Source organism: Sorex araneus, chromosome X, assembly GCF_027595985.1.
Source record: "Sorex araneus isolate mSorAra2 chromosome X, mSorAra2.pri, whole genome shotgun sequence".
Taxonomy (NCBI): Eukaryota; Metazoa; Chordata; class Mammalia; order Eulipotyphla; family Soricidae; genus Sorex; species Sorex araneus.
In genome coordinates this window covers 67,694,631-67,766,719 of record NC_073313.1, presented here as the reverse complement: position 1 = coordinate 67,766,719, position 72,089 = coordinate 67,694,631, and the positions used below count along the sequence as shown (strand labels likewise).

The window sequence follows — 72,089 nt, the reverse complement described above, 5'->3', positions numbered from 1 at the left end:
TTGTATACTGAAGAATCAATGCAATAATATAAAATGGCCTGTATATTTATAAAACATTTCTGCCAAATTAAATCCATATTACTCTAAACAACATTTTAAAGGTAATTTTAGGGGCCAAAGAGATAGTATTACAGCAAGGTTCTCAACTTGATGCAGCAAAACCACGATGAATTTCCATTATCCCATGTGTCCCCCAGAACCCCAGCATGTGGTCCCTTTCAGGAGTGATCCCTGAAGAGCCAGGAGTATGCTCTGACTATTGATGGGGGTGACCCCCAAACAAACAAACAAAAAGTAATGTCAAAGAAATACACAGCTAATTGCTTTGTTAAAAATAAAACATGAGAGGGGCTGGAGCGATAGCACAGCGGTAGGGCGTTTGCCTTGCAAGCGGCCGACCCGGGTTCGATTCCCAGCATCCCACATGGTCCCCCAAGCAATGCAAGGAGTGATTCCTGAGTGCATTGCCAGGTGTTATACAAAAAGGGAAAAAATAAAACATGAGGGTAGTCTCTCATAATCTATGTGAACTGCAACTGTATAACTGCAAGTGTATAACTGTGTAATGAGGGATTATGTCAAAACAGAGGCATAGATGTATAAGCATGAAAGCCAATAATCTGGATTTAGGGGAATTATTGAGTAACTGTTTATGACACTAAAGAAATTTATATCTCATTTGCCTCTACTTTTTTAAATTAGAAGGCATCTATAACACCCAAATTTTCTTAATCTGTGTTCAAGTACCCATACTAATTAAGAGTGAGCAGCGTAATCTTTCTTTGGATGCTTTGTCTAGTCCCTTCTTTGGGTTCTTGAACTTGTTTGCTTATTTATTTTTAAGCTGTAGCTTCCAATAGTGTATAATATAATATAGTATATATTTTCCTGTGTATATTAATTAACAATAGGTCATCACTTAAAACTATCCTTTGGTTTTGAAATGACTTAACTATAATACTTAATTATATTTTAAATGATTTTATGGCCTTTGGTTCACAGAATTGGAAATTCCATATAGGAGTAATTCTATGAGGTAATTTCAAAGCTATCACACAGAGCACAAATTACTTAAAATGAAAGATGGATGTCAAAAGACCTCGTGGCCTCCCACCTACGAGATGGCCAGACTTCTTCGTCAAAACCCTGAGTAAATGGTTTTAGGTTCTTCGTGTTCCTGGAGCAAGCAGATACCATTGGGCTACACTAGCATGAGATAGGGATGGATGGAGATATTACTGTTGCCCACTCGAGCAAACTGAAGATCAACGGGATGACAAGTGATACAAGTGACAAGTAAAAGATGGATATCTGGGGATTTTGTATGATAGTCAATTACCAAGTAGCAGTATTACAGTGTACACACTGATGTTCATCAAATTTATAGGTATTTTTGTGATTTTCAAAAAAAAATTAGAAAGAACTGTATTTCTAGTGTGTAGTATTGAGTAAAATAGACCCATACCTCCCCTCCCCCTAAGCATGAGGAAAATAGTCCTCTGTTACCATCTTCATCAATAACAGTCACACAGACAGATATGAATGTCTACCTGAAACAGACTGTTGCTATGGGATAGTGCAGGGCAGCCTTAAGATAATCCCCTACATTGAGAATGTGAAATGAGCTCAAAGTGTCCTTGAAATGGTGCTGACTCTGCTTTGCTGAGGAATTTCTACCTCTGTCCTCTTCTGCACGCTGCCTCCATATTCCCTGTCCCCCACCAGATATTCTACAAAACCGAGCTCTCATTTTGGGGAGGGGGTGGTGCCCAGTCCTTAGAGCATGAGCTCAACTAGGTCTCCTGGCATATAAAAATCCAGCTTCCAAAAGCTTTCTAAGTGCTTAGTTTTTCCAAGTCTGATTGATTGGGCTAACTCCCATAATAGTATGAATTTATTTTTGCTACTTACAACTTCTTTGAAAGCTGGAAAGTAATTGTATGGTATTCTATCTTTTGTTTTTTTGGTTTTGGGGACACATGCAACTGTGTCCCAAGTTTGCTCCTGACTCTGTGCTCAGGGATAGCTGCTGATGGATGGGGGCAGGCATAGAAGGGTTGGCCGCATGCAAGGCAAGACCCGTACCTTCTATACTGTTGCTCTAGTCCCTATATCAAAAATTTCTTTAGAGAAGTAATTCAGCGTCATGAAAAACCTTTTGGGTTCTCTGGGCCATAAATAAAATTTATAGGAGCCAATAGTATACTAATAGAAAATATAGTGCAAGATTATTTTCACTTGAAGATATTACTATTCATTTGCATGCACACATTTATTTTTCTAATGTTAACTCTCATGCTTATATATAACTTTCATATATAGGTATATAACTTTCATAGCTCTGATTTGAAGAAAAATGAGGATATTTAAGTGATTTAATGTCTTATAGCCAATTACTGTGAGAATCAAGATTTGAATCCATCTAATCTTACTACAGAACCCATATAATAGCTATTCTTTATACTGACTCTAGACCATAAAGCAAGACAAATGTAAAATAAATTTTGAATGAATTCCATCACAGTATACATAAACAAATATTTTAGAATGCAATGAATGGTATGCTTAAGGTTTTACAACCATGTTTTGCAGGGACTAAAATAAAGTAATCTAGGGGGAATTTCTTACAGGAAAAAAACATTTTCAAAAACCAGGGCCAGAGAGATTGCTCAAAGTACTAAGTCTGTGCTTTGCATATGGAAGTTAATGGGTCTCTAGCACTGGATGGTCCTTGAGCATTATCAGAAGTGACCCCTTATCCCAGAGCCAGGAGTAGTCCCTGGTATGAAAAAACAAACAAACATCAGAATCTCACAGTTATTCTCTGTTTCTGCATACAACCATTTTCTTCATAGCAGTTATCACAATATATAATTACATATTTATATCTGTACTTCTTGCCTCCTAATTACAGCCTTAGCTTCATGAAGGCAGTGATCAAGTTATCTTCACTATTATATAGTCAGTTCATAAGCTAGCACCAAGGTTGATGTTACAAGAACATTTACTTAATATGCAATAGTATATTCTTTATTTTAATTATTTATAACAATCTGTAAATAATTGTCTATTTATTTATTCAATTAATTGTACCTGTAGCTATGTTATATCCCAGAATAAATTTTAAATCTTTAAACTTCTTAAAATAAAAAATTCTTTCATAATGTATTATTTTGTTTATAAACAACATTCTAGATAAGTACTAAAGCTATAATATGAACATATGAACTAAGAAAAGGTTATTTGATTGTTGTTTTTGGGGGGTGACACACCTAGTCGTGATCATGCTTTACTTCTAGCACTGTGCTCAGGGGTCGCTACTACCAGTGGATATACAAATGCAGAATCAAACTGGGATTCACCATGTGTAAGACAAGTGCCTAAATCTCTGTCACTATCACTCTCACCACAAGGACAAGTTTTATCTGTCTCATCATGAGAAAACATGTTTGTCAAGATTAAATTCTCACACAAATTCTAGCATGTATATGCTCACGGCACTCAAAAAGAATGGTGAAATCAAGACTGAAACTCAAACTTGTTCTTCTAGCCTAGGTAAATTAACAGGTACCACAACTTCTCAATATAGAAGAGATGAAAAACGTATTAGGAGTAAATAGGCAAAATAACTGTCAAACAATATTTATAAAAATAAACACAAGACCTTGAGAAGGAAAGTAAATGAGGGTAGCCCAACACTCATCCTAGATTACTGATATGGCAAATGTCAGTTCACAGCCTGTGCAAAAGAGAGAGCTATGAGTCTTAGGAGGTCTGGAGTTCCTAGAGCAGAGCAATCATCATCATCATCATCATCATCATCATCATCATCATCATCATCATCATCATCAATCATCCCGTTGATTGTAGATTTTCTTGAGCAGTATCAGTAACGTCTCCATTTGTTCTAGCCCTGAGATTTTAGAAGCCTCTCTTTACTCATCCTTTCCAAAGGTGATGAACTGGAGGCTCTTTCCGGGTCAGGGGAATGAGACCCATCATTGTTACTGGTTTTGGCATGTGAATACGCCATGGGGAGCTTGCCAGGCTCTCCCATAATCCCTCTCTGTGCTTCTGCACTGCTAACACCCAATGGTAGCAGACCCTGAGACTGGGAGTAGAGAACTGAGTTAGGTGGGGTGAGTGAACTCAAGAAAATGCAAGTTATTCAGGTGACAGGTGTAGAACAATATTGTCAATAATGGCGCCAAAATGAAAATTGAAGAAAAAGGGTTAACTTCTTCAGTTCTGTAATGTGAAAATGTAAGGGTATGAGGAAAACTATGTAAGGGTATGAGGAAAAAATTTAAGGGTATGAGGAGGGTACGAGGGCCTCCTCAGAGAGTATGGGCTCAAGCTTCCCTCCCCACCCTGAGCAGAGATCCCGGCTGCTGAAGACCTACGGACCCTAGCCACAACCATGCTCAAAGTCCCTCTCCACATGTTCGGACGAACCTCACGCATGAAGGAACCAGCAGAGGAACTCAGGTGTGTGGAACCCGGGGCTGAAACCTCCAAGGCTGCTCAGATTGGGACTGGGCCTTTTCCACCCACATTTCCCATCTTCCAGTAGCTAGGAGGTCACACCCAGGGACTGCCCCCAGCGCCGTGTAATCCTGTCAATGGCCAGCATCCAGAAACTTAAAAGCCAGCTCCCAGAAGCACGCAGCCGCTTTGCTGCCGGGCGATATCTTATGGCCTACTTGTCCTTTTGGGCGAACCTGGCAAACTACTGGGAGTTTTCTGCTCACATGGTAGAGCCTGGCAAGGTCCCCATGGTCTATTAATATGCCAAAGCCAGTAACAAGCTGGGTCTAATTCCTCTGATTCTGAAAGAGACTCCATTAAGGCATAGTTGGAAGGATGAGTAGAGAGAGGCTTCTAAAATCTCAGGGCTGGGACGAATGGAGATGTTACTGAGACCACTTGAGAAATTCGACAATCAATGGGATGATGATGATGATGATCATGATGATGATGATGATGATGATGAGGAGGAGGAGGAGGAGGAGGAGGAGGAGGAGGAGGAGGAGGAGGAAAACTAAGTAAGAAATAAAGTATGCCCTGCTCAGTGAAGGAACCTGTCTTTATGTTTAATTAAAATTTTTTGTGTTAACATTTCTTGCAGAGCAATAGGTGAATGAGTAACTAAGAGAACAGGGCAGGCCTACTGAGAGCTCTTAAGCTGTTGACTAGTATTATTGATCAACACCTGCCTGTGAGAAAGTATTTGAAGCTAGGAAAAGAACCTCCTAAACTGAAAAGCACGAATATCCCCTGAGATTCACAAAGAAATGAAATTATTCCATATTTCCAGTGATTATAGAAAACCTTATGATTCACAGGTCTTTGGCAAGAATAACCAGAGAATATTACTTGGTGTGGGAGAAAACAGTCAACGATTACAAGCTGCTCTGGTCCTGTATAAAAAAAGCTTAATTGTTTTCCTTCATAGAATCTCTCTCTCTCACACACACACACACTTGCATGTATAAAATCATAGCAAAATTCATATGAAGTGCATCCAGTCGAAAATTATACAGAATGAGTAGAGGAAAAAAACTACAATGTAAGTCAAAAGTAACTGGTTTCAATTTGGGCTGTGTGTTGTGTGTTTGGGAGTCCAATTTCAGCAAACTTGTTCTTAAGATCATGTGGAAATCAAAGAGTAAAATAAGTAAAGTAAGTTTTCAAAAGTAAAACAAAGTTGGAATCCATACATCACCTGGTTTCCTCAGGATACCATGCGACATTCCCACATGGTTCTACACATAAGGCTGGAAAGATGCTTAGAAGTCTGAGGACACACCTGGCATGTGAAACAGCTCTCAGCCTTTGAACTGAGGATCATGCCCTAAGCACTATCCGAAGTGACCTTTGAGCACAGAGCTTGTGTGCCTCAACACAACACCACACATATGACAAAAAAATGAAAAAGGAAAAGCCTGATATCTATACATAGATCAGTGGAGCAGAAGATAAATCCCAGAAAAAATACCTACATTTGTGAATAACTGATGCAGCTAGAGATAGGCTACAAAATTCTGTGGCAATAAGATGAATAATATAATTTTCAGAACATTATGCAAAATAATATTAATTCAAAATTGGTCAAAGACCTAAAAAGTTAAAAAAATATATAAATTTCAGGAGAAAGTTGGATAATCTTGCTTTAGAGATTGATTATTTGCTGCATCAAAATCACACCAGAGGGGCAGAGCAATAGTATAGCATATAGGACATTTGTTTTGCATGTGGTCAACCTGAGTTCAATCCCCAGCATCCCATAAGGTCCCCTGAGCATTGCCAGAATTTCTGAGAGCATAGCTAGCTGGGAGTAACCTCTGAGCATATCTTGGTGTGACCCAAAAAGCCAAAAATAATAACAGCATAAAGGAAATTGATAAAAATGAAGCTTAATAATTACCTGATTACAATTAATTTGGGGGGGACAAATATAGTACAATTGGTAATTTCACTGAACATGCACACAGCTCATCTAAGTGAAACCTGTGAGATTATACTACATACAGTCCCGTGAGCCATGCCAGGAATGATTCCTGAGCTTAGAGCTAAATAGAGTAATCCCTCATCACATTCAGCTATGGCCCCCCAAACTTTATATATATACATATATATATCATAAGATTTATTTCTAAATATATTCAAATCAATTCCTGCTTTGTGAAAAACACTGCTAGAGAATGCAAAAGTGATCCATACACAGGAAGAACATTTCAAAGATAAAACATCTCCAAATTCAAGCATATGAAAATATTAGTACTTATGAAAATGCAAATTAAAATCCCAGTGAGATACTTTAAACTCCGATTTTAAAAAAGGCTCAAATAAAGAGACTAACATACCAGCTTTTTTTGGTTGTGGAAAAACTGGAAATAATATACATCGCTGAGCAGAACACAAGAGTAAGGTTACTTTTGAAATCAAAGGGCCAATCTATAGAAAGCTAAATATACATAGACTCAGTTATTCCACACCCATGTTCTTATATTAGGTATCCAAAAGTCAGACCTAGAGCCAGACTGCAGCCATGACAGGCTGCAGCTAACATTCAGTTTTGACTAGGCATAAGTTTCTGTTTCCCAGAAACTGACGTGCAATTTCCGGTAAACTCCCAGTTGAGTAACTTTCCCAAAGAAGGAAGTGCTAGATCATCTAACTGGTCCTGAGGGATCACTATGTCCATTTTTTTTGAACAACCAGAAACTGACTAAATGTTATTAAATGTTGACTAATCACTGAGAACTATTGCTTGAAAACTGCTATCATAGTGCTTGCTCAACCTTGGAACAATATAAACTGCTTGCACTTGGAGGTCGAGTCGCTATCAAGAGACTACATTGTAGGTGAGATAGTTGACCCCAGTTGACTGGAATAAAACTCCTTTGCTCTTGCATTGCTGTCTCTCTGACTCTGTGTCCATTCATGCCGTGACCCGAAAACCCAGGTACAACTCTTACTCAAGAAAAAACTATGAAATTAACAAATAAATGTACTTATATACAAACATTCTTAGCATCTTTATTTATAATAGCTCAAAACAGAAACAAATCTAAATTTGGACTAAATGAATAAACAGACACAACAGTGAATGAACCACTGTTCCATACAATAGCGTTGTTGAATATCAAAATAATTATACCCAATGTAAGAAGTCATGGTAAAGATTGCATAGTGTGTAATTCCATTAATATGTTTCTAGAAATGCAAATGAATCTAGAAGGTCATAAAGCAGATCTGTGTTGGATCAGTGGGGTTTGGCTAGACACAACTATCTGATTCTAAAGTTCCCTTGACCGCAGTGCTAAAAGAAGTGATCATTTTTCTTTTATTCCCTTTTTAATCTTTACCCTCTGGTACAGTTTCTTATATGTATAATAAATATGCTACATTTTTTCTTCAAATTGAATCAATCCAATATAAATGGGATTATAAATAAAATATAAATTATTTGATATTTAGTAATTAGGTGATTCAATAAAAAAGCCACCTTGACAGAGGAAGTACATGCATGTGCTGCTGTGTCCACATGTGCTTCCAGAGCACATGGATCATCCTAATCTCTGCTTTTATGGCTTTTGTTCCTGCTGGAACTTCTCTGGGACAGAGCATCCAGCCTTCCCTGGGTCTGTGCTGTCACCAGATAAAGGTCTTATCAGGTATTCTTTAATGTGCCCAGGAAGTGAGCTATTTGCAGCTTCTACACTACTGGTTTTATTGCTTCCCAGGAATTCCATTGTCCTGGTGGCCCTTTCCTATCTACTTATAAACCTCAATATTAACTATCAGTGGTTGTATTTTTCCAACCAAAATCTATAGGTAGGTTATAGACAGTATATACTAAGCTTATAATAGGTTTCTAGTTCCTTGGTATTGAGACTAACAGCAAGTCATCAGTTCAGTAATTTCCTGAGTATAATAATGCACTGTTGGAGCTTCTTAGTATGAAACACATAGTTCTCCTTTTATGAATTCACAACAGCCAATTAAGAGTAGATCAAACAAATGTGTAAACAATTGGATAAATATAAAACTGAGTAAGTATCACTAACAGAGTTACCATTTTCTAAGAGAAGAAATAATCCTAATAAAAGCAGTGCAGTTCATGAAACTGAGACAATATTTTTATGTTAACGTGGCTATTATTTAATTTAAATATTCACGAATTACAGATATTTCCTTCAGGTGAATAAAATGGTATTCATAAAAAAATCGACTTCACTATGCCTGCCTTAGATAGTATTCATTCATCAACTCTGTCTCTGAATTCTTTACTTTTAATGGAATAATCTCAGTGCATTGCAGAGTTTTTATGATGTAAATCACTGCTACAGAAATGACTACTGAATACAAATGACATAGTACAATTTTTAGGAAAAGCATTGCAAAGAAACTTTCAAGGTTCCATCTTCCATCATAGGTTAGACTAGTCACATAAATCACACAAAAATTCGTTTTAATAATTCCATCTTGTACCTTGTTGGTGAAAATCTTTAACCAGAATGAAATGTAAATACTAATTAGTTGATGCGTGTATGACTAGCAATGTTGTTTATGCATGAGGTATAATTAATTCTGTTATAATAAAGTTATGTGAAATTTTGCTTTATTTGATTAAAAAGTAACTGAATATCAAATATAGAACACTTAAAAGTTTGGTTTATGGAAAAAGATAAAACGTAATTTGGAAATTTAACCAATGGTATGCAACATAAATAAAAGTGGACGTTCTAGTTAGAGAAATAAGGCAAATTTAATTTATTGACCTCACCTGGCAGTGCTCAGGCCATACTCCTGCCTCTGTGCTCAGGGATCACTCCTGCCATGCTCAGGGAACCATATGGAATGCCAAAATTTGAACCCGGGGGCAGCCGCGTGCAAGGCAAGTGCCCTCCATTTGGGCTATCTCTCTCGCCCAAGGCAAACTTATTTGTAAGTCTAAGGAGAGCTAAGGAGATATATCAAAGGGTTGGAGTGCATGCTTTGCTTGCAGGGACGCTGACTTCTCCTCACAGCACACATAGTCCTCTTTACTAACCCTGAGATCACCACCACTTGTGCTTCCCCCAAAATCAGATAAAAATTAAACAAGAGAGCATATAGATTAAAAGGAAAGGAATAATATTTCCTTACTGATCAAGAATTTAATTGTCTACATAGAGCATATCAAGGGATCTAGAAGTATTCTAAAAGTATATTTATTAGTGTCACACTGCATGTTGACAGAGACCATAAAATTAAAATGGAAGAATATCATTTATTTGGAGTCTTCAACTCAAATATCTGGGAGAAAATTCATGCATTTTCCAAAGTTGGGTTCAAATTATTATTTTTTTGTTTAAGAGGATTTTATGAACAAAAGAAGAGGGAAGATATAACTACTGCAAAAGTTTTTTACCAAGAAGGGATTATAATAGAGTGTAATTAGTAGCATTCACTGACTTTAACCAAGGTGACCTTGGTAGCAATGAAGAAGAAAAAAGGAGGAAGATGATGTTTACACAGTTCTCAGAGAAGGGAGCTTCTAGCTGAAAATGGATTCCTGCCAGTTAGTAAATAGCTCTGAAATGTTAGGAATATCAGTAAGATGGTGTTTCTGACACAAAGTGGAGTCAGTCTTGTCTTCCTTGAAAATCCCTTTTCACGTGTACTAAGGTTGGCACACAAAAATTGAATTTTTATATTTTAGCTATGAGCATTTGGAAACTAAAATTAAAAATATATGTATATTCACTAAAGAAATGAAGCACTTAGCTATATATTTTTAAAAAATTGAAACTTCGTTGTGTGAAAGGCAGTTGACAGCGAAAAGTGATAAATAGGCCTGGAGATAATTTGCTGAACGGGGGTAAATGGCTGATGTGCATGAGGCCCTGAGTTCAATCCTTGGTACCACATCACCCTCACAGCACCGCTGTGTATAATCCTGATGGCTGGCCCTCAAGACTGCTGGACCGAAACCCTGATCAATTTGGGTCAACCAGTTTGGCTGAGTGTTGCAGAGTGTGGTCCCTGTACACTTTGAGCACTGCTTCGAACGCCACCCCATCCCCCTGAAAATGATAATGAAAACGGAATGTACTGTATAAGAGTACATATTAACACATTGCTTAGTTGACAAAGGACTTTGATCTCAAATGCATAAAGAACTCTTCAAATTCAACAGTGAAAAATGGCAAAACACTTGAAAAATGTCAGAAGTGAAAATGTAACCAAAGAATGTATACAAATAGAAAGTAAGCCTGCAAAAAGTTGTCCAGTATCACCTTTTCCCATCACTGAAATAGCACTAGAAACCAATCTCAAAGTCTGAAAAAGAAAGCAATTATATAGCATCTGCAGAGGGTGACTCTGGGTACCCTGACAACATGATGAACAAAAGGGAAACGTTTGTTTCTTACTGGTGGGAATGTTAATTGGTACAGACTTACTGGTACCACAGTTTCTCAGCAATTTAGAATTATCATTACCAAATGACACAGCAACAATCCCTCTGAGTATCTAGGCAGATGCAATGAAAATGGGAATTGGTAGAGATATCTGCCCTCTTGTGTTCATTGTGTTCATTGCAGCATTATTCATAATAGACATAATATGGAAGCAATTGTTTCTCAATGGATGAATGAACAAAGGACATGTGAAGTATGTATACACACAATTAAATAATGAAACATTTTTATAAAGATAAAGAACGACATATTGCTAAAGCATGACAGCATGAATGAGATTTCACGAAGAGCAGGGCAGGAAAGAACTCAACCTGTTTAGCTTGTGCTTTGTGTACAGGAATCTTGTGTTCAGTACCCAGTATGATCAGTATGGTATTACCCAGTATCAGAGCACTGAAGTGGTATTAGTCCCGAGCACTGCCAGGTGTGAACCGAAAAAAAAATAAAGCACCCAAAACAACAACAAGAAAAACATGCAGAGACAGACAAATTGCATCTCATCTAAAACAAAACTCATGGAAAAAGAGAGTAAAATGGCGGTTACCAGAGGCTGGGGTTTGGAGAAACGGTAAGTCTTTTCAAAGGGAACAAATTTCCATATATGAGATGAATGAGTTCTTACATCTAACGTATGTAGCATGGTGGTTCAAGAACAACACCGTGTTCTATACTTGAAAATTTCTAAGAGAGTAGAACTTAAGTTTCTGGCCACAAAAAGAAACGTTAACTATGTGATATAACTGATGTGGCAATCATTTTTAAATATAATACACAAATATAAAACATTAAAAGGACATGTTTTAATGAATGAACAAAAGGGAAACGTTTTGTTTCTCCACATTAAGGCAAAGTAATTTATGTATAAATTATGTCTGAATTTAATATCTATAAAAATTATAAAACCATAAATGATGGCAAATGCAAATAAACTCACTGAAAAATGTCTATTTGTAATGTAAAAATGGTATCAGCTTAGAAATATAGGCCAGTTTCTACAAAATTAAAAAGGTACTAATCTTATAGCCCAATAATTTTTACTCTAGAACACTTAGCCCAGCGAAGTGAAATTTAACATACACATGAAGATTAATAGTGACTCTAATTTAAGGTCCAATACTTCAAAAGGACGCACAGGAGAGCCTGGCAAGCTACCCGTGGCATGTTTGATATGCCAAAAACAGTAACAATAATGGGCCTCATTCCCCTGAACGCGACAGGAATGAATGGAGACATTACTGGCGCCCACTCGACTAATTGATGAGCAACTGGATGACAATGATAAAGTGATACTTCAAGAGGAAATATTGATACTTGCACAAGTGACTGCATGTAGCAAAATATCCTAAAATGTGTAAAAACAATGTCAATATTTTGCAATCTGTATGAATCCATTTATAAAATATTCTTGAAAAATTTATACGGATCTGAAGCATACTCTCAAACAGGCTATGGAGAAAGATGACTAAGTTTATCAAGAGTAGCACCAGAGATTTTCATTATCTAACTGTGATGGTGATGGCAAATGGATGCACATAAAAAATCCACATGAATTTCAACAAATGAGTACTGTATAATGTGCAAAATCTGAATAAGATTGATAGGTATTGTAGTTAATTTTGGGTTGTGATATTATAGTACTGGGTGTTCATTTTGTGTGGGGCTACACCCTTCAGTGCTCAGAGCTTAATCCTGACTCAATGCTCAGGGATCACTCCTAGTGGTAGGCAAGTCCCTTACCTGCTGTGCTGTCACTGGCCCCTAAATCTATTTTGATGCAAAATATTACTCAGGTAAAAGTGGATTATAGCTGCTGTGATCTCTATGAGCTATTTCTTAAACTGCCTGGAAATCTGCAATTTTCTCAAACTAAAGGGTTTACAAAAGAGATTCAGTGAAATGTTTTTCCTCATAATGACATCGCATAATAAACCAAACAGGCTTAATGAAAAGAGTAAAATCAGAAGCTATTTTACAATTTGTTGTGATTGTTGTAAAAGAGATTCAGACACCAGGCTAGCAGATGAAACCTATACTTATTGATGCAATTTAACTTTCAAGGTTTATAAGAAAAACTGAAGAGCTGAAGAAATGTTAACACAACCTTGGGTACATTCCAAGTATCATTAAAATAAGGACTCATAAGCAACTTTATAAAGTTTTCATTTCACTACTTTATCACTCCTTTCTTACCCAAATTCTGATTTTTTATTTTCAAATCTTTATGTGAGACTTTTCTTTGAGAAGGGCTGGACAGAGCACCTAAAATCAGCTTTTCTGTCTCTCTTTCTTTTTTGTGGTATGTAGGGAATCTCAAATGAAAGGCGAAATCTGTAGTTAGTTCTGGGGTCACTGGTGATTCCCTTCTGTACTCCATGTAATTCTCCAGGTAAATTATCTATGGTTTGTAAGAAACCAAAGCAAAATACTCTGATTTCCCTGACGAACTCCTAAACAATGGGGTCCCTAAAATTGAACCAAGAAGAAAGAGGTAACAACCCCATTTATGCAATCAATGTGATAAAAGTTTTTGCACGTATAATGAAAGGGAATTTATGATTGAAAGATCTTCCCATATACTAAATGTCTTCCCATATATTTAAATGTCTCAAAAATTTCCTTTGCTTTGGGGGAGAGATAAATATAAAGTTATCTATGCACTTAGCAAACAATTATTTCCAAATATATAGAATAAAAATGTTATAAGAACCAGTGTTGTTGTCCTTTTATTAAACCTGGAGAAATTAATTTGTTCTGTTGTCACTCAAAGACTGAACATGAAAACTTAAGTGCACTTAGGTGAAATAAGCAGTAAAGAAAAAGTATAAAAGAGAATGTAAAAAAAGAAAAAGAGAGAATGTAAAATATGTAAAAGAAAATGTGAAAAATGTAAAATAAAATAAAATGTAAAATGAAAAAATGTAAAAGTGTAAAATTGAAAAAGTTAAAAATGTTTAAAAATGTAAAATATAAAAAGTGAAAATGTATTTCTGTATTTTAGTATTTTAGTAACTAAGTCCAGAGAAATTTCTGCCAGAAGTTGCATCATTGCAAGCTCATACCTCTCTGCTACTTTATACTCCACATATGAGTGCAATCTTTCTAGTCTGTCTCTTTCTTTCTGACTCATTTCACTCAACATACTTTCCAAGTTGATCCACTTATATGCAAAATCTCGCGACTGCTATTGTGGCCACACGACCTCATATCTCTTTTCATTCTCAGCAATGGCAAACAAATTTTCAAATGCCTTTTTTTTCCAGTAGGTCCGACTTTTGGGGGGAAACTCCAAACAATAATAGTGAGGATTTTTTTGAAATATTGAATGTAATCAAAGTAAAGAGAAACTAAAGTGAAATTTATCAGCTACACAGGCGGGGTGGGAGGCTGGGAGGCTGGGTGTTTGGGGGGAGGTTTACTGTGGTTCTTGCTGGTGAATATGTGCACTGGTGAAGGAATGGGTGTTCAAGCATTGTGTAACTGAGACTTAAGCCTGAAAGCTTTGTAACTTTCTACATGGTCACAATCACGATCACGAAATCCCGTTAATCATCAATTTTTTGAGCGGGCTCAGTAAAATCTCCATTCGTCCTTTCCCTGAGATCTTAGAAGTCTCTCTCGACTTGGCCCTCTGAACGATGTCGCACTGGAGGCTCTTTCAGGCTCAGGGGAATGAGATCCAGCTTGTTACTGGCTTTAGCACATGAATACACCATGGGAAGCTTGCAAGGCTGTCCCATGTGGGCAGGAAACTCTCAGAAGCTTGCCACTTTCTCCCAGAGGGAGAAGTAGGCTACAAGATATCACGCGGCCGACATGGTGATTCAATAAAATAAATAAATTAATTAAAAAAAGAAAATGTAAGAAATGTAAAAGAAAGCTAAAAGTTATCAACTTTTTCTTCAATAGAAAGGATAAAATTTTATCATGTGGTCATTTAGATTGCAAATTACAAGACTTACTCTCAAGGTAATTGCTAAGAAGATATAACCAGAGTTCAATCAAAGCAACACATGAGAATGGCAAAAGCAGGTGAAGTTAAAAAACAAGTTGTATTTTCAGAATCTTAGAACAAGTCACCTCAGTGACAAGTAGCTGCGGGTTCAACAAACAGACAACCACGTACCAGAGTACAATGTTCTGAATTAAAATTAGAATCATGCATCACAGAAAAAAAAACTTCAGTTAAAAATAATATACTGCAAAGTAGCTGTGTATGTTTTATTTGAATAATAATTTTCTTTGAACCCACATTGCAACCTCAAGTTTTATTCTTTGTAACTACTTTTGTTTTACCATTACAAGTAGATACATAGCATTATTTTATGCTTAAAATTAATATAGAAAATAAATCATTTTGTACACGCTTTTTGCTTTTTCTCTGTTTTTCTTTTTTTGTCAGGGGGGAGGGGGAGGGCTGTGCTCAGCAGTGCTCAGAGCATACTTCTGGCTTTGCAATCAGATATCACTCCTAGCAGGCTTGGGGGATCATATGAGATGCCAGGGATTGAACAATGATCAACCACATGTATGACAAGTGCCTTACCCAGTGGACTGTCTTTCTGGACCTGTGCATGCTTTTTGAAAGGGAGTAACTTCAATGGTGACTTTTCCCTAGAGTGGCAGAGGAAAACTTCTTTGATTAATCTTTTAAGCAAATATCTTATCCTGGCTAGATAAGAGAACTCTTCAATCCCATCCAAGTTTAAACAACCTGGGTTAAATGAGAGCTAGGTGAATGTAATAATAAGCCTTCAAATATAAAACCTGATAATTTTATCATGATTATAATTGTAATGTAACATGTTGAAATGCAAAGGTAAAGAGTAAATGTTTATACCAAAATGCTTAAAAGTTACATAGAATTTCCTAATGGATCAAATATAAAATGCATTTTAAAATAACAGGAATAAAACATATTTTATATTATAAAACTATTCCCTACATTCTAAAAGTAGGACATTCCCATTAGGTATGACTTTGTCAGTACTCCCAGGTACCCAAAGTCTTTAATCAAATTTTCTATTTTTGAATAGTGAGGAAATCTGTGCAAAAATTATTGACAGAATTAGCTATTTCTGCCCAACTAATTAAGTATATAAAATACTACTTAGCCACTATCACATCCATTTCCTCTAAGATTATTGTGAAATATAATTAAACATAATATAATGATGCATATTATAAATGCTTATTTAAATACCTGCTCACTCTACTGGCTTATTTTAGTTATTTATTTCAATATATAGGTTTCCCTTATATACTAAAATAACACTTTGTGGCAGATTTCCTCTAAAGAGTTACAAATGCAGAGTTCCTTTATAAGTCTTTCTCTTCTATTAACATCATATATCACAAAATTATTAAAATTAGTTTATAATTCATGTAATTCTATTTACTAAGCTATTGACTTGATTCATATCTCATCAGATTTTCTCCTTACGTTCCTTCTATAGCCACTGCTGGAGTTTGCAGAGTCTAATCCAGGAAACCACAAAGCAATTTGTTTTCTGTCTCTTTCAGGCTGTAGCATGACAGTACTTTGATCTCTCCTATTTCTTTCTCTTTTTTAAATGTTCTGTTTAATTAAATAACCACAATTTGCAAAGTCATTGATAGTTGAGTCTTAGGCATGCAATATTCCAACACTAATCCCACCACTAGACTCATCCAGTCTTTCCATTCTCCCTCCAACACCCCATACAGGCCCTTGACAAGTACATTTCTAAGTTCTGTGGTTTCAGTGTTTCTGATTCTGTGTTTTGGATACCTAGTTATTGCACTCTCCCAAATCAATGGTATAAATAGAAGGCCTGACTGACACCTTCTACAAATTATGTCCTCTTTCATCTTCTTCCTTCCCCCTTGTTTTTTCTCCTTCTCTGTCCTTCTCCCTATATTGTGGAGTAAGAGTAACCTGGGAATCCCTCCTTTACTCTACTACATTTCGTCATTCAGTTAGTATTCTATATACCACTGATAAGTGAGGTCTTTGTCTTTCTTATATAACCTTGGAAATCTGCTTAGATGTTTGTTGAATGTCCCTCATTTTTTTCTGATAATTGTTTTCTTGAGGCTAGGGATTTGGGAGGTGAACGATACATAATTGGTATGTCTTTTTTCATTCTATCATATAAAGACACACATGGTATAAATGTCTTACTGTGGAGCAGAGGAATAATATAGTGCATAGGGTGCTTGCCTTGCAAGCAGTGAATTCTGATCTATCTCTGGCACCTCATATGGTCCCTTGAGGCCTCCAGGAGTGATCACTGAATGCACATCCAGGAGTGAGCCTTGAGCACAGCTGGATGTCACCCAAACTTTCCACCCCACAAAAAGTTGTATTGCTGATGGTGTAGACTGTAAACATCTGGAACCAGGTATCTACCATATTTTGCATTCTCTACCTAAGACACTTTTCTTTACATTCATATCATGTCTCAGAACATAAGAATTATACTATACCTCCCAAAGTATGTACATAGAATTGTATATGTGAGTTTAAACTATCACAGCACTTCATTTGTGTGGAGATTATTTGATTCTATGCAAATATCCTGCTTCTCTTAAACTTTGAGAGCTAATACTACATTTCATAGTGAATCTTGCCTGCTACCTAAATTACTAATGGTAATGTTCTAATAGTGGTTTCTCATTTTTACATCCCTTTGACATTTCTTAATTAAAATTGCTCTTCAAGTAAGATATGTCTTCCTCTGATATTCATTTATTGTTTGTCTATTGGCATATCAGTATGAGTCCCAATCTACCATTGTTTTTGTTTTTTCCCATATTGGTCCAAATTTGGTCATTTGGATAGCTCTTCTTTTGGCATGTTCTTTTCACATCACCCCTTATCTACTAGCCTCCATGTTTGGACTTCTTTGTTTTCTGATATCACAAGATGTTCTACGTTCAACATCAATACCTGGGGTTAATCATCCCCCCAAATAATTCTGACTTCTTTTATGGAGACTAGTGTGTTTATTGCTGCAAGGATGCCATTGCTGCTAGATAATCTGGAAATACAGAATTAATTAATTTAGTTAATTAAACTAATTAAATGTATGAAAATTAAGCCAAGAATACAAAATCATCTTTATAAATATTGATTATCAGTATGTTTGGAGGGAAAGAAGTTGAATTACTCCAGGTATTGGGTCCAGAAATGCTTAGGGGAACACATGCAGTGCAAACTAGGAATCAAACCAGCATTGGCCACATGCAAGGGAGGCATCATGAACCTGATAATATTGCTCTGGCCCCTAAAATGAGGTTCCTAATGAGATTTCCAATATTGTATCCCCTTTGTTAAAGTGTAACTTATTTCATAATTCAGACCTTGGCATTGATTACTATGATGTATTTTCCTTTACAAAGCCTGGTATACATGCACAGAATCATCAGATACAACTTTAATGTTTATTTCTCTTGGAAAACATGATGTAATTTTTCTACAGGTGTTTCTGTCTTGAACCTTACCGTAGATATTCAAAGCAACATCTTGCAAGATTACTTGTCAATTCCTGTTTTCTTTGCCTTCTGTATTATGAACAGGACCATATTTTAATATATTTAGATGAATTTGCCACAGTACAAATTCTATATTGAGTTTCAGGAACATTCGGACCTTGTCGTAAGTTGTACCGGACATTGTAGGTTACACACATTTGGTTGTGGTGTCCGCCAGGGGTCACACACCTTAAGTTGTCCTGCCCATCAAGGGTGAAGGGACATGTCACACAATTAGTTGTGGTATTTGCATATCCGTGGTTGTTTTGCGCTGGGGATCCGAAATTATAGCTCTGCCAGGGTTACTCTCAACACCTGTGGGGCATTGCTGATAATAAAACGTGTGCCCGTAGTTTGACAAGGCAGAAACTATGCCACTGACCTACCTGGACCCCTAATTTTCAGAGGATTTCTTTCCACTGAAACAATATCTTTGTAATACACAGTTCTAGGGATTTTGCCAAATGCAGAGGCAGTATCCCTGCTCACAGCACCATCCAGAACATGTCCACACAGTTAGCTTCCACTAAGCCACTATAATCTACCTCTTTTCCTCTATGCTGGAAGGCACTGGTTATTTCTCATCCATGTACACTTGCCTTTTTCAGAAAAGCAGAAAAATATAATAATAGAATATGTAGCTTTTCTCTCTTCCTTCAATGAAAATAGAGTTAAAAGCCATATATGTTGTTGAATAAATCAACAAGTCCTTTCTACATATTTCTTAGTAGGATTGTACACAGCAAATGTACCATAGTTTGATTATGTATTAACTCATTAAGAGGCATCAGAGGTTTGTGTTCAGATTTTAACAATTATGAGCTAAAGTACTATAAATATTCATGCACAGGTTTTTATATGAACATAACTTGTTAGTTGATTAGGATAAATGCTAAGTGTATCATTTATGGATTATACAGAAAATGTTTATTTTTCTTTGTAAGGAAAAGCCAGGTTTTCCATTCTCACCAACTGTGTTAATTACAGATATCCTACATCATCACCAGTGCATCTTTATTGTTTTCTGAAATGTTTGTATATTTTTAATAAATGATATCTTATTTGTGGCTTTAATTCTCATGTCCCTAATAATGATGTTAAGTAACTTTTCAAATGTTTATATGTCCCAGGATGGACAGATGTAATGGCTAAGTGACCTGACAGCCACCTTGTGGGACTGACAGGATAATTGCTTCACTGTGCAGGAACTTCACAGGCTCCTCCCTTGCTTTCCTTGAAGTTCAGAGGTGAGTAGTTTCTCACCCAGAATGTTCCCTTCCTTGTGGGCTCCCTGAGTATGTTCCTAAATAACATATATGACAGGAACATTGATCCCAGTGCTAATGTCACTGGTTACTAATTTTTAATATACCTTTAGTTTAAACATCTGAATTTTTGAACATTGTTGGTTTTCAAATTTGTGTTTTGCTTATTCTACCTCCTTTGCCTATACGTGCCATTTTTTTAATTTTATTTTTGTTGAATGTGTCTTCTGATTTTGAGGACGCACTGGGCAGTGCTTTGGAGTTGTTCCCGGTGGCGTACAGGAAAACAGGTAGGACTGGGATTTGATGCCAAACTTTTAGCATGGAGATCACGTTATCAAGACCTCTGAAATATCTCTGAAACCGTACGTATAAAATTTAAAATAAGATTGTCAATATCTACATGAGTTGCTGAAATTTTAATTATAATTACATTGTAACTAACAATCAAATCAGAGATAAATAACATATAACAAAGTTGAGCCTTTTAATCTATGGTTTTTATTACATCTCCACATTGATTTAGGTCTTCTCTGATTTATTTTTTAAAATGTACAGCAAGGCGCTGGAGCAATAGTATAGCGGGTAAGGCATATGCCTTGAATGTGGCTGACCCAGGTTCGATTCCCAGCATCCCACATGGCTACCTAAGCACTGCCAGGAGTAATTCCTGAGTGAAGAGCCAGAAATATCCCCTGTGCACCGCCAGGTATGACCCTAAAAGCAAAAAAGTAAAATGTACAGCCAACTCCTAGCAACTCTCAGTCAACTAGAACATTCAGTTGGCACCAGAACCTGAGGAGGTGGTGTTGTTCAGACACTGGGAACCACCAGGGCCAGCCTGGGTATTCTTGTGTGGCCCAGGACCATATCTGGTGATGAGCAAAACACCTTAGGATACTGGGGACCAAATCTAGGAGAGTAGTGTGTAAGCCGTGTGCCCTAATTTCTGTACTATCTCCCTGATTTCATTCATCTCTCTGTTTTATATCATCCCACACAAATACGTGACTTCTATTTACTTTATTCTATACCAAATTATCTCTCTCTTTGTGCTAGCACTAGAGGTATTGAGTTATTTGTATCAAACTCCAATTGCTCATTACTATTACAAGCGCGCATTAAAAACATTTATTTCTGTTGGATCAAAGTGAGATATACAGTCACAAAGTTGTTCAGGATTGCGTTTCAGTTGTACAAATTTCCAACACCCATAGCACATTTCCTACCACCAGTATTCTCAGTTTTCCTCCCATCTCCAACCCCACCCCAAAGGCGCTGCTCCTCGTAAAGCCTGCCTCCATGGCAGAAAGTTTTCTCTTTCTTTCTATCTCTCTTTCTCTCTCACTCTGTGTGTGTGTCTGTCCCTATCTCTGTCTCTCATTTTCCTTTTAGGCACTGTGGTTTGCAGTACAATTATGACAATTGTTTGCAGTACAATTGTCACTTGTCATCCTGTTGATATTCGATTTGCTCCAGCGGGCGCCAATAAGGTCTCCATTAGTCCCTGTCATGTGCTAGTGTAGCCCAATGATATCTGCTCGCTCCAGGAACAGGAAGAGCTTCAAACTGTTCATTTTTGGTTTTGTCGAAGAAGTCTGACCATCTCATTGGTGGGAGGCCACGCTGTCTTTTGACGTCCCGTGGAATCCAGTTGGTAACAGCTCTAGTTCCTCGGTCGCCTCTGAATTGCATTACGTGTTTGGCCCATCTGATTTTTGACGCCTTGAGAAACGTGACAGCGTCCCTGATTCTTGACCATCAACATAGGTCAGAACTCCGAATTCCTTCTCTCACTTAAGTGAAACGTGATACTCCAAGTATAGCTCTTTTGTAAGGCTTTTTTTTTTTCTGTTTGGGTCACACCCAGCGATGCTCAGGGGTCACTCCTGGCTTTGCACTCAGGAATTATCCCTGGCCATTCTCAGGGGACCATATGGGATGCTGGGAATTGAACCCGGGTCAGCCGTGTGCAAGGCAAATGCCCTACCCGCTGTACTATCACTCCAGCCCCAAGCATAGCTCTTTTGATTCCCGTTTGGGATACCCGAATAGCATTGTCATCCTGTTTGCTTAGGGCCCAGGTCTCTGAGGCGTATGTTAGTGCAGGAAGAATGGTGGAATCGAAAATATATGTCCAGAGCCGGAGGTTCTTCGTCCTCTTAACCACTTCTTCCATTCACTTGAAGGCGTTCCACGCTGCTCTCTTCTTCCTGAGCAGTTCTGGTGCCAAGTCATTCCTCATGTTGAGTTCTTGATCCAGGTGCACATAGCTGCTGCATTCAGAGATGTTCATTCCATTGAGAGCAAATGGAATGTCAGGGACTAGTTCATTTTTCATGAACATTGTTTTGCTGAGATTCAACTGCAGTCCGACCTTTCCACACTCACAGTCAAAGTTGGCCAGCATTCATGACCCTTGGCTGATATTTGATATTATGAGAACGATGTCATCAGCGAAGCAGAGGTGGTGTAGTTGCCGACCGTCTATCTTCACTCCCATTCCCTCCCATTCCAGTCATCGCATGACATTCTCGAGGGTGGCACTGAAGAGTTTCGTTGAGATGGTATCACCCTGCCCAAGCCCTCTCTTTACGTAAATTATCACTTCCTTATAGAATGGTGAGATCGTGGTGGTGAATCCGTAATATAGCTCATGGAGGATATTGATGTATTGAGTTTGAATGCCCTGTTTGGCTAGGGCTTTGATAACTGCTTCAGTCTCAACAGAGTCAAAGGCCTTCTTTAAATTGATGAATGTTAGACAGAGCAGAATCTTGAACTCTTTCAAAGCTTCAATGAGCTTGGTCACTGTGTGGATGTTGTCGATCATGCTGAATCCTTTTTGGTTTTCCTTAATCTAGTGTTCTACCTATTCTATTCAGGATGACTTGAGTGAACAACTTGTAGACGGACAACAGGCAGATTGAGCAATTGTTTGTGATGTCATGGATGTCTCCCTTCTTGTACTGCTGGTTTTCCATTTGGATGGAACCTTGCATTTGGACAGGTAGCGTGTGAAGAGCCAAGCCAGTGTATTGACGAATACTGGTGGCAGATTCTTCAGGTGTTTGGGTCTGATCTTGTCTGGACTGGGTACTGTACACTGCTTTACCAACCAAATGGTGTGTCGGATATCAGAAGGGAAGACGTTGGGAATGACATATGCATCCCGTGGAATTTGGTATGCGGGCAGGTGGCATGAGGCTGTCAAAGAGATCCGAGTAGAAGTCATGAGTAATCCTCTCCACTGCCTTTCTGGAAGATGTGATAGATCCAACAGGATGTTAGAGGGCAGTCATCTTGGTCTTGTAGTTGGCGAAGGAAAGGTGAGCATTGCAAATACTTTTCCCAGCCACTGTCACACTGGCCAACACTGCTGCTCTTCTCTCTTTGAGATCTTCCTTCATTGGTTCTCAGCACAGCTTTGTGAGCTGAAAGGGTATCATGCCTGTCACTTTATCTCCTTTCAGCACTCATATTTTGTCCAGTGTGATCATGTCCAACTATCATTGTCACAGTGATTCATTCTGTGACTTTAATGCACTGTCCCTCCTCCTTCATGATCAGATTTCGACCATTGGCTAGTTCTCCTGGCCCTTGTTTCTAAGGCACATTTTATTTTGTATCTGACCTCCTGTCTTTTGTAGTCATTAAAGTTATCTACTACTAGAAAGAGTTTAAATTCTTTTATCTGAATTATTTGCATTGGCTTATAAAGCTTATAATGCAGTAGTGCATTTCTTTGGTTCACATTTCCTTACTAATAAATGAGAATAAATAATTTTTCATGTGTCTATTGGCATGTCTTATTTTGTAAAACTTGATATAATATTCTCTCTGTCATCCTGTTGCTCATCGATTTGTTCGAGTGGGCACCAGTAACGTCTCTAATTGAGAGACTTATTGTTACTGATTTTGGCATATCCAATATCCACGGGTAGCTTGCCAGGCTCTGCCACGCGGGCTCAATAGTCTCGGTAGCTTGCCGGGCTCTCAGAGAGGGGCGGAGGAATAGAACTCAGGTTGGCCACGTGAAAGGCAAACGCCCAACCGCTGTGCTATTGCTCCAGCCCCGATAAATATATTGACAAATATATGATCCTCTACCTCTGTTTCAGTACGACTATTCATAGTTGTTGAGTCATAAGAGTTACTTATATATTTTCAATATCAGTTCCCCTTTTGGATAAATAATTTACAATTATCCTCTCCCATTCAATATATTTCCTCTTATTTTTAATTGCTGTGTAGAATAAACATAGTTGTCTTTGATGTATTGTATTTATGTCAATAGTATTTGCTACAAATTTTGCAATTACAAGGTATTTTGAAAAGTATAGATAGTGGCTTATAGTGTCTTTTTGATGTTAATGTAATCCTGGAATGATAAGGAAAAAGAGGTGTTTGTTAACTTTCAGAATGATGTTGTGTAAAATTGACATTTCCTATTACACAAATGTTTGGAAGATTTACCAGGAACACTGAGTCTGGAGTTAGTTTATGTTGTTTTAGAAACATTTTTCAACTAAGATATCAATTTCTTTTCCACATTTGTATTGTTCAAATAGCATTTTACAGTGAATTTTGGTGATTTGTATCTTTGAGTAATTTGTCTGTTTAGTGTAAATTGTTAAAGTTTGGACATAGAATTACTTCACCCTTTATAAAGTGTCTATGTAAGTAATGGAGATGGCTCTTTCTTCATTCCTATTCATGTTGATTTGTTACTTTTTCCTCAAACAGAACAGATTTTTCAATTCTATTTTTAGATTTAATTCTGTTCAAATCTCAATTATTTTCTTCCTCTTGCCTGATTTGTGTTTGTATTTATTTTTTGCTTAAAACTCTATGGTTTGGTTTTTGTGTGTTTATTTTGGGGCCACATCTGACAGTGCTTAGTGGTTACTCCTAGTAAGTTCTGCACTCAGGAATTACCCCCTAGTGTTTCTAGGGGATCATATAGGATGCTGGGGATTGAAACCAGGAAGGCTGTGTGCAATGCAAGTGCTCTACCCATTGTACTATCTCTTTGGCCTCATTTGTGTAGAATTTTTGAAATCCAAGATTAGATTACTGTTTTCAACTGCTCCACTAAGTATAGCTCTACATATGTCATTAAGCATAAGCACTTAATGATACACAATTATTTTTTGAGTTTTAACTTTATCCCATAAATGAAGTTAAATAGCTTTACCCTATGGAAACAATTTGAAACTTTCCATTTTTAAGATATTTAGACATGTTTTATTTAATTTCAAGATGCTTGAAGGTTTTCTAGATAGCTTTTTGTTACTAACCTCAAGTCTAATTACTTTGTGGGCCAAAAATACAATTCTTTTTATTTTTCTTTTGAAATACTTTAAGATTTATTTTGTGTCTCAGAATGACCTAGTTTGATAAACCTGCCAGATACACTTGAAAAGAATGCATTTTTTTGCTGTTGTTTCATAACTGTCAAATAGGTATAGTGTGCTCATTGTGGTGCTCATGAGGTCATCTATATCTGTGCGTTATGCACACTTGTTCTGTTTGTTCTGGGCTTATGACTACTGAGCTCTGTAATGGTAACTGGGATTTGTGCATTTCTCTTTTCGGTATTTTTTGCCTCATGCATTTTAAAGTTTTATAGTTAGAGGAATATGAATTTAGACTCATACATTAATCTTAACACATTAAAATGAAAAATTACATATCATTTACAATAAACTTAACAATTAAATTACAGTCATCGACATCTCTGTATGGAGCTAATCCATTTTGAGATTCATTTGGGAGTCTCTAGATCAGGGCTGTTGATGGTTCCTGGAGGCAGATTGTGGGTGTGACAATCAGGACCCCAAGCGGGTGGGGAGATGGGAAGGGACAGGGAAGGGTCTGCCTCCATGTAACCTGGAGTCTTAGTCCTTGAACCCACGTACATGGGATTTGCTTCTGGAAGCTCATGGCCATTGGGGTTTCAACTGGAGCAGGCAGAGAGGGCACACCCACTCCATCTTAGGTGCCCCAGTGGAACTGGGGCCAGGAGAGATCTCCGGCGAGCTGCTATCTTCCATGATTCACTGCTGTGTCTCTGCCCCTTCTCTTTTCTTTATGCTGAAATTCAAATTGTCGAAATTCCCATGATTTCTCACATTGCCAGCATCTTCTATTCTGACTCCTTCAATGGTCAGGTGGTTCCCAAATGTGTGATGATCCTCATTCTTAATTGGTGCATAGTTCCAGGGGAGAGAACTAAACAGGGTGAATCCACACTTTCACCTGTTCTAGACTTTTGTTCCTACCACAACAGGATGTGATTAAAGGTTGAACTATAAGTTAATTTTATCAGTTACTCTCAACCTAGATAGGTTAGTCCTCACTCAGGTCAGCTGATCTCCTGTCATATGGCAGTCATTTCTAGGATTAACTGACTCCTGTTCCTACTATTATTTCTTGAGGGAATTGTTACCTAGAACCCTTGAAAATATGCAGTGCAAGTCGGGGCCCGTGCTCGGCTCCGGCCGGCCGGGTTTTCGGCCCCGGCGCCCATGCCCCTGCAGAGCCGGTGGATGTGGAACAAGCGGGAACCAGAGACAGCTTTAGGAATTGGGGTTCCAGCAAGTGCTTGCACCCATGTATGGAGACTGTGAACTAACTTTGGCTACTGCTGTTCCAGGAAGAGAAATGATTCATTTTCAAACTTAAATCTTCGCGGACTTAATTACTATAATACAGAAATTGTAAACCGTGCGGCCACTACCGCGGCCGCGCGACATTTTATCTCTTCATTCTCATCAATGGAAAACTTATTATCAAATATTTCCCTATTAATAGAGCTGTATTCTTAGGGGATAAATTCCAACAAAAATAGTGAGTCTGTTTTGAAACTCTAACAACAATAGTGAGTTATGTGTTGAAATCTGGAATGTAATCAAGGTAAAGAGAAAAGGAAGTGAAATTATCACTCACCTACGGGGTGGGTTGGGGGGTGAGGGGTGGGATGTAATCTGTTTTTTTCTTTTGTTTGTTTGTTTGTCTGTTTTGATTTTGCTTTTGTTTTTGTTTTTATTGGTAGTGGAATATGGGCACTGGTGAAGGGATGGGTGTTTGAACATTGTGTAACTGAGATATAAGCCTGAGAACTTTGTAACTTTCCACTTGGTGATTCAATAAAATAAATTAAAAAAAAAGAAAAGAAAATATGCAGTGCAATAAGAGACTGGACACAAAATCAGTAAAAATACTGCTTTATAAGTAAAACTTAGAGCGTATTCATTTAGATAATGCATTATATAACTTTGCTTATTTATTATTATTTTCTAGCTGATGTTAACTCAGAATGCCTACAACTCAAATCAATGTCCAGAACCTTCCTTGGTTCCCAGCAGTGTTTCTATCCAAAACATTATTTTCAATTACTTCACTCCCACCAAAAATATAGTCCTTGCTCAAAGAGGCAACATGCACTCAGCATAACCTAAATATGCCATTTTATTCGAGGGATTTCTGATTCTATATCTTCCAATGAGGGATCAGTAGCAATCTTGTGGCTTCTGGGCATCACTTTAAAGGAGTATCAACAAATTCTTTCAGATGATGTACATAGCACATGTGGGTTATATAGTGTGCATGGATTATGTAGTGTGCTTAGCTGTACTGGGTTATGTGTTCAGGACATACCCTTAGCCATGGAGTCTCACTGAGATACACATAGGACTCACATTGTATGTTTCAGGACTTGTTTTTATTTTAGGTTCCCCTATTGTAATACAAATCCTTACTAAGAGCAGCTGCTCAAATCATATTTGGTTAATAAATGAACCAATGAGAAATCTATCATTTAACACTTAACAAATTTTTAATAAGCCACTTGTCACTTAACAAAATTTTAATAAGCCATGTAAATCTAGGTTAATTTTATAGAATTACAGGTTAAAAATAATAAGTGAATCCAAGAACGTTCTCTCTTTTATATTCCTCTATTTATTGAATCCCTATATTTTACCACTGGATTTCTGGGTTGTTTGCCATTTCTAAGGTGATCTCTATTTAATGCCATATTAATCCTGTTCCAAGTAGTGGTGCGTGTGTGTGTGTTTTTCTCAATTTCTTTGAAAAATTTCAAAAGCTTTTTTTTCCAGGCGCATAAAAACTTTAATTTCACACACACAAGCTATGCATAATTTTAAGAGGAAAACAAAGCAAGAAAAAAATTGCGAAGCATAAAGAGATACAGTTTTGCTAAATCACAGCAAATGTGCTATTCCATACAAAACAATACAACAAATCAGAATCAAAAGTCACTCTGAATACACAAAAATCAAAGTCCCTTCACAAAATATGGTCAAAGCTGCCAGTAAACCTGAGATAACTTCAATTATGCAAAGTGAATCAGCTTTACTTCTGTTTTTCTCTCTGTAAGCACAAGCAGACAATACTGACAAATGGAATAGCTGAGGGAGATGGAAGGGAAAGCTCCGAGGCAGGGAAACTGAGAAGTCAACCCAGTGTCTATTCCCAGTGCCTCCATCCATCCTTCCAACCTTACTACTTCAACAAAAAGTCCAGTGATACTCAAAGCAATTACTTGTACTTTTTACCTTAAACTTTGAATTGAAAACTTGAGAATCCTTACTCACACAGAACAGATAGAAAAGAATATTTACTAATGGTGTGCGAATATGATTCAATGAAAGGTCTGAAGTCTGAAAATCAAGGTATGCCATAAAAGGTGTCAATGATGGTGGTAACACAAAGCAAAGGATTTTTTCCACAAAGCCTACCAAACATTTATATAGAAAATATATAACCTATTTCAGATAAGAAGACAAGTTAATGATGACAAAATGTTGTGTAAATTATTAAAGACAGTAGAATATTTAATCAACACACTAGAAGTTAGGGGGAAGAATTTTTTTGTTTTTGCAAACCTTATTCTTAAATCTGGTAAGCAACTAGAGATATATAACCATTGTCATTTATTAGCTTAGATTCTAAAGTTAATAAAATATTTTATTATAAGGAATAGTATTTGAGCTTTAAAACATCTCCACATCACTGTAGATATACAGAGCTCCCTCTGTTTCTGGAAGTTGCTCCATTTGACCAGAAAGGAAGAAGTGTCACTTAGGGTAGCTTGAAGTAGCAGCAAGGTTTATGTATCACCAGTGGGACTCAGAGGAGAAATTTCATGGTTCTGTGCCCAAACAGTGAAAGAATTGGATTTTTATGTATTGTTTTATACATATATATGTGGGTATATATATATATATATATATATATATATATATATGGTTGAGCAAGTTTTACAAGGATCTAGGGTCCTTTGGCTAAGTCTATAAGTAAATAGTGGAGAAAGTACACAGGTCTTTGATGCTTTCCCAAAATAAGAAGAATTCATTGCTCTGGCTGGGCCCTGTGATCACAGTTCCTTTTTGTAGTGCTCAGCCGTGCTTTCCCAGATATATGAAGGGCCTAATATACCACAACAAACAGGAAGTTGAAGGAAAGGGGTCAGGGACATCTGTCTAGCTACACAGACTAGAACAAAGGTAGTGTGTGTTTCTGCAGGCTAGCCAGTCTGTCACCTCTATGGCATTGTTGCATGATTTTCCCATAAGACATCTAAACCCACACTGACCCCCTGTGTAATCAAACTATAACCAAGTGAGCATGTTGGTGGTAGTAGCAGTGGTCTCTCTCGCCTGCCATGTGTGGTCAGTGGCCATGAGCCTCTTCCCCAACTTGGCCTGCAGCTGCCGCCAACAGACACAAGAAGGAAGGAACAGGACCGCTGGGCTCGTTGGTGATTAGTTGTTGCTTATTTTATTTCTCCCAAGTACCTGTTCCAGTCTCACTAAGCTTCCCATTCCAACCTCACACTGCCCCTCATTCCCATCTCCTCTTGTCCACTATGGTAGTCTCTGTGCACTCCATCTCACTGCCACAGTCTAAGGTGTTCCCCCTTTCCTTAGTCCAATATCCATTTAACCATTTAAACATTCATCTTAATTCTACTTCTTAGTATTAGTCATTTTGTATGGACACAGCAATAGATACATTAAGCTTATAGAGTGGCTTTCCTGAAGACATCTCACTATAGATCCCAGACTACAGTGCTCAGGCCAGATTAGTTGTTCCTAACCCTAGCAGGGTCCTAATACAGTTGTTACTCTTTGAATCATGACAGAATTTGTCCATGATCATGCTATTAACTTATAGTTAAGTATTATGCTACTTGACCTGACCCATTTCAATGCCAGGGTAGCTACAGCTTGCCCTGTGTCCATCCAGCCCCTCATCGGGACCCTGATTTTGGGGTATTAGGAGCTAAGGGCAACTGAGAGTTAAGACAAATAAACAGATGCCCAGGAGTCAATATTATTATTTTTTTTTAAATTTATTTATTTTTAATTAGAGAATCACCGTGAGGGTACAGTTACAGATTTATACACTTTTGTGCTTATACTTCCCTCATACAAAGTTTGGAACCCATCCCTTCACCAGTGCCCATTCTCCACCACCCGTAAACCCAGTGTCCCTCCCACCCTCCCCAATCCCATCTCCCCCCCACCCCACCCTGCCACTGTGGCAAGGCATTCCCTTCTGTTTTCTCTCTCTAATTAGCTGTTGTGCTTTGCAATAAAGGTGTTGAGTGGCCGCTGTGCTCAGTCTCTAGCCCTCATTCAGCCCGCAACTCCCTTCCCCCACATGGCCTTCGACTACAATGTAGTTGGTGATCGCTTCTCTGAGTTGACCTTTCCCCGGAACGTGAGGCCAGCCTCGAAGCCATGGAGTCAACCTCCTGGTACTTATTTCTACAGTTCTTGAGTGTTAGTCTCCCACTCTGTTATTCTATATACCATAGATGAGTGCAATCTTTCTATGTCTGTCTCTCTCTTTCTGACTCATTTCACTCAGCATGAAACTTTTCATGCCCATCCACTTGAAGGAGTCAATATTATTGAGAGGCAGTTAACTCCCAACTTACAAAAGCTTAGCATCAACTGTCTTCCTGTGTCTATTATAAAAAAAAGACATTGCTCTGAAGTAAACTATGCCAAAGGACATAAGAGAAGGAGAAAACCAGTGTTTCATGTCCAAGTACAATATCAGAGATTTCTAAGGAATTTGACTTCACAAGTCACAGGTACTGCTTAGGGGAAATGAGTGATTAACAGGTAGAAAAAAGAGAGCATGGAGAAGTTAAAGATGAATAATGGGGAAATGGGAGTGCTTTGGGAGCATTGTGATGGGTATTACTCAGTAAACTTAAGCTCCTTGTGGCAGAGGAGAAAACACAAACCAACGTTATCCTACAAGCCTCAACAATTTAGAACTTCAACTATCATCTTCAAGGCACAGAGGGAAGATTATTTTTAATGTTTTCCTCAAGGCAGTGTAATTATTGGAATAACATTAGAAATTCCACTGATTTCAGCAGCATCTGCATCCAATGTAGCATTTCTGGAGTTGGTTTTCTCTTTCACATCTCCCAAAGCTTCTTCGTACAACTGCAGATAGGAAGTAGGGTCAACACCTTGTAAAAAGCTTTTGGACTTACAACTTGCTGGTTCCATCATGGGTGAGTCCTGGCATCTCATGGGAATGTGTTGCTTGGAGGATCCATGTTGGGTATCTGATGGTATTCCTGTACCACATGTTTAGTGAGGATTTTGCTGGTTTCATGGATGAAATCATTCTTATATATCATATATCCTGATCATCATATATCCTGATCAGATGCAGTACTCATCTCCTCAGGGGCACAGTTTCCCTCCATATAGATTGCACCCAGGATCATCAGTTCTAGAAAGGCCATATTAGACATGCTCTTTAAACGACTCAGCATCCCATCATAGATAAGTTCTGATGCTTTGATAAGCACATATGAGTGGATGGTGGGGTCCACTTCCTTTACTTTAATGCCAGAGACAATCTCTATGCCTGCATAGTTTTTCAGGAAGACCATAGAGGGAAGTGAACCTCATCAACTTTCATGATATTATTTAGCATTTGTGCCTTGGTGACAGGCGTCTTTGTTATATACTTGACGCTCAGAATTGTATTAATTCAGCCACTTTCTTGTCAAGCTCATGACTGTGTAGGGATATGAGGTACTGAGACTTTCATCTACTTGACTTCTGGATTTTTTATTAGACCTCATAAAATGATTGTGATAGCAGTAAAGTGCTTAGGATCAAAGGAAAGAGACAGCAAGCAAGTTTGTTACCATGGGAATGAGCTTTGTTCAAGAGTTCTTTTGTAGATAGAAGAGCAGGTTCTTACTTGATATTAGATTTCAGGAGAGCATGTTGAAAAAAAGTGAGTTGAATTAAAAAGTAGTATTTTGGGTTTTTTAATAATAGTTTACAAATTCTAGTCATTTATTATCCCTGCAGTTTGATATAAATAACCTCTAAAAATATCCGGATATTTGAGAGTAATTGAAATTCAAATAAAGTTTTCATTTGAACAATTTCATTAAAATTTATTTTTGTGAATCATTTTGTTGATTTTCTAAGAAGTAGTTCATTTCAGAGGCCAGAATGATAGCAGATTGAATAGGGCAATATTCTTGCACACAGCAGACCTGAATTCGATCCCTGGTATCGCATATGGTCCTCTGAGCACTGTCAGGAGTAATTTTCTGAGTGCAGAGTCAGGAATAAACCCAACGCATCACCAGGGTGCTCCCCCAAAAGAAATAAAAGAAAAAATAATAGTTAATTTCAATTAGCATTCATATTTAATAGCATGATATGTTTCAGGAAAACTAATGAAGACCTCCACTACCCAGCTACTGCCACACACCAGGCTGCTTTCCGGACATTCAGGCCAAACCTCACACATGAGTGAAGTCCCACAGAACCAGGTAAAGCAGAAATTTTTAACCTTGGACTCTGGGCTCAACGAGACCAGAAACAAGATCCTCTGTCTGCCTCCTCCAATCTCCGGTGCCCCAGGGATCAAACCCAGATGACTCACCCTACCAGCGCCAGATAAATACCTAATCAGCTGACCTCACTACCTTCACTACCATGCCACCGCCACAATCCAGGCAGCTTTCCAGACACACTATAAGACATTAATACCCATTTTCCATAATTTCCCCACCATATATGATGGCATTCAAATATGTTGTAAAACATGGGAACACTTGTAATGGCAATTGGAGGCTGCCCTAAAAGCCTCCATTCGCCTCGGAATGCCCAAAAAGCTAACGAGAATACCCTGCCCAGACAGCAGAGCCTGACAAGCTAACCGTGGTGTATTCGGTGTATTCATATGCCAAAAACAGTAACAACAATGGGCCTCAGTCACCTGACACATAAAGAGCCCCCAAAAAGGCAGCGTTAAGAAGGATGAGGAAGGAGAGGCTGAAAAAAATCACAGGGATGAACTAGACTGCCAAAATGAAGAAGAACCAAAATGACTGTCTGTACTTTCAATGCACGTACACTAGCATCGGAAGCATCCATCAAGGACCTGATGATGCAAGCGCAGAAGATCAAGTACAGCATCATTGGTCTGACCGAAATGAGAAGGCATCAATCACATCACACCATTTTTGACACTGGAGAAAAACTTTTCCTCGGAACATGCAACAGTAGAGGCATCGAGGGCCAGTGTCCTTGTCAACATGAACTTGGCCATGAACATTGATTCAGTTGAACCCTTAACAACGCAAATCAGAAAATTATGCTTAAATAGGTGTGGCTCATTGCCGGCAGTTTCTATCTTTGTCCTCTACGCACCAACATCCAACTATGATGAAGAAGAAATTGAGAACTTCTACATGAGGCTGGACAAGTTCTATAAAGAAGACCATACCTACTACAAGATCGTTGTCAGTGATTTTTATTGCCAAGATAAGACCGAAAAGGTCACCCAAAGAACTCCATATTGGGACCCATGGCCTAGAATGGAATAAACAGGGTGAGAGACTGTCTGAGTTCATCATGTCGACCAAGATCATCCATGGTAACTCACAGTTCCAGAAGGCCGAATCTAAACATTGGACATGAAAGTCTCCCAGTGGACAGTTCCACAATGAAATTGACCACATCATATTCAATCAAAGATTTTGTCTGACCAATGTCGCTATTGTCTGGAAATTCAAAATGGGAACGGACCACCGTCTCCTTCTTGCAAAATTCTACTTCACAGTACTGGGAGAAGCCTGCAAAGTTTAAGTTTAAGAAGAGAACTCCCAGAATGATCACCAACTGGGAGCTCTTTGGCGCTATTGCAACAAGGTGGGAAGATGCCGTCATTGACAGCATCAACAAGGAATACAATTGACTGGTTCAGCACCCCCCTGACTGTGCAAAGAATGCTGAGAGTGGGTAAGCCACAAACAGACGTCTGTCTTTGGAAACTTTCAAGCTCACTTGCCAACATGATTTGGCACGAGCCCCAGGCAATCACAAGCTAATATCCAAACTTGCAAAGCTGTGCAGAGAATCGATAAAGGAAGACCTCAAAGAGAGAAGAGCAGCAGTGTTGGCCGATGTGGCAGAAGCCGACAAAATTATTCACAATGCTCGCCTGTCCTTCTCCAACTACAAGATCAAGACCAGGCCTTCCAAGGTCCTGATGGATCTATCAACATCATTCAGAAGGGCAATGGAGAGGATTATTCATGACTTCTACTCGGCTTTCTTTGACAGTTACATCCACCTGCCCACATACCAAATTCCACAGGATGGATATGTTGTTTCCAATTCCTCCCTTCCGAAATTCGACAGGCCATTTCCTTGGAAAGATGCATACAGCACCTGGTCCAGACAAAGTCAGACCCAAACACCTGAAGAATCTGCCGCCAGAACTCGTCAATACACTTAATTGGCTCTTCACAACGTACTCGTCCATATGCAAGTTTCCGTCCCAATGGAAAACCAGCAGGTCTGTTCTGTTGTACAAGAAGGGAGACATCCATGACATCGGCAACTATCGTCCAATCTGCCTGTTGTCTGTCATCTATAAGTTGTTCACTTGAGTCATCCTGAATAAGATAGGCAGAACACTAGATGAAGGACAACCATGCGACTAAGCCGTGTTCTGAAAAGAATTCAGCACAATCAACCATATCCACACAGTGACCAAGCTCACTGAAGTTTCTCAAGAGTTCAAGATGCCACTCTGTCTAACGTTCATTGATTTAAATAAGGCCTCTGATTCTGTTGAGACTAAAGTGGTCTTCAAAGGCCTAGAAAAACAGGGTGATCAAACTCAATACATCAAGGTCCTCCGAGAGCTGTATTATGAATTCACCACCAGGATCTCACCATTCTACAAGAAAGTGACAATTTACGCAAAGAGAGGGGCTCAGCAGGGTGATACCATTTCACTGAAACTTTTCAGAGCCACCGTCGAGAACGTCATGCGAAGATTGGAATGGGAAGGAATGGGAGTGAAGATAGACGGTCGGCAATTACACTACCTCCGCTTCTCTGATGACATTGTTCTAATAACATCAATTATTAGCCACGTGGCACAAGTCTGGCCCACTTTGACTGCGAGTGTGGAAAGGTCGGATTGCAGCTGAATCTCACCAAAACAAGGTTTGTGAAAAATGAAATAGTCCCTGATGTTCCATTTGCCCTCAATGGAATGAACATCTCTGAATGCAGCATCTATTTTTACCTGGGTCTAGAAGTCAACATGAGGGATGACTTGGTGCCAGAACTGCACAGGAGGAAGAGAGCAGCATTGAAGGCCTTCAAGAGTGTTGAAGAACTGGTTAATAGAACAAAGAACCTCTGGCTCTGGGCATATCTTTTCTAATCCACCGTTCTTCCTGCACTAACATATGCCTGATGTTGCATTTGCTCTCAATGGAACGAACATCTCTGAATGCAGCAGTTATGTGTACTTAGTAGAGAACTCAACATGACAACGCCCTGGCACCTGAACTGCGCAGGAAGAAGAGAGCAGCATGGAACGCCTTCAAGAGTGTCGAAGAAGTGGTTAATAGGATGAAGAACCTCTGGCTCTAGACACATCTTTTAGACTCCACCATTCTTCCTGCACTAACATAGGCATCAGAGACCTGGAACCTATGAAAACAGGATGAGAATGCTATTCAGATTATCCCAATGATGAATTGAAAGAGCTATCCTTGGAGTATCACGTTTCACTCAAGTGAGAGAAGGAATCCGGAGTTCCAATGTCCATCGACGGTCAAAAATCAGGGAAGCTGTCTTGTTTTCAAGTCGTCAAAAATCAGATGGGACAGACATGTAATGTGATTTAGAGACGACCACTGGACTAGAGCTGTTACCAACTGGATTCCATGGGACATGAAAAGACTGCGTGGCTGCCCACCAATGAGATGGACAGACTTCTTTGTCAAAACCGTGAACAAACTGTTTGAGGCTCTTCATGTTCCTGGAGCTAGAAGATACCACTGGGCTACATTAGCACATGACAGGGACAAATGGAGACATTACTGGCATCCGCTCAAGCAAATAGAAGATCAACGTGATGACAAGTGACAAGTGACAATGAAGAATACCCAATAGAAAACATGGTATAATGAACACAATGTGCTTTACACTCAGTATAAAAATTATCCCCATTCTCCACCCACTCTGAACCAGGAACTTCCTTGCTTTATCATGCATTACTGCAGGAAATATTTCTTCTTCATCGTAGTTGGATGTTGGTGCATAGACGACGAAGATGGAAACTGCTGGCGGAGAGCCACATCTATTCAAGCGTAATCATCCAATTCGTGTTGTTAGAATTCGAATGAATCAATGCTCATGGATAAGTTTGTGTTGACAAGGACACCGACTCCACCAACGCCTCTGTTGTCACATGTTTTGGGGAACAGTTCTTCAGTGTCGAAAACAGTGTGTTATGATCGATGCCTTCTCACTTCCGTCAGGCCTATAATGTCATACTTGATCTTCTGCGCTTGCACCATCAAATCCTCAATGGATGTTTCCAAAGCCAGTGTATGTTCGTTGAATATATAGACAATCATTTTAATCTTTCTTCATTTTGGCAGTCTAGTTCATCCCTGAGATTTTATTAGCCTCTCCTTGCTCATTCTTCTTAACGTTGCCGAATTGAGGGCTCTTTTGGTGTCAGGAAAATGAGGCCCATTGTTGTTACTGTTTATGGCATATTGAATACACCGTGGGTAGGTTTCCGGGCTCTCCGAGAGGGATGGACACTTTTAGGGTGGCCTCCAATCGCCCTTACAGGTGTTCCCATGGTTCAAACCATATTTGAACCCCATCAAATATGGAGAGAAAATTATGGAAAATGAGTATTAAGTGTCTTATTGTTTGTCACACGGCTGCAAAGCGCGATGGGCGTGGCTGCCCACCTACAAGATGGGCAGACTTCGTCAAAATCCTGAATGAACGGTTTCAGTATTTTCCTGTTCCTCGAGAGAGCAGATACCATTAGGATACACTAGCATACAGCAGGGACAAATGGAGACGTTACTGGCACCCTCTCGAGCAAATCAAAGATCAAAGGGATAACAAGTGATACAAATGATACTGGAAGTATGCTTGTCTCTTTTAATCCCACATAATTTTAATCCTATTATTATCTGAAAAACAAGTCAGTATGGTCATATATTCAGTTATTTTTCACACTTAACTGATAGTACAATACTTTAAAATAATTTCCTTGATATATCTGTATATGGCTTATATATTATGCTCTTTTGCTTGTTTATTTTTATATATTTTATTTTTTCATTTTTAGGTAACACTCAATGGTGTCTTGGGCTTCCTCCTGATTCTGAACTAAGTGATCATGCCTGAGGGTGCTAGGGATCAAATTGGGGTGAGTTGCATGCAAAATGCATGACTTAACCCCTGTATTATCTCCCTAGCTCCACAACATGCTTTATTCAGATTGTTTAGTCTATTTTTTATTGGCTCATAGTGAGATACACAGTTACAAAATTGTTTTTTTAATTTTTATTAGTGAATCACTGTGATGTACAGTTACAAACTTATGAACTTTTGTGTTTGCATTTTACTCATACAGTGATCGTTTACCCATCCCTCCACCAGTGCCCATTCACCTCCACCAATGATCCCAGCATCCCTCTCACTACCCCCACCCTATCCCCGAATACCAAACCTTGCCTCTGCAGCAGGGCATTCCCTTTCGTTCTTTCTCCTTTTTGGTGTTGTAGCTTGCAATAGAGGTATTGAGTGGCCTTCATGTTCAGTTTATAGTCTACTTTTAGTTCGCATATTCCAACCAGAATGGTTCCTCCTGACATCCTCTACTTGGTGTTCCCTTCTCTATCTGAGCTGCCTTTTCCCCAGCATGTGTGGCCAGTTTCCAAGCTGCCGGGCAGACCTCCTGATCCTTATCTCTACAACTCTTGGGTGTTAGTATTTTATACTAACTATACTTTATACTATACTAACTCTGTTATTTTATATTCCACAGATGAGTGCAATCTTTCTATGGCAGTTACAAAGTTGTTTGTGATTGAATTTCAGTCGTACAATGTTCCAACATCTATCTCATCATCAGTGTAAATTTCTTACAACGAATGTCTCCAGTTTCTCTCCTCCTCAATCTATTTCCTACAGTCTGCAATTTGCATATTTTAGTACTATAGTATTCTTGAATAAGCTCTTTGGTAGCCTATGTATTTTTAAATGGGTAGTTAGGAGTAGAGTTTAAACAAATTTCTGTTCTTTCCACTCTTCCTACTAATAAACTATGTCCATTTGTGATACTGTGTTCTTCCATGAAGAGGTAAGTAATTTTTTTTTTTTGCTTTTTGGGTCACACCCAGCGATGCTCAGGGGGTTACTCCTGGCTTTGCACTCAGGAATTACTCCTGGCAGTGCTTGGGGGACCATATGGGATGCCGGGGATCGAACCTGGGTCGGCCGCGTGCAAGGCAAACGCCCTACCCGCTGTGCTATCGCTCCGGCCCCAGTAATTTCTTATTGTATCTTTTTGTGTAGATTCTAACAATTGATGAAGGTCATCACTTTCACTTAATTCATTTAGGGGACACAGAATAAAAATTGTGTCATTCCCTTTTACTTTAACTAAAATGCCTCTTTAGGTGGAAACATTTTCTGTTGCAGTTTGATTATCTTAAATGATTGTACTCTTTGCTATAAAAAATCTTTTATGCATGTAAATTTTGTAGAAATGTATTCAATTTGCTTTTTTCCTTCTATTTTCTTTAATAATTGATTATATTTGTAAAAATGTCTTTCTTATGAGTACATATTTGGTTACTGCTTTTTCCTACTTAATTTTTCACTCATTTATCATCATTACTTCTTAGCTTCGACTTCTTTCATTTGAATGTGCTATTTTTTATGTAGTGTCTTAAATTGGTTGGTTGTTTTAATAATTTATTGTATGACAATCCATCTGTTTAGTACTATGCATTTCTTACCCAGTACCAGTTGAGTTGCATTACACAAATTTTATTTTATAGCTTCATGTATCATCATCATCATCCCGTTGATCATCGATTTTCTCGAGTGGTTTCAGTAACATCTCCATTCATCCTAGCCCTGAGATTTTACTCGTCCTTCACAACGGTGCTTCATTGGAAGCTCTTTTAGGGTCAGGGGAATGAGACTCATCATTGTTACTGGTTTGGGCATATGAATACGCCATAGGGAGCTTGACAGGCTCTCTCATGAGGGCAGGAAAGATTCGGTAGCCTGCAGGTTCTCCGAGAGGGAGAACTAGGCTATAAGATATCGCACGGCCACTTCTGGGAGCTTGGTTTTAGAGTTTCTGGATGTTGGCCATTGATGAGATTACACAGCGCCAGGGGCAGTTTCTCTGTGTGACCTCCTAGCTACTGGAAAATGAGGGATTTGGGCGGAAGAGGCCCAGTCCCAAGCCAAGCAGGCTTGGAGATCTCAGCCTTGGGTCCCGCACACCTGGATTCCTCTGCCGGTTCCTTCATGCTTGAGGCTCATCTGAACCTGTGGAGAGGGGCTTTGAGCATGGCTTGGCTGGGTTCCAGAGGTCTTTGGCTGCCAGGGCTCTGCTGGGGAGGGAAGGGAAACTCAACCCACCGTCTCCGAGAGGCCACATTGAAAGCAGCCAAGTGCCCGTGCAAGAGACTCTGCAGCTTAAAGTATAATACTTAAATATTTATATGTTAGGATATCACACTATTATGGTATTAGAATTTATGTATATGTGTGCAAAGACACACTAAGATATTAACAACTTATTTATAATACTATTTGTAGTGCAAATATTAAAATTAAAAGGACATTTCATGTTTCATTACTTGTTTGCTGCTACTTTTATTATTGAAACAGACGATATATATTTTATTTCTACTGACAGAATTAAGATTTTTCTCATAAATGTGAAGATGTTTAACACTAGAAAATCAATCAATATGATTTGCCATCTATAAAAATCAGGAATTTTCCAGGAAAACAGAAATAACATTAAGTATTTAATGTGCTTTGTTTAATGCAAGGAATGAGTTTCACATCTGATAGAAACTACTTAAACAAATTGAAGAAAGTCTTCAGAAAAAAACAGTGAGTAACTGCTAATTTATCTTTATAAATAGTGTAGGTTGGAAAAACATATTTTAAAATATTGCAAATGGAGAGAAAAGTAGGAGGAGGAGAAGGAAGAGGAAGAGGAAGAGAAGAAGAGGAGGAGGAGAAGGAGGAGGAAGAAGAGCAAAAGGGAGAGAGAGAGGGAGAAGTAAAAGGAGAGGAAAGAGAGTGTGTATTTACTAAATGGCCGCACTGCTCACTTTCTCTTGGACCACTTGCACACAGTAGTCTCACACTGCTTTTCCCATCACGAGGAGGTCAATGAAGATGGGCAGGTGAAGGAAAGAAAGAGGGCCAGGCTGATTGGTCTCAACTGCCATTTATTCCAGCCTCCTCTCTATTCTCCTCTGATTCCCCTTCTGCTTCTTCTTCCCCCATGCTACTTCATTCTCCTTCTGGATCCCACTTCAATCTCCTTCTGCCCCCCTAGCTGACTCTTAACCGCCTTAATTAAATCCCAAAACATGAGAGGTTGGGGCTTACACATAGGTGTGGTCATACATTCAACATGGGGGGTAACTTCCTTCCCTTGAGTCATCGAGCAAGATGACTCTCCCAATATTGAAATACTGGGGATATTGATGGTGGGGAATGTGCACTGGTGGAGGGATGGGTGCATGATCATTGTGTGATTGTAACCCAAACATGAAAGCTTGTAACTATCTCATGGTGATTCAATAAAATTTTAAAGAAAAGACTGAAATTGCAATTATGGGTGTGTTTCTCCCTACCTTAGTCCAACAAGCATACATTCATAACGTTAGTCATTTTGTATGGACAAATTTTGCCTTTTGTAAGGCAAATGCCCTAACCTGTGTGCTTTTGCTCTCCTGGGGCTCTCCACTATAGATCTCAGACTACATTTCTCAGGACAGATTAGTCTTTTCTAACACTAGCAGGGTCCTAATCTTGTTGTACTTTTTGGATCATGACAGCATTTGTCCATGACCATGCTCTTAATTTATAGTTAAGTATTGTAGCACTTTGGCCTGGCCTATTTCGATGCCAGTGTAGCTCACAGATTGCTCTGGGTCCATTCAGTCCCTCATCAGGACCCTGCTTTTGGGGTGCTAAGGACTAAGGGCAACTGAGGCTTAGGTTGAGAAAGCATATTTTTCAGAGTCAACTAACTCTCAAGTTACAAAAGCATTATATTAACTGTCTTCCTGTGTGTATACAAAAAGGACATTGCTTTAAAGTAACCTATTCAAAAGACATAAGGAGAGGAAAAAGGCAATACATTAATAAAAGTCAAGTATTCTTACAAGGATCTTACCTTACGAGTTAACAAAATCTGATTAGGGGAAAAGGTGATAGACCATTTGGGGAAGAGAGCATAGAGAAGAGTTTACAGATAAGCAAAGCAATGGGATTGACTAGGGAACACTATGATGGGTGTAACCAAATAAATCTGAGCTCCCTGTGGCAAAGAGAATAGGACATACCAATGTTATTCTAAAATGTTTAGAGCTACCTTCCAATAAACACAGAGGAATGGAGGTGCTTCAGGAGCACTGTGATGGGTATCACCCGAAAAACCTAAACTCTTTGTGGCAGAGGAGAAAGCAGAAACCAATGTTGCCCTACAGAAGTGTATTTAGTGATAAAACCTTTAAAACAGGGCCATGAGAGAGTAGGATCCTAATCAAATAGGCATGGCATTATCCAAAGAGCAAGAGACACCTAAACACCACACACACAGAAAATTCCCCTAACAATAACCACAAGTTTGACACATTTCCCTGGCCAAAATGGTTTAGTATCTTCAGAATGTAATAAAGGCACACAGACTGAATTTATTCTTCTTCAATGTTTTAAGGTAGGGGGTAGGCAGATCTACCCAGGCCCCTTACTCTGGGGAGAAGGAAATAAAGAGTGTAGGGGAGGGAGAGGAGAGACAGATGAGAAGTGACAAGGGCCAAGTCAGGGGAGTCAGGTATAAAGGTAGTTCAGGAATGCTAGGTCCTACTTTCCAAACCACAGAGTCAACGACACCAACATCAAGAGACCCAAATATGAACAATGCAATTTAGAAGGGAACCTGGAGGTGGGGTGTGGGTGGGGGTATCGGAGGAAATCTGGGAACACTGATGGAAGGAAGTTAACACTGGTGGTGGGATTGAGGTTGCAATATTGTATATTGAAAACTCAACCATGAATAACTTTGGCATTATGGTGCTTTTGTAAAGATATAAAATAAAATAAAGACACACACACAAATGTGCCAGGGATGGAAAAATAATACAGCAGGTAAGGTGCTTTCCTTGCATGAAGCTGCCTGGAGTTCCCATATCCAACATATCATATGGTCTCCTGGGCACTGCCAGGATTAATTGCTGAATGCAGAGCTAGGAGTTAAACCCTGAACTCCTCCACACAATGTGCTTGCAAGACCATAGGGGATGGAATAGAACAAAAGTTTAGGTTCTTCTAATGGTAGTGGGCAATAGAGTCAAAAATAGGAAGCTAGGCAGGGGGTGGGATGGGGTGTGGTAGCAGCAGGTATAATGGAGTCATTGGTGGTGGAAATGAGCACTGGTGGAAGGAGGGTGTTCAATTATTGTATGACTGAAACTCAATCAAGACAGCTTTGCAACTATCTCATGGTGATAAAATAAAAATTAAATTAAAAAAGGTTAAAAAATAGGAAACTGCCACAATTTTACTATGTAATTTACTTCTGCCTGCTCCTGTTTTGCTGTTAGTTCTTGTTAAATGTTGATGTGCTCACTGCTGTCCTTAAGGTCTCTGTCAACATAAATGATGGCTCAGCTGTTGGGAGCCCTGTGGGGGAGGGTGAGATATTGTATTGAGTAAATGGCCAATTTGTGACATCATTGAGGGTTTTTCAAGAGATATTAAAGCTTAGATAGTCCTTGTGTGCTTGTTTCCTTATGTGTTTGTCTCATTCTCCTCAAATGAGTGCCGCTGGATGGAGATCAAATGTGCCAGTCTGATTGGCTTTAGGAAAATGTCACCTCAGGGTAAAGCAAGAAGGTCATCTGCAAGCCAAATAAAGAGACACCTTTAAAAAATCCAAATTTGCTGCCACCATGATCTTGGACTTCAATGTGAAGATCTGTGAGAAAAAGACATTTTTTAAGGAAGATTTAGAATAACAGATCCCATGAAGATAAATCATTTAGGCAAGACAATGATTCAGGTGTTAAGGTGAGACAGTGAGACACTATTGATTTAATTTTAGGTACCTCTCCTAGAACTTATAAAGCATTTTTTCTTATAAATTTTATATAATTCCAAGGTGTAACTACTCTGAGCCATAGTTTCAAATGGTGTACTTCAGTAGAAATTGAAAGTGAATTCAGGGGCTGGAGCAATAGTACAGTGGGTAGGGCATTTGCCTTGTATGACCGACTGGGGTTCTATCCTTGGCATCTCATATGGTCCCCCGAGCACTGGCAGGAATGATTCCTGAGTGCAGATCCAGGAGTAACCTCCAAGCATCGCCAGTGTGACCCGAAAAGCAAAAAAATAGTCAGAAACTGATGAATTATTATATCTCAATGGAACATGAAAAAAACAACACAAGCCAATTATTATTAAATTTTACTGCAAAATTATATATGTAATATAATTTATATGTGTACATGCTCAACATATATATACATATATATATTGATTTCCAGTTGATACCTCAATTGTAGGTCTGTTTCAGATTTTTTTCTGTTGCTGTTTTTCACTGTTTATCTCCCTGAGTATTATTTGTATTTACATGATACAAAAACTTCCTCTCTGAAGGACTTATCTGAGGCACCCAATGGTTTTCAGATGATTTTTACTTTTGCATTACTCCCAATAGTGCTCGGGACCAGTATCTACATGCAGTAACAATATGTATGGTGGTGGCTTGTGATAGTGAAGATGAAATCTAGAGACTCACACATCACACCCAAAGCACAATTCTTGTTTATTTTGGAAACTAAATCCAAGAGAGTTCTTTTAGCTGATTGGAAGTAAAGTATTAGAGAATGCTGCTGCAGGAGATGCAGAAGCAATGGTGGCTGGTCTCTGTTTTTGTTCATGATTCCCAGGTTCTTCAATATTTTCAAGAATGCAAGTATTGAATAATAAGGATGCTCAGACTCAGAGTTGGAAAGTTGAAAAGTTTATTTGAAAGTAGAAGAGAAATGAAAATGAGTGCCCCAAGTGAGGAGGAACTTACTATAGAGCTAAGTGAACTGTGGTTCCTTTTGTGAGATTTTAATAGGAAAACCAGGTCATTGTGCTACAGAGAATGAAGGGGGATACACAGCGTGGCTGGATTGTTTGTCTTTCTGGTCACCTGCCTCAGGTATTGTTCATTATCTTTGTCTTGTGAGTCCTAGCTCTGAGACAGAAGAATAGGGTCCTGGGGAACTCCAGAAATATTAAAGAGAGGGTCTTGGGGAAGAGGTGTGGTAGATGGATTGGGAAAATGGAACTGCTTGCAAGGGGTAACTGTGGACTACCTTCTTGTTGGCAAGGGGAAACTGAGGCTTCCTCTTTCAATGTGGCAAATGAAAAGTTAAGGAGAGCGGGAATTGACCATTTACTGGTATGGGAGACTCTAAATGCATATATTGCAAAACCATGTCCACAAGAGAAACAATATATAAATGTGAATATACCAATACTGAGAAGTCTGTACAAGATGCTACAAATGATGGACCAGAGAAGTAATACTACAGAGTAGATAGAGTGCTTGCCTTGAAAGTAATCAAGCCTGGTTTGATCCCTAGCACATATGGTTCACTGAGCCCCACCAGGAGTGAGTGCAGAGACCCTGGAGTAAGACCTGAGATTATCAAATGTGACACAAAGACAAAATAAGAAAAAGAAGCTGCAAATTAAATTTAAAGACAAACCACATAGAGGAATATATTCCAATAACTATAAATAAATAGAGGTTGTATTTATTACAAAGCAAGAGTTTATGGAATGAAAAGCAAGAGATACATGAACAATAAATTCATAGTAAAGAGAAATAAATTATGTTGATAAGTAAAGATGCTCAACATTATTACTAATTTGGGAATCTTAATAAAAATTAAATATAATTTCAATAATATAAGATTATATTAGTTTTATAATTCAATCATATAAATGTCAGAAATATCCAAGGTAACTCAGAAACTGCTGATGAGAGTAAAAATAATCATAAAAGTTCTGGGTGGGAAGAGAAGAATTTTGCAAATATCTCTTGAAATGAATCTGTAAATAAACTCTATTAGCCAGCAATTATACTTAAGGGTACAACAATTCAGAAGTAGATAAACATACATTGGATTCATTCAAAGTAGAAAATACATTACAGAAGTTAAAATGAACTAATAGGAGCTACATGTAATAACATGGATAGAAAAATATGCAACAATATTATCTAATGTTTACAATAATGATAATTTAGATATAATCCTTAGTATGCAGACGAGGAAGCTCCAACTAAAATTTAAGCTCCTTGAAGTTAAAACTTGAAGCAAAGTTTTTTATTTCCTTTTTGGGTCACACCCAGCAATGCACAGGGGTTACTCCTGGATCTGCACTCAGGAATTACTTGTAGCGTTGCTGGGATGGCTATATGGGATGGGGCAGCCATATGGGATATTGGGAATTGAACCCGTGTTGGCCACATGCAATGCAAACGCCCTACCTGCTATACTTTGTTCCAGCCCCCAAAACTTGAAGCAAAGCTGTGAATCTTGATCCGGAGGTATATGAATTGAGAGTTCATATTCTTTACACCAACTGTATATGACTTTTAGAATTTGTTCTCAGTCAAGAGGAACCAAGTAAAATAATGAAATATTTTGACTTTTTCCTAGTCCTCAATTCAATTTTATTATAGAATAGATATTCAGTTTCAGCATATCTAAAATGGAAAGTACTCCTTCAGTTTGTAGTATATAATGTAGACATCAATAATTTTTCCTGCAGACTCAAATCTATTTAAATTACAGGGCTATACCTAAAGATGTATTATTTGTTCCTCTATGCAGATCAATTCTAAGCAGGATATTGATTCTTTCCATAATCTTATCTTCAAGTACTTTGAGATGGAAATTCCATGTTATATTGATCAGTGTCAACTCCAATCTGCTATCACAGCAATATCAAATGTATATTCTATGATTCTCAGATTGAAGTTTTTCCCCAAACACTAATGAAATCATTTAATACAAAATAGTAACATTTTTGTATATTTAAATAAATATTATATTTTCTCCATAATTAAATATTAATAAAAATTTGCCTCAGGTATAACAAATGTATAGTTTCTAGCTGTATATAAATAGTAATACTGACATATTTTTGATTGGTTGTCTTACCAAGGAACCCGCTCTGTTCTCTCAGTCAATAATCTACTGCATTTTATTTGTTAATATTTCTGAGAGGAAAGTCTTACTGTAATGCAAAACAAATATATTGTGCATGAATACAGATTTGACCTATACACACAAAGATACTTCAAATTTATATGGTGACATATTTAAAGAAAACCAAAATTTGTATGTATATGTGTACATATGTATGTATATGTAGATATATACTCACATACACAAACAATATAACACACATTTTCTGGAATAAAGTTACAAGAAAACTGGTATTTCTCAAATGTGAACTAAATTCATTTAATCTGAATGCTGAAACAAGCGCCAAATAAATATGTTGGACAGAAGTTTTCTTAGATGGGAATTAAGTGGGGAAGTATAAAACCTTCTGAAATATTTAATAATCTCACATTTAAAAAACAGAAGCTTCTGTTATAAAATGATTAGATACTTATATTATAAATGTATTATACATAAATATATTATAAATGTTATAAGCATTGAGATACTTAAGAAAAAGTGGTGAAAAACATTCACCAAGTGAACATGGCAGAAATGTTTAACATCTTTAGAAAAATGCAAATCAAGGGCAGAAAGAGATGTCTCTCCTTAACTGTCAGAGAAGCTAAAATTCAAGAAAACAAATGGCAACAATACAGAAAGCTGACAAGGTTGCAGATATACTATATCACTCATACATTGCTGTTGGGAACATAAAATGGTACAGCTCTCTTGGAAAACAGTTTAGTACCTTTTTGTACAGTTTGATGTAAATGTTCAAATAAAATTTGACCCAGAAGTGTACTCCAGAGCATTTCTTACTGAGAAATAAAAGTTAATTTTTATACACAAACTTTTACATGAATAGTCGCAGAAACATTATTTGGAATAGACAGAAATCCAAATGAGTCCTTCAATAGTTTAATGTTTAAGTAAACGTTAGTATTGACATATGACTAATATGATCCATCAATAAAATGGAAGGAAATACAGAAACACATAACTTCAATTAATATCAAGGGGAATTTTGTTAAGTAAAAATATTCTCAAAAAGACATATGATTACATGTATAAAATTAAACTGCAAACTTCTTTAATTTCACCAGTTTTTCATGCACTCTACTTTTTGTATGTATGTAGTAGTTCCTTTACATCTTAGCATCTGGGTCATATCTATGTATGTATAGAGTACTGTATCACGAATCACGAATCACAAAATCCCATTAATCACCGATTTCTCGGGCGGGCTCAGTAACATCTCATTTCATCCTTTCCTGGAGATCTTAGAAGTCAATCTTGACTGGCTCTCCTAATGATGTTGCACTGGGGGCTCTTCAGGGTCAGGGGAATGAGATCCAGCTTGTTACTGGATTTTGCATATGAACACACCATGGGAAGCTTGCAAGGCTGTCCCACGTGGGCAGGAAACTCTCAGAAGATTGCCAGTTTCTCCCAGAGGGAGAAGTAGGCTAAAGATATCGCTTCTGAGAGCTTGCTTTTAAGTCTCTCACTGGATGTTGGCCATTGATGGGATTACACACTCCTGGATTCCTCTGCCAGTACCTTCATGCATGATGCCTGTCCGAACATGTGGAGAGGGGCCTCCAGGTTGGCTGTAGCAAGGTTCTGTTGGTCTTTGGCCACCGGGAGGTCTGCTCGGGGTGGGGAGGGAAGCTTGAGCCTACCCCGTCCGAGGTGCCCCGGGGAAGACAGCCAGGCATGCGGGCAAGAGACTCTCTGCATCACTCTCTTCTGATAGCTTGCTTTTAAGAATACTATATAAACATGATAAAGATGACACATAGCTTACAGTAAAATAAATAGGGCAATAAATGACACCAGGCTCCAGAGATAACTCAAGGGGCTAGAGTTCATTCTTTGTATTCAGGAGTCCTGGGTTTGATCCCTGGTACCACATGTTTCCTGGTATACTACTAGCAGACATGACGGAATGAGCACCCAGAAAGTACCATCCAAATGCCATTATATATGACCCAATCCTCCCACCAATAGGATCTGTCCCTGTGTGATAGTACAGCAGGGAAGTTGCTTGCCTTGGTGTGGCAGACCCGGACTATTTATGATGCTTCCATCCCAAGCATCATAAATAGTCCTCTGGGGCTGGAGCGATAGCATGGTGGATAGGACCCAGGTTCGATTCCCAGCATCCCCTGAGCACCACCAGGAGTAATTCCTGAGTGCATAGCCAGTAATAACTCCTGTGCATCACCAGTTGTGACCCAAAAAGCATATAAATGAATAAATAAATAAATGGTCCCCTGAACCCCGCCAGGAGTAATCCCTGAGCCCAGGGTGAAGAATAAGTCCTGAGCACTCTGGGGTGTGGTCCACCACCATTCTTCCCAAAACCAAAGTAAACAAATGAACTAAAATGTGTAATGGATAAAATATTTAAATCCCACACTCTAAGGAAGTTATATTGATGATAAACAAGCATAGGTAACGAAGCACATCATTTTTCAGTAGCAAATCGCAAATTGAATCAACGATGAAATATTACTGCACACATACATGAATAGATAAAATACAAAAAAAATAAGCTTATCTTGACAATACTAATTGCTTGTGAGGTTATAGAAAAGTAGGAATTCTCATTAATTGCTAACATTTCTAAATGGTACAGATATTTTTGGCCAGCAATCTTTACAAAGTTGTATAAGAGAAAAAACATAACCCTATTCAAGAGATGCAGAAAATGTCTTTGATTATAAAGAATATGCATTATGGATTACAAAGTTCTGAGAAACTAGAAATAGAAGGAATCCCTCTTATTTACAAATAAGGTTCCCATGAAATTCCTCCAGATGACATACTTAATAATTTCCAGGAAGGAGTTCTCCAGGCAAAAAACTCACATGCACAACTATTTTATTTGATATTGTGTTATAGCTATATCCTAGCTAATGTTCTAGCTAATTCAAAAGAAAATATCATAGAAAGGAATATAGAAAGCCATTTTTGAGCCTTAGCTGATAGTATAGTTGTTTAGAATACTTGACTTGGGAGTATAATGTAACAAGCTCAATCCCTATTGTCTCCACTTGTACCAAGTTCAATCCTGGCAGATCTGCTGTCTATGATCATCACTGCAGAATTTCCAAATGTTTTCCATAATACCAGGTGCTTAGGATCACTACAACTAATAAACAGGATGTGACTTAAGTTTCAAACACAACTATAAGATATGTCAACATCACAGCCATGAAGTGTGACTGCTATATCTGAATACCACACCAAATCCCAAAAAGCACTGTAACCAGAAAATGCATAAGTACAAAACGTAAGAGTTATTACCACAAAGAAGAATGTGTTCAAGCACTACAACTTAAGTAGTTTGACTCTCAGAAAGCACTACAGCCAGGTGAAGGAGCCTCACAACCTGAAGTATAACCTCTGGTGAGCACCACAGCTTGGCATGTTTGTGACAACCCTGCTGATGACAACAATTTTAACAATGAAAAGAGAATAGGGATAAAAAATAAATAAAACTGTTTTCATATACAGTTGATAAACACCATCTAGAAAAAGTTTGAAAACACCCTACTATATTTAAAGAATTAAAAAATAGTTTAGCTATGATGTTCAAGATACAAGATGAATAAACGAAAGTCAATTGCTCCATATATTAGCAGAGAATAACCAAAATTTAAAGAATATAACTTTTAGATCTATAAAATATATAAAATAAACCCTAATCACAATAAATCCAAAAGATTATATATAGAAACAAATCATCATCATCATCATCATCATCATCATCATCATCATCATCATCGTCGTCGTCGTCGTCATCATCATCATCCCGTTGATCGTCGAATTTCTCGAGCAGTCTCAGCAACGTCTCCACTCGTCCTATCCCTAAGATTTTAGAAGCTCCTCTTTACTTGTCCTTCCCAAAGAGACGCATTGGAGGCTCTTTCAGGGTCAGGGGAATGAGACCCAGCATTGTTACTAGTTTTGGCACATGAATACACAATGGGGAGTTTGTGAGGCTCCCCCATGTGGGCAGGAAACTCTCCGTAACTTGCCAGGTTCTCCCAGAGGGAAAAGTAGGCTATAAGATGTATATAATAAGCTTCCTGGAGCTTGGTCTTAAATCTCTGGATGTTGGCCATTGGTGGGATTACATGGCGCCGGGGACAGTCCCTGAGTGTGACCACATAGATACTGGAAAATGGGAAATCTTGGAGGAAGAGGCCCAGTCCTGATCCGAGCAGGCTTGGAGGTCTTAGCTCCGAGTCCTACACACAAAAAAAGTCCAAGAAACAAAGAAGGGAATACATTTAATATTTGTTTAATAAAATTCATGAAATATGCTGAATAAATTAATTTAAATAAAAAGAAATATTTTGCATTCTTGGAATATAAAAATTCAGTATTGTCAAGGTAACAATATTCCATCATATTAATGTTTATATTAATTTTAATCACAAGATCCCATTAGAGATTTTTATGGAAATTCAAAAGCTATTACTGAGGTTTGTACGGAAATTAAAATTACTTGAAATAAGAATAGCAATTCTCAAAAAAAGGTAAGAAAACTTAAAGGATATGCTCTATTCAATTGATAAAGCTACAGCTATCAAGAGAGTGAAGTATTGATTGAAATGTTAATATAGAGATCAATAGAATCTTATTAAAATTACAGTAAATACATAACTTTATAGATTTGATAAAAGGAACAATGGAGAAAAAGTTATTTTCAATCAACAAAGAATAAAATAATAACTGTTACCTATGAAAAAAACCTTGTAAATCGGACTTCATTAAAATGAAAAAGTTCTTCAAAAATGCCATCAATAAAATGAAAGTAGGGCTGGAGAGAAAGTAGAGGTGTTAAGGTCCTTGCTTTGCATGCATCCAGCACCTGTTCAATATTTAACATGGTGTGTGGTCCCCTGAGCTGCACCAGGAATGATTCCTGAGCACACATCAAGAGTAAGCCCTGAGATCTGCTGTTTGTGAGAAAGAAAGAAAGAAAGAAAGAAAGAAAGAAAGAAAGAAAGAAAGAAAGAAAGAAAGAAAGAAAGAAAGAAAGAAAGAAAGAAAGAAAGAAAGAAAGAAAGAAAGAGAGAGAGAAAGAAAGAAAGAAAGAGAGAGAGAGAAAGAAGGAGAGAAAGGAGAGAAAGAAAGAGAGAAAGAAAGAGGAGAAAGAAAGAGAGAAAAAAGAAAGATAGAGAGAGAAAGAGAGAAAGAGAGAGAAAGAGAGAGAAAGAGAGGAAGAAAGAAAGAAAGAAAGAAAGAGAGAGAGAAAGAAGGAGAGAAAAAAGGAGAGAAAGAAAGAGAGAAAGAAAGAGAGAAAGAAAGAGAGAAAAAAGAAAGATAGAGAGAGAAAGAGAGAAAGAGAGAGAAAGAAAGAAAGAAAGAAAGAAAGAAAGAAAGAAAGAAAGAAAGAAAGAAAGAAAGAAAGAAAGAAAGAAAGAAAGAAAAAAAAGAAAGGAAGAAAGAAAGAAAGAAAGAAAGAAAGAAAGAAAGAAAGAAAGAAAGAAAGAAAGAAAGAAAGAAAGAAAGAAAGAAAGAAAGAGAGAGAAAGAAAGAGAGAGAGAAAGGAAGGAAGGAAGGAAGGAAGGAAGAAAGAAAAGAAAGAAAGAAAGAAAGAAAGAAAGAAAGAAAGAAAGAAAGAAAGAAAGAAAGAAAGAAAGAAAGAAAGAAAGAAAGAAAGAAAGAAAGAAGGGAGAGAGGGAGGGAGGGAGGGAGGGAGTGATGAAGGTAGGAAGGGATGAAGGAAGGAAAAACGGGAGGGAGGGAGGGAGGGAGGAAGAGAAGGAAGGAAGGAAGGAAGGAAGGAAGGAAGGAAGGAAGGAAGGAAGGAAGGAAGGAAGGAAGGAAGGAAGGAAGGAAAGAGGGAGGGAAGGATGGAGGGAAGGAGGGAAGGAAGGAAGGATGAGTGGGAGAGAATAGGAGAAAATACATGGAAAACATGCATGTGCTAGTAAAATAATGTGAAAACTATGTAAGAAAGTCTTAAAATAATATTAAAAACAACCTACTAAAATATATAAAATATTTAATTAAACATTTAACCAAGGTTGGTATATGACTAAATATACTACAATATGCTTAGTAAAGACGGTAAAGATACTGAAGAAATTTAAAACAAAATCACAGTGAGATACCACTTTATAATCACCAGAATAACTAAAAACACATAATTCACATTCATGAAATTCTTAAGAAGTTAAAAATTTCATATACTGCCTCCAAGAATTTAGGTTGTTTACCCACTTTGGAAATCAATTAATTTAATAAAAATTAAAACAAATTACTAAGGATTCAAGAAATAATACAATGGGTAAAGAATTTTACTGGCCAACCAGGGTTTGATTCCTTGTTCCGCATATGGTCACTGATCCCGGCCAGAAGTGATACCTGAGTCCAGAGCCAAAAATAAGCCCAGAAAACTTCTGGGTGTGGCCCCAGAACAAAACAACCCAAACCATTAACTTATTATAACTCCCAGTAAAACAACTTATGTCTACATAGGAGCTTATAAATGAGAATTCATATGAGCACTATTCATACAAAATAATGTAACCAAAGCGTATGTCAACGAGGAAATCAGTTAAAGAAGAACAGTATACCTGTAAAATAAAATTCCATTGCTCAGTTCAAAGGAACAAAGTGCTAATGCATTCTAAATCATAATTGAGCCTTGAAGCTATAATGGTAAGTGAAAGAAATCAGGTACAAAGACCACATAGTATATCATTCCGTTTTCATTAAATTGTAGAAAAGGCTAATCTACAGTGACAGAAAATATATAAATGTTTTCCTGGTGAATGGATTGTGAATGAAGACCAAATGCAGATTTGTTTGAGAGAATTTAATGGGTTCTCTGGTCTCTAACATATCCCAATTTATATGTTAGAAACCCAGGGGTGACACCGGCCCCTCCTGCCACCAAGATGTGATACCGGGGGCCGCACGTGTGTGCGGCCTCTCAGCAGCTGCACGAGCGTGAATCCAGACCCAGCTAAACTACTTTCGGCATGGGCAGCTCCTCGCAGAATGTCTCCAGCCTGAGAACTAAGCCTCGGACCCATGCACGCCCAAGAGGGGAAAGGTATTTCTCTCTCTCGCCTCTTCCTTTCCAGGGATGAAGGGCGTGGGGACCGCCATATTATGACGACCAAAGATGGGGTTTACAAACTTGTAATGATCCAATATCTGGAAGAAATCTCCCTGGACTTAGTTGTTAAAGTACAGAAATCCAAAACCTCATTTCTCTTCACAACAGGTCTGAATCTAGTGGGGTACTCCTAACAATAATAGTGAGGTTTGTGTTGAAATAGTGAATGTAACCAAAGTTAACAGAAAGTAAAGTGAAACTTATCAGTTACAAGGGGGGGGGGGGCGGGGGGGGCGGGATGGGAGGTGTACTGTGTGGGTTTTTTTTTTTGTTGGTGGTATATGGGCACTGGTGAAGGGATGGTTGTTTCAGCATTGTATAACTGAGACTTAAGTCTGAAAACATTGTAATTTTCCACATGGTGATTCAATAAAATAAAATTCCTATAAAAAAAAACCCAGTCCACAAAGATGAGGATATTAGAAGCTGGAGCTCTCATGGATGGAATCAGTCAGTGCCTGATTAAAAGATAGCTTAAGGCCAGAGAAATAGGAAAGCACTTGCCTTGCATGCTGTCTAATAAGGTTCAATCTCTGACACCACATATGACTCCACCAGAAACTGATCAACCTATTTTAATAAATATTTTGGATATTCCAGCTTCCCAGAATGTGAGAACTAATAATATTTTGTTTGCATATTGAACTATAATTTGGTATTTTATCATAGCAGACTGATGGAGAGGGGTATATAAATATCCTAAAAGTAGGTTTTGGTGATTAATATATGATGACATTTACTAAAATGCAATTGAATTTACAACTATAAAGGATACATTTTATGGTGTGTAAATTACATTTTATTAGAACTAGATAGCATGAATCAGTTAATAGTAATAGCTATGAGTCATTAATTATTAGCCACAACTGGCTGAGATAAGAAAAGTGGCATTGTACACATAAGTTTCATTAGGCACTAACCATTGTTATCTATTTTCAAATGTTTTGCCAACTTTTCCACTCATGGCAATGGTCAATAAATAATGTCATTCACCATTCCTGATGGCTCTGTATATGTGCTTTTTTGAGATGATCTATGTCTTTTTAGGACGCAAAAATTGTAGTCTGTTTCTGCCTGTAATCAATGGAGGAATAATTACAAAAAACCAATTTAATCTCTTTAAGTCTCAAACAGTTTAATGAAGACCCATGAAAATAATACGTTTGATAAAAAGAGAACAGATGACTGGTTAAAGAAACTTTGGTACATCTATACAATGGAATACTATGCAGCTGTTAGAAAAGATGAAGTCATGAACTTTGCATATAAGTGGATCAACATGGAAAGTATCATGCTAAGTGAAATGAGTCAGAGAGAGACATAGAAAGATTGCACTCATTTGTGGAATATAAAATAACAGAGTAGGAGACGAACACCCAAGAATAGTAGAAATAAGTACCAGGAGGTTGACTCCATGGCTTGCAAGCTGTCCTCACATGCTGGTGGAAAAGGCAGCTCAGATAGAGAAGGGAACACCAAGTAAAATGTGGATGGAGATCCTGCTCGGGAAGGGAGATGCGTGCTGAAAGTAGACTAGAAACTGAACATGATGGCCACTCAATACCCCTATTGCAAACCACAACACCCAAAAGAAGAGAGAGAACAAAAGGAAATGCCCTGGCACAGAGGTGGGGTGGGGTGGGGGTATGGGATTCGGGGGAGGGAGGGATACTGGGTTTATTGGTGGTGGAGAATGGGCACTGGTGGAGGAATGGGTTCTCGAACATTGTATGAGGAAAACACAAGCACGAAAATGTGTAAATCTGCAACTGTACCCTCACGATGTTTCAGTAATTAAAAAATAAATAAATTTTAAAAAGATGTTATGTATTTAAAATTTAGAGCACATAAATGTTATTGATTTAGGAAACCATGCCTGAGTTGTGTTTGTTTTGTAGGTACCATTTAGTATAAAACAGCCAACATCTTTATTTTAATCCTCTTAAGTCCTATTTGTTGAGGGTTTTCTGTCAATGGAGTATAATAGTTTTAAATTGAGACATTTCAGAAATGGGATACCATGATACATTGAACTCATATGTTCTCTGTTCTAGTCCATTCTGAATGCTATAAAAGAATCCCATAGATGGAGTCGCATATAAATGACAGACACTTAGAGACTCTGAGTTCTAGATCATGGCACTAGTACCACAGACTTATGATAAAGACCTTCTTCTAAGTGCAATCTGTATCCTTATATGGTAGAAAGATCTAGGGAACTCTCTTAAGTTCCATAAGACAAAGTTCATGTATTTATGTATGAACGATCAACCATCATGATCTAAATATTTTTTAAACATCTCTACACCTAATGTTATAGTGTTGTAGATTAAGCTAAACTTTAACATCCTACTAGGACTCTTTCAATATTGTCAATGTCTTGAAAGATAGTAAAAGACTGAAGAACTGTCATAAAGAGGGGAAATTGGATTCTAGAGAGAAAATGTTCACAGAGGTTGGAGAGATAGTTTAGCAGGTAGGACATATTTGCCTTGCATGCTACTGACCCATGTTTCATACCTTGCACTGTATATAGTCCCAAGTCCCTACAAGAGTGATCCCTGAGTTCAGAGCCAGAAATAAGCCTTTAGTATCACTAATTGTGGCTCAAAATGCCAGAAAAGAAAAGAAGGAAAATGGCATTCACAGAAAAACTGGTAGAACCTGAATATGGTATATAATAGTCCAGTCACAGTGTATGCATTTTGATCCCTCCGTTTGTATAGCGATGGTTTGGTGAAATGTGAGGACTAAAATGAACTGGTGAAAAAAAATGGAAATTTTTAGTACTGTACTTACAACTTTTATTTAATTAAGAAGTTTTTTTATTATAACACTTTGATTTACCAAGTTGTTTATACTACAGTTGTTTCAGACCAATAAATATTTTAGTACCAATCCCATCACCAGTGAGACCTTCTCTCCAACAGTGTCCTAAATTTGCCACCCACCACCTTCACTGTGCAGCCACAAACAAATTTACTTCATATTGTTTGCTACAACACACAGGCAAATTGAATTATCAAAATTTAGGTCAACAAAAGCCAATTTGTGCTGAATATTATCTCTCACACTGGTGAGATTGTGAAAGTCATTGTCAGGATTTACTGGACGGGATGGTCCCTTCTGAGCTTGGTGGTCCTCTGTGCAGCTTTCCCATCAGATTGGCTGTGATCCTCCTGGACTGGACTAACAGTGCTATGAAATTTGGAGCTGTTGCTTGGTCCAGGGTTTATGGAGCTGGAATGGTTTGGTGGCTTGGCAGCTTGATGAAGTTCAGTTGTGGAGTTGGGCAGTTTCTAAGTGTGAGGGTGGCGGGTGTAGCTTCAGGCTGCTATGTCATCAAGCGGAAAAAGGAATCTGTCTTCCTCCATTCCAAGAAAGGCCCAGTTTTCAGCCAGTACCGGTCTACCTGGGAAGACTTGGTGTTATCATATTCTTTTCTTGAAATTTTGTGGAGATAGGGAATTTATTTGCTGGTAAGATGGTGTCTGTAAATCAATTTTTAAATAAAAACTTCTTTGATTTATGGGCATAACTTGGGAGAGCTCATGTATTATTGTGATCAGGAGACCATAGCCAGGTATATAGCCAGAGTTCACCACAAGCAAGGTGAGTGCTCTACCCACCGTAGTATCACTCTGACCTAACTTTTCTGTAATTGTAAAATTATCTCAATTATATATAATACTTTACTGTCAGTTGTGCATTTTTAAAAGTCTTATTTTTTTATAAATTGATCACAATTATTGGTTTCATTTAATATTTCAACACCAATCCCACTACCATTATTTTAAATTTTCCCACCACCACTCAAGCCTGCCCCACAGGGAGATGCTAGATAATTTATTTTGTATTGCTTGTTATGAATAGCATGAGATGTCATGGCTTTGTGATTCTAGAATTCTAAAATTTTAAATAATTAGGGTTCAGCGACATCTCTGTAGCGACCTGCTCAGTTCTGAGACTCATTTGTGAGTCTCTGGAACATGCCCATTAATGTGCTTAAATGGCACCCAGAGGCATTTTTTTGGGGAATGACAGCCAGGACCCAAAAGGGTTGGGAAGATGGGAAGGAGCAACCTGTCCCCGATCCCTTGAAACCTGGAGTTTTCAGTCACTGGTCCTCGTACCTGAGTTCTTCATTGGTTTCTGAATATTTGTGTTGCCAGGGTTCATATGGGGCAGGTGGAGGTATGACCCCCACTCCTGTCTGAGGCACCTGGGTGAAATAGGCCAGTGCAAGGTCCAGGACATCTCTGGGCAAGGTGCTCCCAGTTGTGCATTTTAAGAATGTTTGCTTTGCTTTGTCTTGCATTTCCATGTGTCACGTCATAGTTATTTTTTCAGATTACCTGTTTTTCATATTGCTGTAAAAAAGAATGCAGATGTCCTCTGAAGTGTCCATTAAAATATTAATGAAGTATGTACTAGTTATGAGTAGTTGGCTTGATGTTGCACCCACTAACTTTAAGTCTCTTCTTAGTATCATTTGATATCTCAGTGTAGTGCCACCTTACTTGTAACATTCTTTTTCTTATGGCTATAAGATACCATATTTTCCTTCTTGCTTCAGACTCATCTATAGTAATGCATTCTTGAGATTCTCTGCAGAAATTAATTCTTTTCTGTGGTTATCCCAGAAACTTAGAAATGTACCTTTCATTATTACTCAGTGTACATCTACTACATCTAAGAAAACACCAAGTCTTATTGATTTAATTTTGTAAATACTTTTCATAATTCTTCATTATCTCTATCACCATTGACCCTGCCTTTGTCTAAGAAAACATCATTGCAATTACTGTAACAGTCTCTTAAGTAGTATCTAGCCTTCTGAATCATTCTTCTAGAGCAATTGCTTACTTCAGATCATGATAAGCACCTGCTTTAAATCATCCAGCACTTCCCCATTGCTCTTAGCATGGCATTCAATATCTTAATATTCTAACTGCTACTCAATTCACCAGTTCCATAAATTCCACTTGGTTTTCTTTTTACCTAGTGATATGCAAAACAACATTATATGTACTGCATCAAGACCTTCATTGATACTAGTTACCATTGCCTTTTGTAACACATTCCTGCTTTGTCACCTGAATTATTCTTACCCCACATTTGTATCCCTTCTTTGATATTATGTCCAATTTGGTCTATAGTGGATTGAAAGAAGTGATTTAAATGTGACTCCAAATTGACTCTATTAGTGTTCCAATTAATTTTGGGAGGGAGTGGATGGAAAGGCTGGACTACACCCATAGGTTCTCAGGCTTGATGCTTGGATCTGTGCTCAGAAATGTCCCCTAGCATTGCTTAGTGATCATATACATATATGTTTGTGTGTGCCCTTCACTAAACCGTGATTTATGGAAGACTGGAGTTTATTAATTCGATATAGCCCCTGTAAATCATTTGTCATTTTTATTACATAAAAAAGTGACATCGAAGGGTAGATATAGTATGAGTGACCCTATAGTCCAGGATCTGGGCTTTGGTATGTTCCATTATCTATACATACTTTATTAACTAATTTCCCATTATAAAATTTCAATTGAATATTTTTCTTCAATGTTTCCGCCATATAGTTACTTTCCTGTTTTCACTAGAACTGAGCAATCAGTGACATGTATGGAAACTGGGAAAACCAGTCACATTATGAACATATTTGAATTTTCATTTCCCTCCCTTCCATATATGCTACCCTCTGCTAATATCATTCAATTAATTGAAATTACTGAATGGACAGATGTTTTATTTTTGTTCATTTCAAGAGTATTGACAAATTATATGATAGTGTGGAGACATAATCGAGATACTAGTGAGAGCACATTTTTTTAATTATTTGTCCTTTATGAAATAACATTTGTGACTGTTTGCCCTTGGCACTCATTTACCCCTGTTAATGGAAATGCTGTATAGCAATGAATACATTTGTAACTTTTTGTCTCCTAATTTTGGGACAGTCATTGTTATGTGGTCACACATAAACTCATGCCAAGGGGATGAGGTCATATGCTTGAACATATTCATTTTTTTTAATTTAAACTTTTGTCTTCCTCAGCCAGGGAGTTCAAATCATTTAGTACTGACCTAGTTGTTTGGTTGCTGATATATTTAATGCTATGTTTCATTTCAACTTTTTGACTGTAATGGTTTCAAGGGCAATGAATATTCTTATGCCTTTCCATAGTGATATATTTATAAATTTGTAAGAGCATAAATCATGTTTTATATATCATAGCACACTATATAATAAGAATAAATACAATTTTATTCTTTATTAAATATATAACATCTTCTAGGTGCTTGCATCTTTGATTGAATTCAGTTTTAAAAGTATATCTGTAAGGTAAGAATTATCCATATCTCACAGATATGGATACTGAAGCTTACAGAATGAAGTAGCTTACTTAAGATCACATAGTTATGTCCAGGATTAGAAATGCATCTCACTGATGTCAAGACCTGTGCTTATAGTATCAGTAGTGTAATTATTTTCCTCATAGACTTTCTTAAATCATTCTCATGCAAGTGCTTTACAAAGTTTATAAATACAAAATCAAGGTTCAAGAGATAGTACAAAGAGTATGGTGCTTGCCTTGCATAAGGCTGATCCCAGTACTATCCCTGGTGCCACCTATGGTCCTCTGAACATCAGCCAGAGTGATTTCTGAGCAAAGAACTAAGAGTAATTACCAAGTACAGCCAGGTGTGGCTTCCAAACAAAAACAAACAAGAAGGACAAAATTAGAACTCTGTTGAAGCAAGGAGTCAAAGTGTCCTTTGGCTGTGCCTTTCTCACTTTCTGTCATGAAACATGTCCACAGAGTAGGATTCACCAGAGTTCTAGACTAAGAACGTGGAAAACCCTTCACTGTTCATTGTTATCCCCTTACCATATCCAATTATTATTTGTGTGAGGTAGATTGTAGTGGAATCATGAAACCACATCATATTCTTGTCACACATCCCTTAGGAAGAAAAATTTTTTTATGAGTTTCTATGCAACTGCTTTAGTGAAGAGCTCTAGGTAAATCATGATCCTTTGAATAGCAATGAAGGTTTTGTTTCCATTAGCAGGGATTTCATGAAAAAATAATATTTGCATTTCTCAGTAATGAGGAATACCTGGATGAACCATTGATAAATGGTTATTCTTTGCAAATTAAATTTGGTTGATTGCAGAAACAGGCAATATATATATATATACATATATATATACACACACACACACATATATATATATATGAATAAGCTGCTTTACAAAACAAAAAGCAAAATTATCAAAATTATGGCAGCAGTTATGATGTGTTCTGTATTTGATACTGAATACTGAAACTATGGGGATAGATTTCGGTCACCTTGAAATTAGTCTAAAACAGTAAAATCGGCTGTTGAATATCAGGACTGTGGCTCCAAAATTCTGGAATTACAACATCGGCTGTTGAATATCAGGACTGTGGCTCCAAAATTCTGGAATTACAACAAAGCATAAAATAATTAGAGTATGTACTTAGCATTCTAAACAGATGCTAAGGAAGATACATCATGGTCTAAATGGAACAAAGTTAAGTCCAGTTTCCAAAATTACATACCTTTTTTTATAAAATGATATTTAAAATCAAATGACATTATTTATACATGAATATAAATAATATCCCTTTGTAAAATCTCTGGGTATCTAGGGAGGCCCCAACGGCTCTCCCCCTTGCCGCCTGGGTTTCTTGGGCTGCTCTCCCAGCCAGGGCGGCCCGTGCCATGGGGCAGATGGAGAAAGAAATGAGGGCCAAACATGTTTGTTGATCAGCTGCCATTTATTCAATCTCTCCACTCTCCCATCTTACACACTCTTCCTTCCTAGCACCTCATTCCTTGATCCCAGCTCTCTGGATTCTCTCTCTGACTCTGACCTCTGGATTCCATCTCTGACTGCTTCTCCCCCCAAGAACTCCCTGACTCTCCTTTTCTGCCTCTCCCCACTAGTCTCTCTGCATTCCATCTTGTTCCCTGCTCTGTCTCCCAACAACTTTTCCTCTCTCAACCCCCAGCACTGAGGGTAGAGTCTACACCAAGTCAGGTGGCAAAATCAACATAAGAAAGCCCTTCCTTTGCTCCCTGGCAAATACCACTTAAGGTGTTTTCCTCCTTTCCTCAGTCCAATAACTTAATTAACATCTTAATTCTACTTCTTAATATTAGTTATTTTTGTATGGACATAGTAAGAGACATATTGAGGCTTGTAGGGCAGCTCTCCTGGGAACATCTTGCCACAGACTCAGACTACAGTGCTCAGGCCAGATTAAACATTCCTAACCATAGCAGAGTCTGAATCTAGCTATTATTTTTTGGATCATTACAGAATTTGCCCATGACCAAGATCTTAACTTATAGTTAACCATTATGGCACTTTGGCCAGGCCCATCTCGATGCCCCAGTAGCACATAGTCACCGCTTGCCCTGGGTCCATCCAGTCCCTTGTTGGGAACTTGCTTTTGGGGTGCTAGGAAGTAAAGACAGCTGAGGCTTAAGTGGACAGAACAGATGCCCAAGAGGAAAATATAATTTGGAGTTAATTAACTGTCATGTTACAAAAGCATAGCATTTACTGTCTTCTTGTGCCCATACAAAAAGGCCATTGCTCTGAATTAACTATGCAAAGGACTTAAGGAGAAGAGAAGAAACAATATTTACAAGTTAACAGAGCACAAAGAAAGAAGTTACAAATAAACACAGAGTAATGGGAGCACTGTTATGGGAGTAACCCAAATAAACCTAAGTTTCCTGTGGCAATGTTTTCCTACATTTCTTGTTGTATCTAACCAATGTGCCTTCAGGGAATTTGCTTGTGTTGACTCTCATTATGGTAAACAAAAGAAGGCAGAAAAATACTCATTTTGACTTGGATAAAACATAGAGAAAACAGTAAATTAAATACGATACATTTATAAACACTATATAAAATAATTTATACAATTATTTATATAATTAAATAATTATCCGATGACCTGATGGATCTATCACATCTTCCAGAAAGGCAATAGAGAGGATTATTCACGACTTCTACTCAGATCTCTTTAACAGCCATGTCCACTTGCCCACATACCAAATTCTGCAGGATGGATATGCCATTCCCAACGTCCTCCCTTCTAAAACCCCACATGCCGGTTCATTGGTAAAGACGCTTACAGCACCTGGTTCGGACAAGGTCAGACCCGAACACCTGAAGAATATGCCGCCAGTACTCATCAATACACTGGCTTGGCTCTTTACACACTACCTGTCCATATGCAAGGTTCGGTCTCAGTGGAAAACCAGTAGGACTGTTCTGTTGTACAAGAAGGGAGACATCCACGACATTGGCAATTATCACCCAATCTGCCTGCTGTCTGTTGTCTACAAATTGTTCACTCGTGTCATCCTGAATAGAATAGGCAGAACACTAGATGAAGGACAACCATGCGAGCAAGCCGGGTTTCGATGGGTATTCAGCACGATAGACCATATCCACACAGTGACCAAACTCATTGAAGTTTCTCGAGAGTTTAAGATGCCGCTCTGTCTAACGTTCATCAACTTAAAGAAGGCCTTCTATTCTGTTGAGACTGAAGCGGTCATCAAAGGCCTAGCCAAACAGGGCATTCAAACTCAGTATATCAAAGTCCTCCACAAGCGGGCTGGGGTGATTTCCTTGCACACTCTGCCGAGATGCGACCCGAGTGACCACATGTTTATTTGTACGGCCGCTCTGCTGCTGACGACCACGATCCGGAGGCCAGCTAAACTACTTTGGTTACCAGCAACTGCTTCCACCAGTGTCTCTAGATTGTGAACTAAGCCAGAGCACCATGCTGCCCTAGGAAGGGAAATGATGCAATTTCTAACATAAATCTCACTGGACTTAACTACTAAAGTAGCAAAATGCAGAAATCCTAAACCATGCGGCCGCAAGAGACTTCATATCTCTTCATTCTCAGCAATGGAAAACTAACTATCAAATGCTTCTTTGTCAGAAGGGCTGTTTTTTTTTAGGGGAAACTCCAACAACAATAGTGAATTTTGTGTTGAAATATGGAATGTAATCAAGGTAAGAGAAAATAAAGTGAAATTTATCAGCTATGCAAGTGGGGGCGGGGGTGGGGGGTGGGGGGTGGGAGGTATACTGGGTTTTTTGGTGGTGGAATATGGGCACTGGTGAAGGGATGGGTGTTCGAGCAGTGTATAACCGAGATAAGCCTGGAAACTGTAACTTTCCACATGGTGATTTAATTAAAAATAAAATAAAATAAAATAAAATAAAATAAAAATCCTCCATGAGCTGTATTGTGGATCCACCACCAGAATCTCACCATTCTACAAGGAAGTGATCATTGATGTAAAGAGAGGGGTGTGGCAGGGTGATACCATTTCACCGAAACTCTTCAGTGCCATCCTCGAGAACATCATGCGATGACTGGAATGGGAAGGAATGGGAATGAAGATAGATGGTCAGCAATAACACCACCTCTGCTTCACTGATGACATCATTCTCATAACACCAAACATTAACCAAGTGGCACAAATGTTGGCTGACTTCGACCGTGAGTGTAGAAATGTCAGATTGCAGCTGAATCTCAACAAGATGATGCACATGAAAAACAAACTAGTACCTGAAGCTCCATTTGCTCTCAATGGAACTGACATCTCCAAATACAGCTATGTGTACCTGGGTGGAGAAATCAACTTGAGGATGACTTGGTGCCAGAACTGTGCAGGAGGAAGAGAGCAGCATGGAATGCATTCAAGAGCGTCAAAGAAGTGGAAGAAAAACCTCTGACTCTGAGAACATTTTTTCGATTCCACCGTTCTTCCTGCACTAACATATGCCTCAGAGACCTGGGCCCTACGCAAGCAGGATGAGAATGCTATTAGGGTATCCCAAAGAGGAATTGAAAGAGCTATGCTAGGAGTATCACATCTCACTCAAGTGAGAGAAGGAATCCGGAGTTCTAACCTTCGTCGATGGTCAAAAATCAGGGATGCTGTCTTGTTTGCCAAGACATCAAAAATCAGATGGGCCAGTCATGTAATGCAATTCAGAGATGACCACTGGACTAGAACTGTTACTGACTGGATTCTACGGAATGTCAGAAGACCGCGTGGCCGCCCACCAAGTAGATGGTCAGATTTCTTTGTCAAATCCCTGAATGAACAGTTTTAGGCTCTTTCTGTTCCTGGACCAAGCAGATATCATTGGGCTGCACTAGCACATGACAGGGACAAATGGTGACATTACTAGCGCCCACTGGAGTAAATCAAAGATCAACGGGATGACAAGTGATACGACAAGTGAAGTGAAGAAGTGATATAAAATAATTACTCATACTTACCCTTATGAATCTGAAGAATCATTGCTTTTATGATGACAAACAAGTTTCTAATTTTCCTGAGTTACATTTTTCTCTTGAAAGTAGAGTTCTTTGATAATGAGCATAAAGTGTAATGGATTGTAGGTAATTTGTGAACAGAGTTTCCTCAATGAAGACATACAGATAGCCAAGAGGCATATGAGAAAAATGCTTGGCATCACTCATCATCAGGAAAATGCTAATATAAACAACAGGAAGATATCACCTCACAACAGTGAGACTGGCAAATATCACAATGATTAAAGACAGTAAGTGTTGGTGGGGATGTAGGGAAAGAAAGACCCTCATTCATTTGTGGTGGGAATGTTGACTGGCCCACTCATTTTGGAGAACAATTCAAACACTTCTCCAAAAAAATCTATGAATTAAAGAGCCAGATTACACCATGATTTCACCTCTCGACATTTTCACCATGGACCCAAAATCTCTCTTCAGAAAGGAAATTTGTGCTTCTATATTCATTGCAGGACTACTCACAATAGACAAAATCTGAAAATTGTCTAAGTGTACAAGCAAGAATAGTTGACTAGATAAAGAAAATATGGTATCTACGCACAGAGGAATACTACTCAGCTATAAGATTAAATCAAGCAATTCTTAGCTAGGAGGATGGATTTGAAGAATATAATGCTAAACAAAGTTAGTCAGAACTTCAAAACTTAGTCAGGAGAGGGCAGATACAAAATGATCTCCCTCGGCGCCCGTGCCCGCCCGTGGCAGCGGGACAGCTCGGAGCACCCCAGCCCCGCCGGGCAGGTCCCAGTCATTCACCCACCGCGCCTGAGGGGCGTGTCCTCTCGTTTGGGGGCGTGGCCTCAAAAGTGTGCCTGGCCTCTTTCCAGAGCGGCAGCCGCTAACGCGGCCGCAGATATTTTTCTTACCATTCCATGCATTGTCCTTTGGCCACAATTGATAGAACCCATTCCTCCGAAGAACTCCCTGATCATCTTAGTTACTATATGTTAATACTCAACTAACCTAGCCTATCCGAACTTCACGAAAACTGTCAATGAACACATCAACTTGCACAGAAAAGTCCTTTGCCAAAAGAGCATAGCCCAAAATCTCCAGTTGAGGTTACTTTCAAGCTAACGAGAGCTCCAGATAGTAAAGCCCATAACAACATGAAGAAACAGAGAAAATCCCCACCACCAGGAGAGAGCCAAGAAAATATCTCACTAACCTCAGCAGCGACCCCCCAGAAATACACCCTCCTCTCAGATAAAGAATTCAGAGAGGAAATTGTGAGGATGGTTCACGAACTCAAAGTAACTATGGAACGAACATTCAATAAATTAAGGGAGGATATGGATGCAGCGTTGGAATGCTCCACCAAGATAATCCAGGAAGAAATGAGAGCAGAAATTTCAAAGCTACGAACAGAAGTCACACAACTAAAAGAATCAGTAGATGAAATGAAAAACTCCGTAGGAGCCCTCAATAGTAGAATGACTACAGCCGAAGACAGAATCAGTGAGCTTGAAGATGAGCTGCACAAAACATATAGACAACAGCAAATAATGGCAAAAGACCTCAAAATGGCTCTAGAGCGAGTTAGAGTCCTAGGGGATGACCTCAGGAGAAACAACATAAGAATCATGGGAGTGCTGGAACCACACGGAACCAATCCCAATGAAAAAAACACCATTAAAGACATCATTGCTAAAAAATTCCCAGAGCTAGAGAATGCGGACATCCAGATACAAGGAGTCCGAAGGGTGCCAGCTAAAAGGGACCCAAATAGAAAATCCCCAAGGCATATCATTGTCAGAATGATGGATGCCGTGGATAGAGACACAATACTGCAAGCAGCAAGATCAAAGAAGGAGATCATATACAAAGGCGCACCCCTTAGATTTACAGCAGACCTATCAGAAGAAACCCTCCAAGCCCTAAGACAATGGTGGGATATAGTGAAAAAACTTCATGAAATGAATGCCTCACCAAGAATACTCTACCCAGCTATACTCTCAGTTAAACTTGAAGGAACCATACACTATTTCATGGACAAGCAATAGCTCAGGAACTTCATAGACTCAAGACCAAATTTAAAAGAAGGACTCAAAGGGCTACTATAAGACAAGGAAAAAGACCTATAGAACAACAAACCCTACAGAAAAATGGCACAAAATCCCATGACAATAATTTCTCTTAATGTTAACGGGCTAAATGCACCAATCAAGAGGCACAGAGTGGCAAAATGGATTCGGAAACTAAACCCAACTTTCTTCTGCCTACAAGAAACACATATGAATAGCCATAAGAAACACAGACTAAAAATCAAAAGATGGAAAACAATCCTGCAAGCAAACAGCCCCCTCAAAAAAAAGCGGAGATGGCCATACTAGTATCCGATAGCATTGATTTCAGGCTGAAAAAGATCAGAAGGGACAGCAAAGGTCATTTTATATTCACCAAGGGATATGTACAACAGGAAGAAATCACACTCCTAAATGTATACGCACCTAATGAACGACCAGCTAAATACTTAAAAGAACTCCTAACAGAATTTAAGGAGGACATAACTAGAACCACGATAGTAGTTGGAGATTTCAACACTGCCTTATCACCTCTGGATAGATCGACAAGAACAACACTCAGCAAGGAAACGATGGCCCTGAAGGAAGAAATGGAGGAGACAGGGCTAATAGACCTATACAGGGCTATACACCCCAAAAAGAAAGAATACACATTCTTTTCCAGCGCACACGGAACGTTTTCCAAAATAGACCATGTTCTGGGCCACAAATTATACCTTAATAGAATTGGGAAGATAGAAATTGTATCAACTATCTTCTCAGACCATGATGCACTGAATATGGAAGTTAATCACGCACAGATGCGGAGAACCAAATCAAACACTTGGAAATTAAACAACTCACTATTGAACAATGAGTGGGTCACGGCGGAAATCAAGGAAGAAATCAAGAGATACCTCGAAACAAATGAGAATGAAGACACAAGCTACCAGAACCTATGGGACGCAGCTAAAGCTGTGTTAAGGGGAAAATTTATAGCTCTGCAAGCCTTCCTCAGAAAGGAAGAAAGGGCCTATATAGATAGCTTGACTTCGCAGCTCAAGATCTTAGAAGAGGAACAGCAAAAGGAACCCAAACCAGATCAAAGGAAAGAAATAATAAAACTTAGAGCAGAAATTAACGATATGGAAACCCGAAAAACAATCCGCAAGATGAATGAAACAAAGAGCTGGTTCTTCGAGAAAATAAGTAAGATTGATAAACCGCTAGCAAGACTCACAAAGAAAGAAAGAGAGAAAACCCTAATAAACCGAATCAGAAATGAAAAGGGGGACATCACAACAGAAACCAAGGAGATTCAAAGGATCATCAGAGACTACTTTGAAAGTCTGTATGCCACGAAACAAGAGAACCTAAAAGAAATGGATGAATTCCTTGACTCCTACAATCTCCCAAGACTGAGCCAAGAAGAAGTGAAATACCTGAATAGGCCCATAAATATCAAGGAAATCGAAACTGTAATCAAAAGTCTCCCCCAAAACAAAAGCCCAGGTCCAGACGGATTCACTGGCGAATTCTTCGAAATATTCAAAGAAGACTTGTTGCCAGTTCTCCTCAAGCTTTTCCAGGAAATCGAAAAGACCCTTCTGAACAGTTTCTACGAGGCACATATCTCCCTAATACCAAAAGCAAACAAAGACACCACTAAAAAGAAAACTATAGACCAATATCCTTGATGAACATCGATGTGAAGATTCTCAACAAAATACTAGCAAATAGAATCCAACAACTCATCAAAAAGATCATTCACCATGACCAAGTGGGATTCATCCCAGGGATGCAAGGATGGTTTAACATTCGGAAATCAATCAACATAATCCATCACATCAACAAAAGTAAAGATAAAAACCATATGATCATATCCATAGATGCAGAAAAAGCATTTCACAAGATCCAACACCCATTCATGATAAAAAGTCTCACCAAAATGGGTTTTTGAGGAACTTTTCTCAAGATAGTCAAAGCCATCTACCACGAACCTATGGAAAGCATTATCATCAATGGAGAAAAACTAAGGGCTTTTCCTCTAAGATCGGGGACAAGACAAGGATGTCCACTCTCACCAATTCTCTTTAATATAGTACTGGAAGTATTAGCAATAGCCATCAGGCAAGAAAAAGATATTAAGGGGATTCAGATTGGAAAGGAAGAAATCAAGCTCTCACTATTCGCAGACGATATGATACTATACCTAGAGAAACCTAAAAGCTCTAGTAAGAAACTCTTAGAAACAATTGACCTATACAGTAAAGTCTCAGGCTATAAAATCAATACCCAAAAATTCATGGCCTTCCTATATGCAAACAATGAGACAGAGGAAAGGGACATGAAAAAAGCAATCCCGTTCACAATTGTGCCCCAGAAAATCAAATACCTTGGAATCAGCTTAACTAAAGAAGTAAAGGACCTCTACAAAGAAAACTATAAAACGCTACTTCATGAAATAAAAGAGGACATGAGGAAATGGAAACATATCCCCTGCTCATGGATAGGGAGAATAAACATTGTCAAAATGGCAATACTCCCCAAAGCATTATACAGATTTAACGCGATCCCTATAGGGATACCCATGGCATTATTCAAAGAAACGGAGCAAGCAATCCTGAAATTTATATGGAACAATAAACACCCACGGATAGCTAAAACAATTCTTGGGAAAAAGATGATAGGAGGCATCACCCTCCCCAACCTTAAACTGTACTACAAAGCGGTAACAATTAAAACAGCGTGGTACTGGATCAAAGGCAGAACTGCAGACCAATGGAACAGGGTGGAATATCCCCACACACAACCTCAAATGTATGATCATATAATCTTTGCTAAAGGAGCAAGAGATGTGAAGTGGAGCAAGGAAAGTCTCTTTAACAAATGGTGCTGGCACAACTCGACAACCACATGCAAAAAATGGGCTTAGAACTCGATCTGACACAATGCACAAAAGTCAGATCAAAATGGATTAAAGACCTCAACATCAGACCACAAACCATAAGGTACATTGAAGACAAGGTCGCCAAAACCCTCCACGATATTGAAGATACAGTTATCTTCACAGATGACACGGAACAAAGCAATCTAGTAAAAACAGAGATCAACAAATGGGACTACATTAAACTAAAAAGCTTCTGCACCGCAAAAGATACAGCGACCAGAATACAAAGACTATCTACAGAATGGGAAAGGATATTTACACAATACCCATCAAATAAGGGGTTGACATCAAGGGTATATAAAGCACTGGTTGAACTCTACAAGAAGAAAACATCCAACCCCATCAAAAAATGGGGCGAAGAAATGAACAGAAACTTTACCAAGGAAGAGATACGAATGGCCAAAAGGCACATGAAAAAGTGCTCTACATCACTAATCATCAGAGAGATGCAGATCAAAACAACCATGAGATACCACCTCACACCACAGAGGCTAGCACACATCCAAAAGAACAAAAGCAACCGCTGTTGGAGAGGGTGTGGGGAGAAAGGGACCCTTCTACACTGCTGGTGGGAATGTCGGCTAGTTCAGCCCTTTTGGAAAACAATATGGACGATTCACAAAAAACTAGAGGTTGAGCTCCCATTTGACCCAGCAATACCACTGCTGGGAATATATCCCAGAAAAGCCAAAAAGTATAGTCGAAATGACATCTGCACTTATATGTTCATCGCAGCACTGTTTACAATAGCCAGAATCTGGAAAAAACCCGAGTGCCCTAGAACAGATGACTGGTTGAAGAAACTCTGGTACATCTATACAATGGAATACTATGCAGCTGTTAGAAAGAATGAGGTCATGATGTTTGCATATAAGTGGATCAGCATGGAAAGTATTATGCTAAGTGAAACGAGTCAGAAAGAGAGAGACAGACATAGGAAGATTGCACTCATCTGTGGACTATAGAATAATAGACTATAAGACTAACACCCAAGAATAGTAGAAATAATTACCAGGAGGTTGTCTCCATGGCTTGGAGGCTGGTCTCTCATTCTGGGCAACTCAGAGAAGGGAACACCAAGTAAAATGTGGTTGGAGGTCATTTGGGGGAAAGATGATGCGGGCCCAATATAGACTAGAGACTGAACACAATGGCCACTCAACATCTTTATTGCAAACCACAACACCTAATCAGAGAGAGAGAACAAAAGGGAATACCCTGCCATAGTGGCAGTGTGGGGTGGGGGGAGACAGGACTGGGGGGGGAGGGATGTTAGGTTTACTGGTGGTGGAGAATGGGCACTGGTGAAGGGATGGGTTATCAAACTTTGTAAGGGAGAAACATGAGCACAAAAATGTATAAATCTGTAACTGTACCCTCACGTTGACTCAATAATTAAAAATAAACTATTAAATTGAAAAAATAAAAATAAATTAAAAAAATAAAAGTTGTGAAAAAAAGAAATTTGCAAAAGAATTAAAACAAATAGAAGAAATTAATATTTCAAAATAAATCTACCTTGTTAAAAAAAACCAAAAAAACCAAAATGATCTCCCTCATATGTGGTATGAAAAGTGTAGGAAAACCAAGCTCTAAGGCAGCTTATAACTACTCATTAATAGGAAGCATATCACTGTAGGATGGACCAGGGGGTGAGGGGTGAACCTTGGGACAATGACAGAAAGAAGCTGACATTCTAATAGAGGATATGATGTTGAGATGTGGTGTTTGTTTTTTTGTTTGTTTGTTTGGGGTACTTTTGACATGAAAGTTTGCAATTCTTTTTTAACTTTTTAAAATTTTTAATGAATCACTGTGAGATATAGTTACATAGCTTCCATGATTGAATATCAGTCAGTTATCGAACACCCCTCCCTCCACCAGTGCTCATTCTACACCAACAATGTCCCCAGTATCCCCCCATCCTAACCCTCCCTGCCTCCATGACAGACA

The 72,089-nt window shown here is 38.4% G+C and overlaps 1 pseudogene; it reads left to right on the top strand.

Moving 5' to 3' along the window:
* Positions 1-33,154: 33,154 nt before the first annotated feature.
* Positions 33,155-63,313, top strand: LOC129400130 (uncharacterized; annotated as a pseudogene).
* The last annotated feature ends 8,776 nt before the right edge of the window (positions 63,314-72,089 follow it).